Source organism: Aegilops tauschii, chromosome 1, assembly GCF_002575655.3.
Source record: "Aegilops tauschii subsp. strangulata cultivar AL8/78 chromosome 1, Aet v6.0, whole genome shotgun sequence".
In the NCBI taxonomy this organism is placed as follows: domain Eukaryota; kingdom Viridiplantae; phylum Streptophyta; class Magnoliopsida; order Poales; family Poaceae; genus Aegilops; species Aegilops tauschii.
This window is the reverse complement of record NC_053035.3, coordinates 436077271-436149359: the sequence shown is the minus strand read 5'-3', so window position 1 is coordinate 436149359 and position 72089 is coordinate 436077271.

Sequence of the window (72089 nt, the reverse complement as noted above, 5' to 3'; positions counted from 1 at the left end):
TATGCAAAGAGTCAAAGTTTTTCTCTCTATTCCTTTTTATTTTTCTCCTTTGGCAAGCATCATGTGGTGAGGAAAGATCTAGGCACATATGTCCAGTTGAATATGGGCAGCATGAGTTACTATTGTTGACATCACCCTTGAGGTGAATACGTTGGGAGGCAAAACAATAAGCCCCTATCTTTCTATGTGTCCGGTTGAAACGTTTTGCTCATGTGTATGCGGTGAGTGTTAGCAATCATAGAAGACTATATGATGGTTCAGTATGTGGAGCTCTTACTTAAACTCTGTTGAATAAGTTGAATTGCAATTGCTTGGTGACTAAGAACATAGGTTGTTGAGTTTCAAGAGAGTTCATTGTTTGAACCTTAACATGTGAATTGGTTGCCACTACAACATGAGAAATTTTATGAGAAAGAATTGCTGTTATGATGCTAGGAAGAGTGATTGAAATTATCATTGATCAAACTTATGCACTTTGCTAGCATTCACACTTCATAAATTATTTCTTTTATCATTTACCTACACGAGGACGAGCAGGAATTAAGCTTGGGGATGCTGATACGTCTCCAACGTATCTATAATTTATGAAGTATTCATGATATTATTTCATCATTCTTGGGTGTTTTACAATCATTTTATAGCAACTTTATATCATTTTTTAGGACTAACCTATTGACCCAGTGCCCAGTGCCAGTTGTTGTTTTTGCTTGTGTTTTACATCGCAGGAAATCAATATCAAACGGAGTCCAAATAACGCGAAACTTTTTGGAGATTTTTTTGGGCCAGAAGACTCCCGATGGGCCAAAACAGCACCTGGGGGGTGCCCCGAGGGGGGCACAACCCGCCAGGGTGCGCCAGACCCCCCTGGCACAGCCAGGTGGGTTGTGCCCACCTCGGTGGCCTCTGGCACCCCTTCTTTGCACTATAAATTCCCAAATATTCCAAAACCCATCGGGGTTACCCTAGATCAGAACTTCCGCCGCCGCAAGGTCTATGTATCCACGAAAACCAATCTAGACCCTGTTCCGGCACCCTGCTGGAGGGGAGAATCATCTCCGGTGGCCATCTTCATCATCCCGGCGGCCACCACGATGAGAGGGAGTAGTGCACCCTCGAGGTTGAGGGTTTGTACCAGTAGCTATGTGTTTAATCTCTCTCTCTCGTGATCTATATCATGGGCTTTGTTAATATAGTCAGATCATATGATGTTTCTACCCTCTATACTCTTGTTATGATGAATTGAATCTTTACCCTTCAAAGTTTTGTCTTGTCGGATTGAATATTCAAAGATGAGAACACATGATATATATCTTGCAATATGAATACTTGAGGTGACAATTGGGGTATCTTATTGATTCACTTGATATATGTTATGGCATTCAATTCGCGGATTCCCGCGGTGATATTGGGGTAATCTATGCATAGGGGTTGATGCACGTTTTTCTACGGTAGAAACTTTGGGGTCTCTTTGTAGTTCTTTGTGTGGATTGAGTATTATGAATATGAATTTGCTTTGGTGTTATCTTAGTACGAACTCTTGATTAGATCGAATGGAAAGAATAGCTTGCGTTATTCTAGTACGAACTCTAGGATAGATTGATCGGAAAGAATAGCTTTGAGGTGGCTTCGTACCCTACAAACAATTCCTATCTTTTGTTCTTCGCTAATAGGAACTCGGGAGTGATTCTTTGCTGCACTTTGAGGGATCATCATATGATCCAACTATGTTAGCACTGTTGGGAGATTGCACTAGCGAAAGTACGGACCCTAGGCCTCCTTTTGAAGCATTGCAATACCGTTTTTGTGGCCGTTTACTAGTTGCTACCTTGCTGTTTTTATTTATTCAGATTATAAAAATATATTTATACCATCAATATTACACTTTTATCACCATCTCTTCGTCGAACTAGTGCACCTATACAATTTGCCATTGTATTGGGTGTGTTGGGGACACAAGAGATTTCTTGTATTTTGTTGCAGGGTCGTTTGAGAGAGACCATCTTCATCCTACACCTCTCACGGATTGATAAACCTTAGGTCATCCACTTGAGGGAAAATTGCTACTATCCTACAAAACTCTACGCTTGGAGGCCCAACACGAGTCTAGAAGAATAAAGTTGCATAGTAGACATCATCGGCATGTTTAAAAACCCAACAGTTTCTATTGGTATGATTGGCAGGCTTATCGGGGGTGCCATGAATCTGGCAAGGCCGATCGAGTATTCTGTCCAAACTGGATGGACCATCTCTGTTTCCTTTGAACGGCTTCTTTCGTTGGCCGGGTTTAGGGACATTGAATCCGGCGTTGACCGCCGTATCTTCGGTACCGTCATTGTTGATTCGACGCTTGTGCTTGTTGCATCGTGGCTTGCCATTGCCGTCCCTGGCTTAGGAGGTGCCCGGGTCGCTGGTGCTATTGCTTCTACGGGCTAGCCAGTTGTCTTCTCCCGTGCAAAAGTGGGTCATGAGTGCGGTAAGGGATGCCATGGACTTCGGGTTTTCTTGGCCGAGGTGTCTGGCGAGCCATTCGTCATGGACGCTGTGTTTAAAGGCTGCGAGGGCTTCGGCGTCCGGACGGTCTACAATTTTGTTCTTTTTAATTAAGAACATGGTCCAGAGTTTCCGGGCTGACTCTCCGGGTTGCTAGACTATGTGGCTGAGGTCGTCGGCGTCTGGGGGCCGTACATAGGTACCTTGGAAGTTATCCCTCAAGGCATCTTCCAAATCTTCCCAACTGCCGATGGAGTTTTCTGGAAAGCTGTTTAGCCAGTTCCGTGCTGGTCCCTTAAGTTTTAGGGGGAGATATTTGATGGCATGTAGATCGTCGCCGCGAGCCATGTGAATGTGGAGAAGAAAATCTTCAATCCAGACTGCGGGATCCGTCGTACCATCGTATGATTCGATGTTCACGGGTTTAAACCCTTTTGGGAACTGGTGCTCCATTACCTCATCTGTGAAGCAGAGGGGGTGTCCAGCGCCTCTGTATCGGGCAACGTCTCGACACAGTTCGGATGAAGCCGATATGCAGTTTTCTGCCCGGGTGAGGTTGTGCTTGTCACGCGAGGCCTGATGGCTGTCTTCTCGTGCTGGGGCATGCCCCCTTGATCCGTAGATTGATCTGGTCTGACCGGCTCTATTGTCCAGGTCCTGTCATAGGTCGTAGGTGTATTCTGGAGCTGCTGTTTCTCTGCCTCTACGGCGAGGTGGTGCGGGCTGGTGTTCGGCTTGAGTTGCCGCTCTGTCCCGGCCACGTGGTGGTCGGTCCGGTCTGTCAACAGCATCACGCGTTGGCGGTATGGGCTCCAGGGCTTCGTCATCAAATTGTGGTAATAGCTTGTGCTTCGGGTAACTCTTAGTTGGGCATTCGAGGCCGTAATCCTCGCCTACCAGGACGTTAGTCCATCTGTCATTGAGTAAATCCTGATCAGCTTGAAGCTGCTGCTGCTTCTTTTTCAGGCTTCTTGCAGTGGCGATTTGCTGGCGCTTAAAGAACTCTTGTTCGAGGGGTTCTTCCAGCACGATGAAATCTTCGTCGCCGAGGCTCACATCCTCTTCGGATATCGGTAGGTAGTTACTGTCTTCCGAGCCCTCATTCCCGGTAGGGTCTTCGAGGTTAACTTGCCCATTTTCCCAATCATCCTGTTCGGATGTTGGTTTGACAGGGGCTTCAGGGTCTTTGGCATTCTCCAGAGTATTATTATCTCCGGTGCCGGTATTGTTGTCTTTGTCGCGACATGACTTTGAGCGGCGCCGCTGATATCGACGCTTCGGAGGTGCGTCCGCGGGCTTGTCCTCAACCGGATCCTTTTCACCGTCGCCGTCGTCCTCTTTGGGTGTGTCCACCATATATACATCATATGTGGAGGTGGCCGTCCAGCGTCCGGTGGACGGTGGGTTTTGGCCTTGCTCGTCTCTGGCATCGTCGTCCATATTGTCGATGTCTTCGGAGGCATAGTTGAGCATGTCGATTAAATCTTCAACAGTGGCTATGAAGTGGGTGGTGGGTGGGAAGTAAAATTCCCCGCTCTCAGCCCCTAGTCTGGGCTGGGCGCAATTCAGCGGCGATTCCTCTGTGATGGCGAGGGATCGCATTAAGTCCAAAGCCTCGTTTAAGAGCAAGGTTTGGACCGAGAAGCAAGAGTCCGCAGGGTTGACCAGGGTGAGAGCCCCCTGGCCACGCCTGCTCGACGCAGACCTCGGGAGTTCGGATTTAGTGTCCGAGGGAGAGTCCGGTAATTTAGCAGCGAGGGGAGCTCGGTTCGTCTTCGGGTTAGCCGATGACGCCGTCCCCTCCAAACCTCCGGTAGCAAGTTCCATAACTGCGGGGAGTCCGGCGGGCTCTAATCTCCCATCTTCGGATCTGGTGATCAGCCCTGGATCTGAAGCCAGAGCGGCGGTCGGGGCCGCGAACCCTTCGAAGATGAAGTCTCCTCGGATATCATCGACATAGTTTAAGTTCCCGAAACTGATCTGATGACCAGGGGCGTAGCTGTCGATCTGCTCAAGGTGGCCAATCAAGTTGGCGCGCAGTGCGAAGCCGCCGAATACAAAAATCTGTCCGGGGAGAAAGGTCTCCCTCATGGCAGCATTGTTGTGGATGATCGATGGAGCAATCCAACCTTCTATCGACGGCACAGAGGAATTCTCAGTGAAAGCACCAATGTCGGTGTCAAAACCGGCGGATCTTGGGTAGGGGTCCCGAACTGTGCGTCTGCGGATCGAGGGTAACAGGAGACAGGGACACGATGTTTTACCCAGGTTTGGGCCCTCTTAATGGAGGTAATACCCTACTTCCTGCTTGATTGACTTTGATGAATATAATGGTTACAAGAGCTGATCTACCTCGAGATCGTAATGGCTAAACCCTAGATGTCTAGCCTGTATGACTATGATCGCCTCTATGGACTAAACCCTCCGGTTTATATAGACATTGGACGGACCTAGGGTTGTACAGAGTCGGTTTATAGAGAAAGGAATCTTCATATCCGAACGCCAAGCTTGCCATCCACGCAAAGGAGAGTCCCATCTGGACACAGGGGAAAGCCCTCCATCTTGTATCTTCAGGGCCCATCAGTCCGGCCCATGTCACATTACCCGGACGCCCGGGGACCCCCTAATCCAGGACTCCCTCAAAGGCCAACGTAGTGGCTACCGCCACCAGTTGACCACGTTAAGCTCAATGTGGATGCGACAGTATCTAGAGATGGAACTTTTGGCGCAGTCAGTGCCATATGTCACAATGAGTCACGCATTTTTCAGGGGGTGTCCGTGGTGGTCATGAGGAGACTATGCGATCCCCAGGTCCTTAAGACTTTAGTAATCCGAGAAGCTTTGGCATTGGCGAAGATCTCTATGTTTCGAGAATTTTTGTTGCTTCAGATTGCAAGGTGGCGATGGATGCGACCAAGGAAGGAAGTGGTGCAAACTTTGGAACTATAGTACATGAAATAATAGCTAGGGCTACTACACTTTCTGCATTCCCTTTTAGCCGTAAATTTAGAATCTCGAATGTTGAGCCATGTTTGGTTAGGACAACCCGGTGATCTTATCTTCGTCCTTGTAAACATTGTGATGACGTAATAAAGTTTTATGGGATTTCTCAAAAAAACTGAGGGTTTCAGAGGCAGAATATAACTAGAAATTTTCTTGCGCCTCGCCGCTCACATTCATGGGACCTTTTTCTATTGGTGTTCATATTTTTTTAGGTGTTGTTGGTAACACGTGGAAGAGTGGAAGGTTAGCAGTGCAACAGACTCCTCCCTTTGGCAAGGCAGTGACACGAGAGCCCTCCCTCACACCCACATCAATAACAAAAATCAGCAGACCAACTCCACTTCCTTTCGCACACATTCCGACCATAGGGACAACTAACCACACCACCACCCACACCCATCGTACCAACACTAACAGGTGAAACGCAAAAAGCCACACACGCGCTACACATATCCATGAATGGGCCCAACGATCATATACAACCATCCCATCCAGTTTCGAGCTCAAAGCATTGCCACAATCTCAATGCACCACAAGGTTCCCTTTCTAGGGAGCTTAGTAGTTGTGGTGGTACGAGTTTTGAAACAAATTTTCAGAATCTCATACGCCAAGGGGAAGAAGGGTGAAGGAAGCCAGACCTCCAATTCACCATCCAAGCCCCCAAAACAATGCTACAATTGTGGTGATCTAGGTCATTTTTCATTGCAGATTCCCCAAACAAGAAGAAGGGCATGAGAGAGGGCAAGGACAAGGAGAAGAAGAAGTGCAAGAAGAAGCCCTTCTTCAACAATGGGAAACCATACAAGAAGAACAATGTCAGGACCCCGATCCTAAGCCACATCGATCTAGAATGTAACACATCATATCGCTTTGCGGCCTCATGCACCGTATTCCCACGGGTGCCACCTTACCTGGCCCGGGACCGTTTGCGCCTTTTGGCTCACGTATATGATAGTGTCGCTAGTATCCATATGAAAGAGAACCCGGGCCGACATGACTAGTCGTGAACCCAAAGTGGCGCTAACTTACGGGGACATGCATACATGAACCAGCATCGAACGTGTCGGTCATCAGCGTGTGAATCCGGGTTGTAGCAACTGGGCTAACAGGACTCCGGGAACCCGGGCTGTATCAGGCTAGCAGGACTCCAGAAGTCACCGCGTGACATTTCCCCGAAGGGACAGACACAGGAACGAAGTGGATCACATGCCGGCCAGTCTAAGTGTTCCGGAGCAGTAGTAACTGGGCTAACAGGACTCCGGTAAACCGGGCTATAGCAGACTACCATGGCTCAGTGGAAGCACTAGACTACATTTCTTCATAAGAGAGGCTACCAGGGATAGACAACTAGGTTGTCGGATCCCACACATACCAAGCATTTCAAATCATACACACATTATGCTCGATATGTGCAAATACAACAGGGCATCACAACAAAAGTCTACAACTCAAAGTATTTATTCATTAGGCTCCGAGGAGTCAAGTATTACAAACATCGATCTCATGACCCAACATACAGAGAATACAAGCAACAAGCGGAAGCATAAACATGTCTGAGTACAGACAACTACAAATGAAAAAGGCCGAGAAGCCTGACTATCTACAAGACCCTCCCAAGGGTACAAGATCATAGCTGAGGTAACAAGCTAAACGTCGAAATCCACGCGGAACTACTAGTGTGTAGCGACCCGACCCAAATGGATCAAGTCTCTGTGCTTAAGTGTCATCCCTGGATCGGTATGCTGACACACACAGTACTCGAGGATTTATAACAGAGGTAAATCACATGTATAAAGTAACGTAGATACTATTACCTCAATCCAAATAGCGGAAGTAACAAGGTTGTGGATTCCCATCAACACCTACGGCAAAGTTGAGTGTAGAAATCGTAACCCTAACGTATCACTTACTCGTCGTAAGATATCCTGCAACATGAAACGTTGCAGCCCGAAAACGGGTCAACACATGGAATATGCTGGCAAATTCACACCATAGAGAAATGAACAAAGGCTATCACTACATGCATATATGGCTGGTGGAAAAGCTCTATGGTTATATGTTTTTGCGAAAAGCCAATTTTTCCCTACTGCAAAGGAATAAATTTTATTTAACTATCATGGTGGTTGTGAAACATTGAGATGGTTGACAGCATCTCAATCCCAATTAAGTATCATCATTAACCCAACAAGATTAATTGAAGTAACATGATGAGATCAATATGAATATCCAAAGACCAGAGACTCAAAATTGTCCATAACCGGGGACACGGCTAATCATGATTAGTGTGTACACTCTGCAGAGGTTTGTGCACTTTTCCCCACAAGACTCGATCTCCTCCGTTGGATTTCTCGCACTACATGGTGTTTGAGAAACGGATGACCGAGACACAGTCTTTCAGAAGCGTTAGCACCTTACGATGGGTAGACCGTACCACCTACATCCCCTACATCTGCTAGTCTACCACTGTAAGAGTTCACACGACTTAATCAACTATGCTAGAGCCCATAATAGCTTGTGGCTGCACACGGAAGTTTCCAGCATGAATAATCTCATGATCCCTTTGAGCCTGGGTGGCGGTCCAAAGAAAAACAGGCAATCCTGGAATACCCAGGTACCTCAATCCACCCATATGTGTGTTTTAGTTGCCACCTTAAGTTTAACCATTAATTAACAATCTCACATCTGTCATGGTAACACTCAAACCCAATCCACGTCTACTAGCATAGCATAACGATATAAGCAAACGTAGAAGTAACTCCCAAGGGTTTGATAATAAACAGGGCAATAGGTACTACCTCATCTACTTCCCAATACCCACAATTTAATTAGATCCTAATCATGCAATATTTGAGGATTGGTCTAATGCAATAAAACTAGGTAGTAAAGAGGTATGATCAAAGTGTGAACTTGCCTGCAATGTTGAAGAAGATGATTCGCACTCAAAACTCCTGATATTTCTACTCGTCACACTCCGGTCAATCTATCGTAAGCAAGCAATGGTAACCACACATAAGTAATCACTCAAAAGATCAGAAAGAACGAAGAAGATACTTCGGAAAACACCAAAACCAGGCGAATAACTCTTGCAACATAAAACAATTTCTAACAGTACCAAAATTATGTGAATTTGGCCTTATCAGAAAGTTTAGGTCAAGAGCTTCGATTTGCAAAAAGAATCTACTAAATCGGAGTTATAAAACTCAAGTTGTGATCAAAAGAAGTTTGAATACAAATCTGTTTGAATTCAAATTTTAAAACTTTCAAAACATGTTCAAGTTGTTTTACTGGATAGAGGGGATCATAACGAAGAAGTGGGCGTTGGTTTCGTTGGATTTGGACAAACGAGCGAAAGTTGTGAACGTTTTAAGATTAAGGACTAATCTAAAAAAACAATCTACAACTATGTCCCTGGACACGTGTCAGAAAATGACAAGCTGGAAAACCGTTCGCTGCGGGGCTAATAGAGCGAACGTTCACTAACTAACACATACCGTTTCGAAATAAAAAAAACAAGATCGATCTAATCTGGGCCGTCGAATCTGGATCAAACGAACGAGGGGTAGAGGCGACGGTTACCGCGGCGTCGAGGTCGCCGGCGAGGTGGGACGGCGGCAATGGCGTCGGCTGCGAGCGGGGAGGCGGCTCCGGCGGACGGCTGCTTCGGGTCGAAGCATGGGGAGGCGCGGCGCGGCGAGGCGAAGGCGACGGCAGCATCGGCGTTGGGCGAGGAAGGCGGAACGGGGCACGGTGGCGGCGACAGATCTCGTCGGAGCTCGCAACTCCGGCGAGGTTTGCGCGGGCGGCGGCGGTGCGAGATGAGGGGGAGAGAGAGGGCCGGGGTCCTCGCCTTTTAAAGGCGGAGGGGGAGGCGGTGGCGTGGGGGAGGGGCAAGTCGAGGCGGCGGCGGAGTCCGGCCTCGTCTCGGCGGCGGCGGAGTCCGGCCTCGTCTCGGCGGCGCAGGATGCGTGCGGGAGCCGGACTCGGGGACGAACGGGCGAGCGGAGGGGCTGGCTGGGCCGCGGCCTGGCTGGAGCTGGGCCGGCCCAGTCGGTGGGGAAAGGTTTTTTTTAAAAGACATACAAAGAAAAAATAATATAAACTAAATAAAATAAAAACAAACTATAGGCATATAATATATCAAAATTTTCAGGAAAATATTTTCTACAAGTTGAACATTTTTCCAACATAAAAAAAATCCTCACAAATCCAAATAAATCAAAGAGTGCTACTGGTTCAATAAAACCTTATAAAAATCATTTTAAAAATACCAAAATGATTTCAAATTTATTTCTCTCCAATTTTCTATTGTAGGGAATCATGTTACCCTATTTTCCATATATTTTTATTTTGGAGAAAAATAATTTGAATAAAACCCAAATACTCCAAATTGAAAATAATTTCCAAAGGACTTTAAATTAGATCCTTTTAAACTTCCAACTCATATTTCATATGTTTTGAAGAAGTCATTTTATCTTCTCTCATGAAAATCATTGAGTTGCTTGAAGTTTCTGAATTGGAAATATTTTCAAATGATATTCAAATATTTTCAACACCCCCTTTTCATTTAAATAAATGGAAGAAGTCATGTCATCTTCTCTCTAGGGTTTTGTGGTGAAAAGAATTTGAATTTACGGAGATCATAAAAGCAAAAATGAAAGTTTGGGAAAGTCCTCTTATTCCCTCTCATTTAACTTTCAAAAGTTTCGAATTTCACTCAATTTCACTCAATCAATCAAACAATCAATCAAATCTATCTATTTATTATAACATTCCAAAATTTAGAATTTTGGGATGTTACATAGTGAGACTGAAATCTCTCTGCAAAAACATAAATTAAGCAAACGTGAGTACAAATGTACCCAGCAAGACTTACATCAGAACTAACTACATATGCATCAGTATCAACAAAGGGGTGGTGGAGTTTAACTGCAGCAAGCCATCTTTGACTCGGTGGCTATCCTGAACTATGACTGCTGGTAACTCTTTTGAGGTGGTGTACACGAGTCCACATATTCACCAATCAATACATCACTATGGATCCGCTCCCGTCTCCCCACGAGAAGGCCATCCATAGCACTCACGCTTATCTTGCGTATTTTAGAGTATCCACTTTCACTTGTCTATGAACTGTACAGGCAACCCAGAAATCCTTTACCGCGGACACGGCTATTCGAATAGATCAATTATAACCCTGCAGGGGTGTACTTCTTCACACACGCTCTCGCCACTTACCACCATGTACACGTCGTGTATCTCGGTAACCTTCAAGCGGAAGCCTGGCGAGGGAGTCGGCCACAACCTGACTAACCACACAAGTCTCTAGTCCAGGTTTATCGCCTATTCGGGTTCCATCCGCAAGGAGATCCGGCCGGGGTGTCGCTCACGACCCCAAACAATGTGTATAGGGTTCCAAGCCCACCAAACGGGCGGCGCTTGGTATACCCGGCCATGGTGCCTAGTCTATCCCAAGCCCACCCGTACCGGGTGCCACTTGGTAGACTACTACACTACCTACAAACACCAGAAACTAGTTGCAACTCCTTGACAGAGATCAGGTTGATTAATAAGTCGAGAGGGGCACTTAAGCATTCCAATGCGTGGTAGTAACTGTTCATGGATCACAAACACAGAACTCAGTTCTTGAGGACAGTTTCAATGAGACAACCCACCATGTACTCCTACATGGCCTCTCACCGCTACCTTTACCAAATCGTGTTCACACACTTAGCTCTCAACAGTAGGACATGTTCACCACATTCCAATTCATCCCCGATGAATCAGACCTGACTCAACTCTAGGCAATAGCAGGCATGACAAACAAGCATGAATGAGTAGGCACATCGGGGCTCAAACAACTCCTACTCATGCTAGTGAGTTTCATCTATTTACTGTGGCAATGACAGGTCATGCAGAGGAAAGACGTTCAGCTACCGTAGCATGTAACAGTTGAAAAGCTGTTGTCCTAATGCAGTAAAAGAGAGCAGGAGCGAGAGAGTGGGATTGTATCGGAATGAACAAGGGGGTTTTGCTTGCCTGGCACTCCTGAAGATGATATAGTTCTTCATCGGTGTCATCGAACTCAACATCGGAACACGTCTATCGAGAGGGAACAACCACCGGCAATAGAGAAAGAACACAATCAATGCAATGCACATCCAAATGAATGATATGTCATGTTAAGGTACTGAATTGACCTAGTGCAACAATTAGTCATATTCATTGAAGCGGAATTCAAACATATAGCAAACTCCAACTCCAAAACTAATTACCATTTATTCCATAACCATGAATTGTCCTATTCAGTGAGGTTAACTTGTTCAAACATGCATGAAAATGCCATATTCAGATTCTTTGGATTTTTCTGATAATTTTTCATATATGATTTATTTCATTTGGAGTTATAGATTATTTTCCATGATTTTTACAAGTTTTAAACATTTTCTGGAATTTCCTAAATAAATTTAAATCCAGAAAATGCTTTACTGCGTCAGCACGTCAAAGGCGCCATCCCAGGTCAAACCTAACGGCTGGGACCCATATGTCAGTGGCTGTGGCTAATCCTAATATAAATTAAACCTAACCTAGTTTAATTAGTCGGGTGGGGCCCGCATGTCAGTGAAACAGTGGCTTAACTAAAATTACTTATTTATTTAACCAAAAGTTAGCAGGGGCCGGGCCCACACCTCAGTGACCCACTGGGGTCAAACGGTGGTCAAACCCGGGTCAACTCGGTCAAAACTTGCCGGCGACTCGACGCCGGCGAGGCCAGACGCGGCGGAGAGCTGCGGGTTTGCGTCTCCGGCGACCAAACGGCTGGCGGAGGCATCTACGGGCCTTATGCGACGCGGCGAGGTCAGTGGACAGGACGGCTGGGCTGTTGCATGGCCGGAGCCACGTGGGCGGCGAGCTCAGGCGGCGGCGCGTGCGGGTGTGCTTGGCACGGCGTCTACGGGGAGTGGCAGAGAGAACGGAGAGGGAGAGGATGGTCAGTGGCTCACGGCGGATGCAGTGAAGCAGACGGCGGGCTTGGAGGAGGTCGGAGCTGAGCGAGGCGGCGAGGGGGATCTCCGGCGACGGCCGTCGGGGACGAGCTCGGTGAGGCCAGAGTAGCGCGCCAGGCGACGAGTGGCGGAGCGAGGAGGTCGAGGACGTTGAGGTGGAGCGCATGGACCAGTCGGGGAAGCAAGGGGGAGGCGGTGGACACGGCAGCAGCGAGCGGCGGTGACGGTGGCGCTCGGGCACGGGAGGGGGAGAGAACCAGAGGAGGGGAGAAGCACAGGAGAGAGGTCGAGGGGGTTCGGGCGTCTTCGTGGCGCTCACAGGCGCATCGGGGCAGCGGTGGGAAGCAGGAGGTGGCGCAGTGCGTGTGCGCGCACGGCGGCCACACGCCCTCGTCCTTCTGGCGCAAGGAGGAGGACGAGTGGCATGGCCAGATGGGCCGGCCTGCTGGGCCAGAACAGCTGGGCCGCCAGGTAAGTCGGGTGGGTTTTCTTCTTTCCTGTTTTTCTTTCTGTTTTCTATTTGTTTTGCTCTGTTTTGATTTAGTACTAATACTAAACCATTTTTGTTGCTTCTGTATATTATTGTATGGACTAGAGATATTACTCTAGAGCCCCACAATAATTTCCAAAATTATTGGACATGTATTTCTTTTATAACAGAAATAAAGCCAATTCAAATACATTATGATTTAATTCAAAATGCCCAAATTAATTACTCTTAATGCCCTAAAATATTGGTTTGGATTTTTACCTCTTGCCAATTTTTTCAGGGATTAAAGTGAACATTTCCTTGGGCTCATTTGAAGAAATTTTTAACTTGCTCATTTTTAAAAGATTTCTGAGGCTTTGGGAATTCCCTCAATTCAATTTCCTTGAAATTAAAATGATGCATGGATGCTTGATGCAACTAATTAGAAACATTATTCTAGGGCTGTGACAGACAATCAAGCTAAGACCTTTTGTTGGCCATGGATACACCCTCGACAAGTCCGATGATAAACAAGAAGATGAAGTAGTGGTTGCGGGCTTGCGATAATCTCTCCATCAAAGCCTGCCTCCTTCATCAAGTTCGACTACTCCGACCAAATCAAGAATATTCCTAGATGCCTTATGGCTATGCAGTCAAAGGTAAGATGATACAGGGTAAGCCGTTGAGTGGCCCAATCTTCACGAATTGGGGAAGGATTTGAGAAAGAACACGAGGGAAAAGGAGAGGAATTGCAAGGGAAACTAGCACAAATTGACACACAAATAGCAACACAAGATACACATGGATAGATATTTTATCTCAATCATCCACAAGAGAGAGATGGGTGAAAGATAGGGTTCTTCTCCTAGTCCTAAGATGAAGAGGGAGGAATCTTCCCCACAAGTGGAGGTCTTGATACTCCTCGAAATCTTCACCTCGCAAGGTGGTCTTGTTCTCCATGAGGAGCTATCTCGAATGGGGGAATCCCACTTAGGGAGGTATATGTCTCTAATACTTTGATATCCCTAGACTAGGAGGGGAAGGGTGAGGGAGTCCCAGATTAGGGGGTCCTCGGACAGCCGGACTATATCCCTTGGCCGGACTGTTGGACTATGAAGATACAAGATTGAAGACTTCGTCTCGTGTCCGTATGGGACTCTCCTTGGCGTGGAAGGCAAGCTTGGCAATACGGATCTGTAGATCTCCTCCCTTGTAACCGACCCTGTGTAACCCTAGCCCCCTCCGGTGTCTATATAAACCGGAGGGTTTAGTCCATAGGACAACAACAATCATAATCATAGGCTAGCTTCTAGGGTTTAGCCTCTACGATCTCGTGGTAGATCAACTCTTGTAATACTCATATCATCAAGATCAATCAAGCAGGAAGTAGGGTATTACCTGCATCGAGAGGGCCCGAACCTGGGTAAACATTGTGTCCACCGCCTCCTGTTACCATCCGCCTTAGACGCACAGTTCGGGACACCCTACCCGAGATCCGCCGGTTTTAACACCGACATTGGTGCTTTCATTGAGAGTTCCACTGTGCCGTCATCATAAGGCTTGATGGCTCGTCTCGTTGTCAAGGAGAACATCACCTTTGGGGGAGCCCTGGCTGTAGGCCAAACTCTCCGACTAGGCGGCTTCATTATGACCGCCCGTTCGGCCGCTGTGCCGACGATAACTTCTCGAGTCATCAAAAACAGCCTCCACGTCGGCTCAAGATTCGCCGAGCAAATGGATCCAATGGAGCTCTCCTCCTTGAACGAGCTCTTGGATCGCATCGCCGCTTTGGGAGTCGCTACGGACTATGATCAGATCGGGCTTAAACCCCAGGCCGACTGGAGGGGGGCTTGGCCGCCTTCGAGCGTCTCTCTGGCTGAAGGGGCCCGCCGCCCGCGGGCCGTACGGACAGCCTGCCGTGGGTGGCGTCATGGTCAACATGGCTACAGTGCCGCGCCGGACGGGGGATGGCCGACACATACGGCGCACTGTGGCCATGCGTGCTCTGGGATTCGGGGGTGGCAGACTTTACTATAGCCATGCCCCGTCTTGTCACCGTTATGTGGGTGCAGTCCTCGAGGGTGCAATCTTGGCCGCTTGCCGGGAGCCGGCCCTCTTGTGGCCGGCATCATTGAGTCGGTCTTCTTGTGGCTTTCTTCGTGAGGGTTTCAGGGTCGGGCCGCCTTCCAGTAGTTGGCCTGTGAGATAGCCGGCCAGGGGAAGGCGGCCCTGTGCTTTTGGGTGCTTGAAGGCTCGATCGGCCCGATAATTTTCAAAGAGCCAGGGGGAGTCGGTAAGGCTACCCGTGGTCATTTACTCTGACAGTAGTCCCTGAAGCTGGTTGGGCTTCGCGGTTGAAAGGAGGACGAGAAGCTTAATCAGCTTCCTATCTTGAGGAGCCAGCAGCTAGGAGCCGGCTTTGATCAAGTGCGCCATCTTAGTGAGGCTTCGAAATCTGAAGGCAGGAACCAGCTGGCGCACGCGCCTGGCTGCGGGCCGGCCGCTTGCCGCCCGCACACCATGTGGCGCCCTCCGGCTGGGAGAGCCTACCAGCCCACACGCATGATGGGACACTGCCGCAGGCTGGGGCCCGCCACTTCCACGCCTCGGCCTAGGTGTGGATCTCCTGTGGCCCAAAACGGGCCATTCGCCTTCCAACGGCAGTTTCCGCACGCCTGTTAGGGCGCAATAATTGCGGGATATGGGGGAGTGGGCGCAGTTAATCCCACGCCCCCCACGCCTCGCCTCCTCGGCTTCGCCGCACGAGGCTATAAATAGTGGGAGGAGGAGGAGCGGCAGACGCTCGCACGCTCGCCCTCGCTCTGCCATCTCCTTCTTCTTCTTCTTCTTCTTCTTCTTCTTCTTCTTCTTCTTCTTCTTCTATTCCATCACCGTAGCCCCTGGCTGCCGCGCCGTCAACCCCAGTCATCGCACTACCCCGCAGCTTCGCCGCTGCGGGGCCGTGCTTTCACCGTCGCCGCGCCTTTTTCATCGGCTTCTTGCCCTTATGTCGCGCGGCGGAGACTGGGACAGCTCCAACGTCCACGAGGACCACATCGACTTCCTCCGCAAGACGCGGTGGTTGCCCGGCAAGGAGCATGTGCGGGTCTGTCTTGCGCCGGAGCGGGAGATCTCGCCGGCGCCGGAGGAGGGCGAGCGGGTAATCTTCCGTTCGCACTGCCTGCGCGGCCTTGGCCTGCCTGCGAGCGGCTTCTTCCGCTCCTTCCTCGAGTTCTACCAGCTCCAGCCGCACCACCTCACTCCAAACATGGTGGTGCTGCTGTCCGCCTTCGTCACCTTGTGCGAGGGCTTCCTCGGCGTCCTTCCCACCCTCGAGCTCTGGGGGAATTCTTTCAGTCCAAGCCCTGTACCGCCATGAGGGGCGTGCCGGCTCAGAGCGGCGCCTTCATCGCTGTCGGGTGGTAGGTGCGACATATGCCAACGGGTGGCTTATCATTGTGGGAGCCAGTAAGACATCGCCGGTGCCTGGAAACGGGATAAGGCGAAGACATGCACGCCGGCGAATCTTACCCAGGTTCGGGGCACTCCGTGGACATAACACCCCTAGTCCTGCTCTGCGGGGTCTCCGCATGATCACTAGATCAACACAAGTAGCTACAAGTGCTCCTTGAGTTGTTTGGCTAGGGGAAGAAGAAGGGCAAGGCTAGCTCTCCTTTTCTCTCTATGTGGTGTGTAAAACCCTATCAGATCAACCCTTTGCATGGGTGTCCCGGGGGATTTATATAGGCCTACCCCCCAGGGGTACAATGGTAATCCGGCTGGGTGCGGGTCCCAGCCGTCAGTGTCTGTGCTCGCCGGCTTCTCCGCCGGCCATTGGGGCCCCCCGGCTGGTGGGTCCCGCCGGTTGCCGGCCTCTTGGCCGACAGGCCGGCCCCACCGCCAGGGGGCCTTGTCAGCGGCTGGTTACTGTTGCCTCGCCCCTGATGACGAGGGCTTTGTCGAGGTAAGCGTGGCTACAGTGCCGCCGCCTGGCAGGCTCTCACTGTAGCCTCACCTCATCTTGTCTCCTTAATGATGCACATGTTTCGAGGGAGGGAGGTAGCCGGCTATTGGGAGCCGGCTACGCCCCAGGCCGACAAGGGGAGGCCGGGCCGCCTTCGAGCGTCTCTCTGGCTGAAGGGGCCCGCCGCCCCCGGGCCGTACTGGCGCCTGTCGTGGGTGACGTCGCGGTCAACATGGCTACAGTGCCGCGCCGTACGGGGGATGGCTAACCCGTACGGCGCCCTGTGGCCGTGCATGTTCCAGGATTCGGGGTGGGTAGGCTGTACTGCGGCCACGCCCCGTCTTATCACCGTTATGTGGGTGCAGCCCTGGTGCGTGCAGTCTTGGCCGGCTTCTGAGAGTCGGCCTTCTTCATGGCCGCCTTCTGGGAGTCGCTCCTCTTGGGGCCAGCTTCCTGGAGTCGGCCATCTCGTAGCTTTCTTCGGGAAGGTTTTTGAGGCCGGGTCGCCTTCTGGTAGTCGGCCTTGGGGATAGCCGGCCAGAGGAAGGCGGCCCCGTGCTCTGGATGCGTGAAGGCTCGATTGGCCTGATAATTTTTCGAAGAGCCAGGGGGAGTCGGTTAGGCTACCCGTGGCCATTTACTCCGACAGTAGTCCCCGAAGCTGGTTGGGCTTCGAGGCTGAGATGAGGTCGAGAAGCTCGGTAAGCTTCTTATCTTGACAAGCCAGCAGCTGGGAGCCGACTTCGGTTGGGTGCACCGTCTTGGCGAAACTTCCGAAGTCTGAAGGCGAGTGTCGGTTGGTGCGCACGCCGGGTTGCGGGCCGGCCGCTCGTCGCCCGCGTACCACGTGGCACCCTCCGGCTGAAAAAAGCCTGCCAACCCACGCGCGCGACAGGAAGTCGCCGCAGGCCGGGGGCCCATCACTCCTACGACTAGGCCCAGGCGCGGATTCTCTGTGGCCAAAAGCAGGCCGCACGCCTTCCGGCGGCAGTTTCTGCACGTCGTTAGGGTGCAATAATCGCAGGACGTGGGGGAGTGGGCGCAGTTAATCCCACGTTCCCCCACGCCTCGCCTCCTCGGCTTCGCCGCACGAGGCTATAAGTAGGGGGAGGGGGAGCGGCAAACGCTCGCACGCTCATCCTCTCTCCACCATCCTCTTCCTCCTTCTTTCCATCATAGCAGCATCTTGCCGCCGCGCCGTCCCACCAATCTTCGCACCACCCCGCAGCTTCGCCGCCGCGGGGCCGTTTCTCCGCCGCCGCACCCTTTCTCACCAGCTTCTCGCCATCATGCAGTACGGTGGAGACTAGGACGGCTCCAACGTCCATACGGACCACATCGACTTCCTCCGCAAGACGCGGCGGTTGCCCGGCAAGGACCAGGTGCAGGTCCGTCTCGCGCCGGAGAAGGAGATCACGCCGGCGCCGGAGGAAGGTGAGCGGGTAATCTTTCGCTCGCACTTCTTGCGCGGCCTCGGTCTGCCCGCGAGCGCCTTCTTCCGCTCCTTCCTCGACTTTTATCAGCTCCAGCCGCACCACCTCACTCCAAACACGGTGGTCCTGCTGTCCGCCTTCGTCACTCTGTGCGAGGGCTTTCTTGGCGTTCTTCCCACCCTCGAGCTCTGGGGGGAATTCTTCCAATCCAAGTTCGGCACCCGCATGCAGGGCGTGCCGGCTCAGAGCGGCGCCTTCATCGCGATGCGGAGGCCGGCAGCCGACAACCCCTTCCTTGTCATCACGCTGATCCAGTCGGTGAAGCGCTGGCAGAAATCATACTTCTACGTGAAGAACGTCGCCCCGCAAGGCGACTACGTCAACTTGCCAGCTTACGTAGCCGGCCCGCCGGCTGGGAGGCGGCCCCAGTGGTCCTATCGGGCCAGGACGTTGTCGCCGGCTGGAGCCGCCGCCGTCGCCCGACTCCGGGTAATGATCCAGTCGGAGGGCCTGACTGGGTCCGACCTGCTGGCCGCCTTCGTCGTGCGCCGGGTACTCCCACTTCAAAGCCACCCTCATCTGATCAGTCAGATGAGCGGCCAACTCGATCCGAGTCGGATGTGCACCAAGGAGATGCCTCATGACGAGGTGGCTCATATGGTGAATTATCTCGCGAACTACAAGCTCTCTGCAGAGTGGCAGCTTGGCAAGGAGCCGTACTCCCGTGCTCATCCCCCGCCTATAGTATGCTTTCTTTATCTTTTCTTCTTTTAGTTTTGTCACCTAGTATTTCTTGGCCAACTCTAACCAGTCGGCACGTCTTGGCAGAGCCCTCTCCTTTGACCTGCGGCCGGGACAACGGGCGCGGATCGCCGATTTCTCCCCGACCGAGCGGAGCATGACTTGGAGGATCCCAACTTGGGGGCGGCCGCCATGGACGACAACACCGAGGCGGGAGGCGGCGAAGCAGGCGGCAAAGCAGGCGGCTCCGGGCTTGGAGCCAGCTTCGACGACTGGCCGGATGACGACGAGGCGGAAATTGTCCCACGCCGCCAGCCGGCGTCCGACCATGGCGCGGGTTCCTCCGCCGCGCCGCCTGCTCAGGGCGGCGCGCAGAAGCGCCGGGCCGCGTCGGGCTTGTTCCGCAGTCGGCCGAAGAAGCCCAAGGGCGCGGCGGCGGCGACCAGACGGGATGAGGCGGCCGCGAAGGCGGCCCGCTTCCGCAAGCTGGTGAAGCAGCCGCAAACGGTTTCGGCGTAAGTGTAGATTCTCTTGCATATTCCTTTTTCTTTTCTTGTCGATTTCTGAATCCTTGTCTTGTCTCAAAAACCAGGGCTCTGCTTTCTCTTGAGCGGGTTGCTGCCGCCTCCGTGGTTGGATCACCGGGAGCACCCGCCGTGTGGACCCCCGCGCCGAGCTTCAAGCGGGGACAGAGCGAAATGCGCGGGAGGCGGAAGAGCTGAGGGCGGCTGCCGCCAAGGCGGCGCAGGAGGAGGCGGAGGAGTCGGCGAAGGCACGAGGCGACGCGGCGGCCAAGGCCCAGGTGGAGGCTGCGGCCGCAACGACAGCGGAGGGGGCCTTGCTTGTCACCCCCCTGCGTGTCGCGGTGCCCGAGATCCCGGAGCCCCTGCCGGAGGAAGTCGGCGGCGACCTGCCGGGGTTGGAGAGGGAGGACGACGTCGTCGTCCAGGAGAGGGAGGCGGCACCGCCCTCGCCGACTGGGGCGGCCCAAGGCAGCCGGCCTAACGCGTCGCCTGCACAATCGGCTGGAGGCGAGCCGGCTATGAGGACGGACTTGGTGGTCTGGTCGCCATCACGCCAGCGCGCGGGGAAGGCAACTTCGGCTCCGGACACGTAGAAGGCCGCGGGCTCCAGCTCGTCGGCCCAGGACGTGGAGACGGCCAGCGCCAGCTCGGGGTGGACGCCGAGTGGTGGGACGGCCGTGGTGAATGTGGCGGCACAAGAAGTCTGGAACCGGCTTCAGTCCCAGGCCGCAGCGCTGAGGCAGTATAATGACGAGTTCCTCGCGACACGGGCGGCCATTCGGGCGAGTCTTCCCTTTTTTGCTTCTTGATCTTGGTTTCTTCCGTGGGGGCGCGTCAGCGCACCCACTGGGTGTAGTCCCCGAGTTCCGAGTCGGCAGCTGAGCAGGCGGCTTGGAACTTCTTGGTAGGCTTTGTTTGCTATCTTGTTCTCATTCGCTTCTCTGTCCGACTTGCAGGACTACCACAACCTCCGTGCGGCTGCCTTCAACTCCCAGGCTCAGGAGCTGACCCAGAAGACTGTTGATCTAACTGAGAGCCGGGGTAAGTGCTTCATCTTTTATCTCACGTGGGGGCGCGTCAACGCACCCACTGGGTATAGTCCCCGAGATTCGGGCCGACTGCTGAGCAGTCGGGTCGGATCTTTCTTGACGACTTCTTTCTTATTGCTCTTTTCTTCTCTGCCATATCTGCAGCGGCCAACGCCAAACTAAGGGAGCAGCTGGGTGGGACCCAGGCCGCCCTTCGCGCTAAGGAAGCCGAGTTCGACGCCTTGGCTCAGGAGCGTGACCGCCTGGTCAAGAAGCTGGCCGACCAGGAGGAGAGCCACAAGGCGGCCCTGAAGGCGGTGCAGGATAGCGAGGCCGCCCTCCAAGCCGAATATGAGACCGAGGCGGTGAGCTGGGCCGAGGCAAGGCAGTCGTTGATCAGCGGCTACGGCCAGATCGAAGACTTGGTTGACGGTAGGCCGCCCTCTTCTTCGTTCCTTGCTTGCCGCTTGCCGTTTGGCTCACTCTCTAACTTTGTATTTTTCTCTTCGTTCTCTTTCTTTCTTTCTTGTGCAGAGTACTTCCCTGGCTACTCTACTGCCGCCAACCAGGTCGTCGAGGCCCACCGCGAGGCGCAAAGGCAGGCTGGCGCTGAGATCGCGCCGAACGCTCGCCGGTCGCTTGAGGAACAGCTCCTGGCGATTCAAGCCCGCCTCCAGCTGGCTCACCGCATGCTCCACCGGCTTCAACGTGTTGGGGCGCAGGTGCTGGCCGCTCTCTGGCCCGGCGAGGTGATTCCCCGCACCCCCAGTCGGACTGCCGACTGGCTGGAGGTAGCGGCCGGCCGCTTCGAGGCCTGGAAGGCTTCTGCAGCTCGGTCAGGTGCCAGGCGGGCGTTGGAGTTCGTCAAAGCCTGGTATCCTGAGCTGAGCTTGGACCAGCTGGCCACCTGGCGGCAGGAGGCCGACACGGAGCTGGAGCCGGCGCGGCCGGCTATCATCCAGCGTGCCTCGGCGATCGCCGACTACACCGACACCGGCGCCTTTGCTCCTGAGGTGGATGATAACGGCGTTGCCCAGCCGGAGGAGTGGTTCGGGCTGAACCCAGCAGATGGCGAGGACTCGGCAGAGGAGATCGACTCCAGCGACGAGGGCGAGGAGGAGGAGGAGGAGGAGGAGGGTGAAGACGTTGTGCCAGATGGTGGAGCAGCCGGCCAGCCTCAGTTTGACCGTGCCTCCAGCAACAAGGCGCGTGCGGGCGCACCGCCTGCAGCCGGCGATGATCAAGCCGAGACTCGCCAGCCGGCCACTCCTCCAGCCGGCGCTGCCGTCTCCACCGACCAGCCCGGCACCCCTGTTGCGCCCTTAGCCTAATCTGCCGCCTTTACTTTCCTGTTTTATTACTCGTTGAACAATATTTTGTTAAGTTTGCGCAGTTCCACCCACTGGGGGTGTATTCAAACTATATTGACTGCCGGCCTGTTGAAGGCCTTATGTGTAAATATAATCATGCCTGTGTTTGGCTTTCCGTTGTTCTTGCTTTTCATCCTTTGGTTGTTTCCTTTACCGCCCTCCCTTGGTTGCCGCCTTCCCAGCCGGACAACTACTCTGCAGTTTGTGGCTGGAGAAGTGCTTGGCCGGTTGGGAGGGCAAGTACTCTAGATTTCTTGGATTGTAGCGAAGTGACTGGGAAGCCGGCCAGTCGGCTGTTCTGACAGCCGGTACACGTGGTGGGAGGCCGGCTTGTGTTATATAAGTTCGTTAGTCCTTAGCCGTTTTTCGTGTGGGCATCCTTTCCTGCCTTTGGCTCTTGCCAGTCGGACAGTCGGTTCTTCGAGCTGCGACTTACAACAAGAGGGGGCTCGGGTGCTGGCACACTACTTGTCTCACTTCAGGTAGAACTTTTAATATAACTCAAGGCGGCCAGTCCCCGGGCCGACTAGTCGAACCCGGTGCCAGGTAGAGAATCAAATTTAATAGTACATTCATGGGTATGACACTCGTCATTCATAGATAAAGGAGGGTAGTCCCCGAGAGCGCCTCGGGGGGCCCATTGTCTTGTACTTAATACAAAAGGTAGCGTGATACATACTGCTTTTAACTGTAAAATCTTCTCAGGAGATTGGCGTTCCATGGTCGTTCCGACTCCTTGCCGGAATCATCCCTCTTGCGTGCCCTCGGCTTCTGTGCGTCGATCAGGTAGTAGGAGTCGTTGCCTAGGGCCTTGCTGATGACGAAAGGGCCTTCCCAAGGGGCCGAGAGCTTGTGCTGGCCGGCTGTTCGCTGGATCAGCCGGAGCACAAGATCGCCTTCTTGGAAGGATCTTGGCTTGACCTTCCGGTTGTGGTAACGGCGCAAACCCTGCTGGTAGATGGCGGACCGGCTGAGTGCTAACAGCCGGCCTTCTTCCAGCAGGTCGACACCGTCTTCTCGCGCTTCCTTGGCCTCCGCCTCCGTGTACATGGTGACCCGAGGCGAGTCGAACTCAATGTCAGTTGGGATGATAGCCTCGGCACCGTATACCAGGAAGAAAGGAGTGAAGCCGGTTGAGTTGTTCGGGGTAGTATGCAGACTCCAGAGGACAGCCGGCAGCTCATCGAGCCAGCAGCCGGCCGAACGCTCCAGTGGTACGACTAGTCGGGGCTTGATGCCGGAGAGGATGAGGCCGTTTGCTCGCTCGACCTGGCCGTTTGCCTGTGGGTGGGCAACGGACGCTAAGTCTAGTCGGATGCCCTGTGTCGCGCAGGAACGTGCCAGTGCTCCCTTTGCAAAATTTGTGCCGTTGTCGGTGATGATGCTGTGTGGTATACCATACCGAGTGGTGATGTCTGCGATGAATGTCACGGCAGTCGGGCCGTTCAGCTTCTTGATTGGCTTTGCTTCAATCCACTTGGTGAATTTGTCCACGGCGACAAGCAGATGTGTCATGCCGCCGCAGGCTGTCTTGAATGGGCCCACCATGTCCAGCCCCCAAACGGCAAAGGGCCAGGTGAGGGGGATGGTCTTGAGTGTAGAAGCCGGCAGGTGTTGCTTGGAGCTGAAGACTTGGCATCCTTTGCAGCATTTGACTAATTCCTTGGCGTCTTCCAAAGCAGTCGGCCAGAAGAAACCATGGCGGAAAGCTTTGGCGACAAGTGATCTTGAGGCCGCGTGGTGGCCGCATTCGCCTTGGTGGATATCCTTGAGGATTGCTATGCCCTTCTCTGGCTCGACGCAGCGCTGGAAGACTCCAGTGACGCTACGCTTAACAAGTTCTTTGTTTATTATTGCGTATGCTCCGGCTCGGCATTGAACTAGTCTTCCCGAGATCTCATCAGTCGGCAGCTCTCTGTTTACTAGGAAGTTGAGGATGGGCTGGGCCCATGATGGAGCTGTGACTTCTTCTGTTGCCAGTACGGCTACTGTGACCCGGGTGGGTGGGTTGGGTGGTGAAGAGTTGGAGTCGGCCACCGCCTGTTGTGTCGTTGCAGTCCCCGGGCCGATTGCTGCAGTCCCCGGGCCGACTGCTGCAGTCCCCGGGCCGGGTTCTGAAGTCCCCGAGCCGGGTGCGACTACGGCAGTCCCCGGGCCGCTTGTCGAAGTCCCGAGCCGCCTGCTGGGTTCCCCCAGTCGGATCCGACTGCATCAGGGGCAGGCGGTACGAAGATGGAGTCTAATTCTGGAGATGGCTTGACAGACGGTTTGAGGAGGCGCTGGAGAGAGACGCCGGTTGGTATAGCTTGTCGGGTGGAGCCAATCCGTGCCAGGGCATCTGCTTGCTCGTTGTCGGCCCGTGGCACGTGGAGGAACTCGCACCCTTCAATGCATCCGCTGATTTGCTGGACAAGGAATCGCTAGCTCGCCATGTTTGCGTCCTTGGCGTCCCAGTCGCCAGATGCTGCTCGACCACCAAATCCGAGTCGCCATAACACAGGATCCAGCGTATGCCGAGTTCTTTGGCTAGCCGAAGCCCGTGTATGAGCGCCTCGTACTCAGCCACATTGTTGGAGGCGGCAAAATGGATTTGCAATGTGTATCTGAGCTTGTCGCCCTTGGGAGAGGTGAGGACGATGCCGGGTCCCAAGACGGTGCGCATCTTGGATCCGTCGAAGTGCATCCGCCAATGAGTGGAGTCGGGAGCCGGCGGTAGGAACTGGGTCTCGGCCTAATCGACATGGAAGTCGGCCAATGCTTGGGACTTGATGGCGGTGCGGGGCTGGTAGAAGATCGTGTAAGGAGCCAGCGCAATGGCCCACTTAGCCACCCGGCCGGATGCATCCCGGCTGCCTATGATGTCGGCAAGTGGGGCAGTGCATACGACTGTGATGGGATGCTCTTGAAAGTAGGGCTTCAGCTACTTGGCGGCGAAGTACACTCCATAGCACATCTTCTGGCAATGCGGGTAGTTTTGCTTCGAGGTGGACAGTACTTCGCTTAAATAATATACCGGCCTCTGGACTAACTGATCTCGGCCTTCTTCTGGGCGCTGGACCACGATGACTGTACTGACCACTCGGCTAGTCGCAACAATGTAAAGGAGGATGGGCTCTTTCTCAGTCGGCGCTGCCAGGACAGGTGGAGTGGTCAGCATCTTCTTCAACTCGTGGAAAGCTTGGTCTGCTTGGTCGTTCCACTCGAAGTGGGTGGACTTCTTCATGAGTCGGTACAGGGGAAGAGCCTTCTCCCCTAGCCGGCTGATAAAGCGGTTTAGGGAGGCCAGGCACCCGGTAAACTTCTGAACGTCTCGCAACTTGGTAGGAATCTTCATTCTCTCTATGGCCTTGATCTTCACTGGGTTGCACTCAATGCCGTGTTCGGAGACCAAAAAGCCTAGAAGCAGGCCGGCTGGTACTCCGAACACGCATTTCTCAGGGTTGAGCTTGATCTGGAATCGGCACAAGTTGGCAAATGTTTCTCTGAGGTCTTCCAGCAGGGTGCCACGCTTCTCCGTCTTCACCACGATATCGTCTACATAGACGTGGGCATTTCTGCCGAGTTGCTTGAGGAGGCCGTTCTGCATGCAACGCTGAAAAGTGGCACCGGCATTCCTCAAGCCGAATGTCATAGTCAGGTAGCAGAAAGCTCCGAATGGTGTGATGAAGGCGTTCTTCAGGCGGTCGGCTGGGTCCAACTTGATCTGGTGGTATCCTAAGTAAGCATCCAAGAAACTCAACAGCTCGCATCCGGCTGTGAAGTCTATCACTTGATCGATCCGTGGTAGGGCAAACGGATCTTTGGGGCAGGCTTTGTTGAGGCTGGTGTAATCTATACACATACACCATTTATTGTTCTTCTTCAACACCAAGACCGGGTTGGCAAGCCACTCTAGAAAAAACACCTCCATAATGAAGCCGGCGGCCAGGAGCCGGGCTATCTCTTCTCCTACGATCCTTCTCTTCTCCTCCGACAGTCGGCAGAGAGGCTGCTTGACTGGTTTCGCGTCCGCTCGGACGTGTAGCTTGTGCTCGGCGAAATCCTTCGGAACACCCGGCATGTCCTTTGGGGACCATGCAAAGATGTCCCGATTCTCACGGAGGAAGTCGACGAGATCGCCTTCCTATTTACTGTCCAGGTTTGCACCAATGACAGCAAACCTCTCCGGGTTCTCCGGGTCCAGAGGTATCTTCTTTGTCTCCTTGGCCGGCTGGAAGGAGCCCTGAGCATCATATTCCTTGGGGCTGGGGGACAGGGCCGGCTGCTTGCCGGCCATGGCCACGACTCGGTCCAGCATCTTCTTCTCTTCAGTAATCACGAGGGACTCGGCCAGTCGGCTGCTGGCCGCAGCGCACTCGATGGACTTCTTGTAGTCTCCGGCTATGGTGATGATCCCCTTTGAACTCGGCATCTTCATCTTGAGGTAGGCGTAGTGGGGCACAGCCATGAAATTGGCCAGGGCAGGTTGGCCAAGCAACGCGTGGTAAGGGCTTTCTAGATCCACTACTTCAAACCAGAGATCGCTTCTCGGCGAAAGTGATCCTTGTCTCCGAAGAGAACATCCATCTTGATCTTGCCGATTGGGGAATAGGATAGGCCGGCTATGATGCCATGGAACACCGTCCGGCTTGGCATGAGCTGCTTCGCCTTGAGGTTCAACTTCTCCATGGTGTCTCGGTACAGTATGTTGATGCTGCTTCCACCATCAATCAGCACGCAGGAGAAACGGGCAGCTCACCTTTCTGTCACGAGGGTGGCGTCCAACACCAATGCGTAGGAGCCGGGAGACGGCATCACCTCTGGGTGATCGGCCCGGCTCTAGCTGATAGGCCTTTCAGACCAATGCATGAACTCGGGGTTGCTGGAGGCGACCGCGTTGACTTCTTGGTGCTGTCGGCGCCGACTGCGCTTGTCTTGAATCTGGCTCGTGAAGACGACGTAAGCGGCGTGCTCATCTGGGAACTCATCCTGAATGGCTCCGACTGCTGGTCGAACAGCCGACTGCTGACGGGCTGGAGGCGGCGGGCCAGGAGGCGGAGGCGGCACCAGCCCCTCGCCCTTGGAGATCCGCGTGAGCCAATGGCACTTCCGGGCGTGTGGTTGGACGGCTTCGCGCCGCTGTGGAACTTGCAGGGGGCATCGAGAGTTTGCTCATAGGAGAAGGCCGGCTGCCAAGCCGGCCTGCCGCCCTTCTTCTTGGGAGCGGGCCGCTCTTCGGGTTGTTCGTCTTCGACGATGGCTACTTGCCGACTGGTGGAAGGCGGCATAGGTGCCTTGCGCTTGTGGTCGTTCTGGTAGGGGCGTCGGTTGGAGTCACCAGCCGGCGTCTTGGGAGCCGGAGCGAGCACCTTTCTAGAGGCGTCCACTCGGAGCTCGGTCTTCATCGAGGAGTCGGCCGTGGCGTACTTGTCTGCTATGATTAGCAGCTCGTCGAGGGTGGTCGACTCGTCGTAGAGGAGTCGGTGGTTGAGGAGGGTGCCCTCTCAGCACCCGGCGGTGAAGTACTCTATGGCTTGAACCTCGTGCACCCCCTCGCAGGAGTTGCGGAGCTCGGTCCAACGTGTGAGGTAGTCGTGAATCGATTCGCTGGGCCCTTGGATGCATAAGGAGAGCTGGCGGGGCTTGGGACGCCGCTTGTATGTGCTGGTGAAGTTGCGGACGAAGACTTCCGTGAATCTACCTAGCTGTTGACGCTGTAGGGCTTGAGGCTGTTCAGCCAGGTGCGTGCCATGCCTTGAAGCATGAGAGGTACGTACTTCACGGGAACGCGCCTGTTCCCGTTTGCTATGCTGACTGCGGTAAAGTAGTCGATCAACCAATCTTCCGACTTCATGGAGCCGTTGTATTTTGGCGTGTCTCTTGGGAGTGAGAACCCTTTGGGGAAGGGCTCGTCGCGGATGCGGGGGCCAAAGCAAGGCGGGCCGACATCGTCATCTTCTTCTAGCGCCAGGGATCGCGCTAGGCAGTCGATCCGGTGGCGGGCATCATTCTCGCCAACTCCTTCGCGGTGGCCTAGTCGGCCACCAAGAGTCGGATGCGTGATAGGCGGCGGGGTGGGATGTCTCTCCCCACGAGGCAGGGGGGGAGGCGGATTGCCTTGTCGTTCCACCGCTCGGGGGCGGCCTTCTGCGTCGCGCTCAATGGTGACCCGAGTCCGGCTGCGGCTAGCAGCCGGCTCCTTGTCTTTCCTTGCACGGGCGCCGCTTGTAGTCGGCGTCCGGGATGTCGCGGCATGTTCTCGGCGTGGGGGAGGACACTCAACGCGGGCGCCGGCTTCATGCCGTTCTGCGGCCGCGTCGATCAGCTGCTGGATGCGTCTAGTCAAGTAGCGGAGCTCATCAGCCCCCAGCCCGTTCAGCTCGTCTACGGCCGCCTGAGCGGCACGTAGGTTCTCGAGTGGCGTGGCGTAGACTGGGTGGTCTGCTCCCAGCATGCTGGCGATGGCCGCGCCACGCTTCTTGACGAGGCCGGCTCGGCTCGGCAAGCCAGGAGGCGGCGTACCAAAGGCGGCGCGGTCGACTTCGCGCTGGTGAGCCTCAGTGAGGCGTCTCGTGGATGCTATCTTCTGGCCCTCCGCGATGAGGGCGAGGCGGCGTGCCTCTGGAGTCTCGGCGTTGGCGTCGGCCGGGATGGAGACGGACAAGTCGTGCAGCGCCGCTTGTAGGGCGTCGTGGGCGTTCTCGCCCAAGACGGCGCCGTGGTTGATGACCAGCACCTCAGTGACAGCGCTGCTGCCACTGTCGGCTCGAGGGAGAGGGTCGTCGATGATCACCACGTCGGTGGGGAAGGCGTCAAGCGATGTCGTGTCGGAGTCGACAAGCATCGGGTCGGTGGAGCTGACCGACTCCAAGTCCACAGCAAGCTCGCTGGAGATGCGAAGCTGGTCGAGGAGGCTGACGAGGCGGCTCTCGGGGTAGTCCGTGCCCGCGTCGGACGCGGGCTCGTCAGAGATGCGAGTCTCGCCAAGAAGGTCGGCGAGGCAGCTTGCCGTGCAGGCGTTGTTGACGCCTTGCAGCGCGTCAGGGCAAGCGCCATCGGGCGTAGCAGGCTGGCTACGCTCACGGGGGAGGAAAAGGGTTCCCGTCCAGAACAGGTCCCTGGACGACGGTGCACCTGGCCCCACGGTGGGCGCCAAATGTCGGGTGGTAGGTGCGACATATGCCAATGGGTGGCTTATCATTGTGGGAGCCAGTAAGACATCGCCGGTGCCTGGAAACGGGATAAGGCAAAGACATGCACGCCGGCGAATCTTACCCAGGTTCGGGGCTCACCATGGAGATAACACCCCTAGTCCTGCTCTGCGGGGTCTCCGCATGATCACTAGATCAACACAAGTAGCTATAAGTGCTCCTTGAGCTGTTTGGCTAGGGGAAGAAGAAGGGCAAGGCTAGCTCTCCTTTTCTCTCTATGTGGTGTGTAAAACTCTATCAGACCAACCCTTTGCATGGGTGTCCCGGGGGATTTATATAGGCCTACCCCCCAGGGGTACAATGGTAATCCGGCTGGGTGCGGGTCCCAGCCGTCAGTGTCTGTGCTCGTTGGCTTCTCTGCCGGCCGTTGGGGCCCGACGACTAGTGGGTCCTGCCGGCTGCCAGCCTCTTGGCCAACAGGCCGGCCCCACCGCCTGGGGGCCTTGTCGGCGGCTGGTTACTGTTGCCTCGCCCCTGATGACGAGGGCTTTGTCGAGGTAAGCGTGGCTACAGTGCCGCCGCCTGGCGGGCTCCCACTGTAGCCTCACCTCGTCTTGTCTCCTTAATGATGCGCATGTTTCGAGGGAGGGAGGTAGCCGGCTATTGGGAGCCGGCTACGCCCCAGGCCGACTAGGGGAGGCCGGGCCGCCTTCGAGCGTCTCTCTGGCTGAAGGGGCCCGTCGCCCGTGGGCCGTACTGGCGCCTGTCGTGGGTGACGTCGCGGTCAACATGGCTACAGCGCCGCGCCGGACGGGGGATGGCTAACCCGTACGGCACCCTGTGGCCGTGCATGTTCCGGGATTCGGGGGTGGTAGGCTGTACTGCGGCCACACCCCGTCTTATCACCGTTATGTGGGTGCAGCCCTGGTGGGTGCAGTCTTGGCCGGTTTCTGAGAGTCGGCCTTCTTCATGGCCACCTTCTGGGAGTTGGTCCTCTTGGGGCCGGCTTCCTGGAGTCGGCCATCTCGTAGCATTCTTCGGGAAGGTTTTTGAGGCCGGGTCGCCTTCTGGTAGTCGGCCTTGGGGATAGCCGGCCAGAGGAAGGCGGCCCCGTGCTCTGGATGCTAGAAGGCTAGATTGGCCTGATAATTTTTCGAAGAGCCACGGGGAGTCGGTTAGGCTACCCGTGGCCATTTACTCCAACAATCACGCTGATTCAGTCGGTGAAGCTCTGGCAGAAATCCTACTTCTATGTGAAGAACGTCGCTCCGCAAGGCGACTTCGTCAACTTGCCGGCTTATGCAGCCGGCCCGCCGGCTGGGAGGCGGCCCCAATGGTCCTATCGGGCCAGAACACCGTCGCCTGCTGGAGCCGCCGCCGTCGCGCGACTCCGGGTAATGATCCAGTCGGAGGGCCTGACCGGGCCCGACCTGCTGGCCGCCTTCGTGGCGCGCCGGGTGCTCCCGCTCCAAGGCCGTCCTCATATGATTTGTCAAATGAGCGGCCAACTCGATCCGAGTCGGCTGTGTACCAAGGAAGCCTCATGCGGAGGTAGCTCACATGGTGAACTACCTTGTGAACTGCAAGCTCGCCGACGAGTGGCGATTTGGCAAGGAGCCGTACTCCCGTGCCAATCCGCCGCCTATGGTAAACTTTCTTTTTCTTCTCTTCTTTACTTTTGTCACCAAGTTTCTCTTGGCCGACTCCGACCAGTCGGCTTGTCTTGACAAAGCCCCCTCCTTCGACCGGCAGCGGGGGTGGAGCGCCAATATCTCCCCGACCGGACGACGCACGACTCGGACGACCCCGACATGGGGGCGGCCGCTCTGGACGACGACATCGTGGGGGGAGGCGGCGAGGCAGGCGGCTCCGGGCTTGGAGCCATCTTCGACGACTGGCCGGATGATGACGAGGCGGAGGTCGTCCCACGCCGCCAGCGGCGTCCGATCAGCATGGCTCGGGTTCATCTGCCGCGCCGGCTGTCCGAGGCGGCGCGCAGAAGCACCGGGCCGCGCCGAGCCTATTCGACATTCGGCCGAAGAAGCCCAAGAGCGCGGCGGCGGCGACCAGGCAGGACGAGGCGGCCGCGAAGGCTGCCCGCTTCTGCAAGGTGGTGAAGCAGCCACAAATGGTTTCGGCGTAAGTGTCAATTCTCTCACGTATTCCTTCTTCTTTTTTGTTGATATTTTTCTGAGTCCTTGTCTTGAATTAAAAAATACAGGGCTCCGCTTTCTCTTGAGCGGACCGCTGCCGCCTCCGTGGTTGGAGCGGCAGGAGGATCTGGAAGCGCCCGCCGCGTGGACCCCCGTGCCGAGCTTCAAGCGGCAACGGAGCGGAATGCGCGGGAGGAGCGGGAGGCGGAGGAGCGGGAGGCGGAGGAGCTGAGGGCGGCCGCTGCCACGGCGGCGCAGGAGACGACAGAGAGGTCGGCGGAGGCACAAGCCGAAGCAGCGGCCAAGGCTCAGGCGGAGGGCGCAGCCGCAGAGAGGGCGGCGGAGACCCTGCGTAACCGGCCTCCGCTGCTTGTCGTCCCCCTTCGCCCTGTGGCGCCCGAGATCCCGGTGCCCCCGCTGAAGGAAGCCGGTGGCGACCAACTGGCGGTGGAGAGGGAGGAGGGCGACGTCGTGATCCCGGAGAGGGAGGCGGCACCGCCATCGCCGACTGGGGCGGACCAAGGTAGCCGGTCTAGCGCGTCGCCCGTGCAACTGGCTGGAGGCGAGCCGGCTGCGAGGGCAGACCTTGTGGTTCGGTCGCCATCGCGCCAGCGCAGGGAAGGCGACTTCGGTGCCAGGCCCGCAGAAGGCCGCGAGCTTTAGCTCGTTGGCCCAGGATCTGGAGACGGCCAGCGCCAGCTCGCCGGGATGGACGTCGGGTGGTGGGACGGCCGTGTTGAACGTGGCGGCGCAAGAAGTCCGGAACCGGCTTCAATCCCAAGCCACCGTGCTGAAACAGTATACTCAAGAGTTCCTCGCGACGCAGACGGCCATTCGGGTGAGTCTTCCCGCTTTTTTGCTTCTTGTTCTTGATTTCTGCCGTGGGGGCGCGTCAGCGCACCCACTGGGTGTAGTCCCCGGGTTCCGAGTCGGCTGCTGAGCAGGCGGCTTGGAACTTCTTAGTAGACTTTGATTGCTATCTTGCTCTTATTCGCTCCTCTGTCCTATTTGCAGGACTATCACAACCTCCGCGCGGCTACCTTCAACTCCCAGGTCCGGGAGCTGAACCAGAAGACCATTGATCTGACCGAGAGCTGGAGTAAGTGCTTCGTCTTTTATCTCACGTGGGGGCGCGTTAGCGCACCCACTGGGTGTAGTCCCCGAGATTCGGGCCGACTGCTGAGCAGTCAGGTCGGATCTTCCCTGGCGACTTCTTTCTTATTGCCTTTTTTTCTTTCTTTACCATATCTGCAGAGGCCAATGCCGACCTGAGGGAGCAGTTGGGTGGGGCCCAGACCGCCCTTCGTGCCAAGGAAGCCGAGTGTAACGCCTTGGCTCAGGAGCATGACCGCTTGGTCAAGAAGCTGGCCGACCAGGAGGAGAGCCATAAGGCGGCCCTGAAGGTGGCACAGGACAGCGAGGCTGCCCTTCAAGCCGAATACGAGACCGAGGCGGCGAGCTGGGCTGAGGCAAGGCAAGCGCTGAGCGACGGCTACGGCCGGATCGAAGATTTGGTTGACGGTAGGCCTTCTTCTTCTTCGTCCCTTTGCTTGCCGCCTGCCATTTGGTCCATTTTCTGACCTTGTGTTTTCTTCCTTTCTTCTCTTGTGCAGAGTACTTCCCTGGTTACTCCATTGCCACCAACCAAGTCATCGAGGCCCGCTGCGACGCGCAAAGGCAGGCTGGAGCTAAGATTGCGCCGGAGGCTCGCCGGTCGCTTGAGGAGCAGCTTCTGGCGATCCAAGCCCGCCTCCAGCCGGCTCACCGCATGCTCCGCCGTCTTCAGCGCTTTGGGGCGCAAGTGCTGGCTGCCCTGTAGCCCGGCGAGGTGGTTCCCCGTACCCCCAGTTGGACTGCCGACTGGCTGGAGGTAGCGGTTGGCCGCTTCGAGGCCTGAAAGGCTTCTGCAGCTCGGTCAGGCTCCAGGCAGGCGCTGGAGTTCGTCCAAGCTTGGTATCCTGGGTTGGATTTGGCCCAGCTGACCACCTGGCGGCAGGAGGCCAACGAAGAGCTGGAGGCGGTGCGGCCGGCTATCATCCAGCGTGCTTCGGCAATCGCCGACTACACCGACACTAGTGCCTTTGCCCCTGAGGTGAATGATGACGGTGTTGCTCAGCCGGAGGAGTGGTTTGGGCTGAACCCAGCAAATGGTGAAGACTTGGCGGAGGAGATCGACTCCAGTGACGAGGGCGAAGAGGAGGAGGGAGAGGATGGTGAAGACGCCGTGCCAGACGATGGAGCGACCGGCCAGCCTCAGCTTGATTGTGCCTCCAGCAACGAGTCGCGTGCGAGCGCGCCGCCTGTAGCCGGTGATGATCAAGCCGAGACTCGCCAGCCGGCCACTCCTCCAGCCAGCACTGCCGTCTCCACTGACCTGCCCGGCTCGCCTGTTGCACCTTTGGCCTGATCCACTGTCTTTGCTTTCCTGTTTATTACTGTTTGAACAATATTTGTGAAGTTTGCGCAGTTCCACCCACTGGGGGTGTATTCAAACTATGTTGAACGCCGGCCTTTCGAAGGCCTTTTGTGTAAACATAATCATGCATGTGCTTGGCTTCCGATTGTATTTGCTTTTCATCCTTTTGGCTGTTTCCTTTGCCGCCCTCCCTTGGTCGCCGCCTTCCCAGCCGGATAGCTGCTCTGCAGTCTGTGGCTGGGGAAGGGCTTGGCCGTTTGGGAGGGCAAGTACTCTAGCTTTTTTTTTAGATTGTAGCAACGTGAATCAGAAGCGGGCCAGCCGGCTGTTCTGACAGCCGGTTGGCGGGGCGGGAGGCCGGCTTGTGTTATATAAGTTCGTTAGTCCTTAGCCGTTTTTCGTGTGGGCATCCGTTCCTGCCTTTGACTCTTGCCAGTCGGACAGTCGATTCTTCGAGCTGCGACTTTCAACAAGAGAGAGCTTGGGTGCCGGCACACTACTTATCTTACTGCAGGTAGAACTTTAATATAACTCAAGGCGGCAAGTCCCCGGGCCGACTGATCGAACCCGGTGCCGGACAGGAAAACAAATGTAGTAATACATTCATAGGTATGGCACTCATCATAGATAAAAGAGGGTAGTCCCCGAGTGCTCCTCGGGGGGTCCGTTGTCTTGTACTTAATACAAAAGGTAGCGTGGTACATACTGCATTTAGCTGTAAAATCTTCGGAGGAGATTGGCGTTCCATGGTCATTCCAACTCCTTGCCGGAATCATCTCTCTTGCGTGCCTTCGGCTTCTGTGCGTCGATCAGGTAGTAGGAGTCGTTGCCTAGGGCCTTGCTGATGACGAAGGGGCCTTCCCAAGGGGCCGAGAGCTTGTGTTGGCCGGCTGTTCGCTGGATCAGCCGGAGCACAAGATCGCCTTCTTAGAAGGATCTTGGCTTGACCTTCCGGTTGTGGTAACGGCGCAAACCCTGCTGGTAGATGGCGCACTGGTTGAGTGCTAACAGCCGGCCCTCTTCCAGCAGGTCAACGCCGTCTTCTCGCGCTTCCTTGGCCTCCGCCTCCGTGTACATGGTGACCCGAGGTAAGTCGAACTCAATGTCAGTTGGGATGACAGCCTCGGCACCATATACAAGGAAGAAAGGGGTGAAGCCGGTTGACTTGTTCGGGGTAGTACGCAGACTCTAGAGGACGGCGGGCAGCTCGTCGAGCCAGCAGCCGGCCGAACGCTCCAGTGGTACGACCAGTCGGGGCTTGATGTTGGAGAGGATGAGGCCGTTTGCTCGCTCGAGTTGGCCGTTTGACTGTGGGTGGGCTACGGACGCTAAGTCCAGTCGGATGCTCTGTGTCGCACAGAAACGTGCCAGTGCTCCCTTGGCAAAATTCGTGCTATTGTCGGTGATGATGTTGTGTGGTACGCCATACCGGGTGGTGATATCTACGATGAATGTCACGGCAGTCGGCCCGTTCAGCTTCTTGATTGGCTTCGCTTCAATCCACTTGGTGAATTTGTCCACGGCGACAAGCAAATGTGTCATGCCGCCGCGCGCCGTCTTGAATGGGCCCACCATGTCCAGTCCCCAGACGGCAAAGGGCCAGGTGAGGGGGATGGTCTTGAGTGTAGAAGCCGGCAGGTGTTGCTTGGAGTTGAAGACTTGGCACCCTTTGCAGTATTTGACTAATTCCTTGGCGTCTTCCAAAGCAGTCGTCCAGAAGAACCCATGGCGGAAAGCTTTGGCAACAAGTGATCTTGAGGCCGCGTGGTGGCCGCATTCGCCTTGGTGGATGTCCTTGAGGATTGCTATACCCTTCTCTGGCTCGACGCAGCACTGGAAGACTCCACTGACGTGGCGCCTAACGAGTTCTCTGTTTACTATTGTGTATGCTCCGGCTCGGCGTTGAACTTGTCTTGCCGAGATCTCGTCAGTCGGCAGCTCTCTGTTTACCAGGAAGTTGAGGATGGGTTGGGCCCATGATGGAGCTGTGACTTCTTCTATTGCCAATACGGCTACTGCGACCAGGGTGGGTGGGTTGGGTGGTGAAGAGTTGGAGTCGGCCACTGCCTGTTGAGTCGTTGCAGTCCCCGGGCCGACTGATGCAGTCCCCGGGCCGGGTTATGAAGTCCCCGAGCCGGGTGCGACTACGACAGTCCCCGGGCCGCCTGTCGAAGTCCCCGAGCCACCTGCTGGGTTCCCCAAGTTGGATCCGACTGCATCAGGGTCAGGCGGTACAAAGATGGAGTTTGATTCTGGAGACGGCTTGACAGACGGCTTGAGGAGGCGTTGAGAGAGACGCCGGTTGGGATAGCTTGTCGGGTGGAACCGATTCGTGCCAGGGCATCTGCTTGCTCGTTGTCGGCCCGTGGCATGTGAAGGAACTCGCATCCTTCAAAGTATCTGCTGATTTGCTGAACGAGGAATCGGTAGCTCGCCATGTTTGCGTCCTTGGCGTCCCAGTCGCTAGATGATTGTTGGACTACCAAATCTGAGTCGCCATAGCACAGGATCCGGCGGATGCCGAGCTCTTTGGCTAGCCGGAGCCCATGTATGAGCGCCTCGTACTCAGCCACGTTGTTGGAGGCGGCAAAATGAATTTGCAATGTGTATCTGAGTTTGTCGCCCTTGGGAGAGGTGAGGACGATGCCGGCTCCCAAGCCGGTGCGCATCTTGGATCCATCGAAGTGCATCCGCCAATGAGTGGAGTTGGGAGCCGGCGGTAGGTACTGGGTCTTGGCCCAGTCGACAAGGAAGTTGGCCAATGCTTGGGACATGATGGCGGCGCGAGGCTGGTAGAAGATCGTGTAAGGAGTCAGCGCAATGGCCCACTTGGCCACCCGGCCGGACGCATCCCGGTTGCCTATGATCTCGGCAAGGGGGGCAGTACATACGACTGTGATGGGGTCCTCTTGAAAGTAGGGCTTCGGCTGCTTGGCGGCGAAGTATACTCCATAGCACATCTTCTGGTAGTGCGGGTAGTTTTGCTTCGAGGTGGACAGTACTTCGCTCAAATAATACACCGGCCTCTGGACTAACTGAGCTCGGCCTTCTTCTGGGCGTTGGACCACAATAACTGTGCTGACCACTCGGCTAGTCGCGGCCATGTAAAGGAGCATGGGCTCTTTCTCAGTCGGCGCCGCCAAGACAGGTGGCGTGGTCAGCATCTTCTTCAACTCGTGAAAAGCTTGGTCCGCTTGGTCGTTCCACTCGAAGTGGGTGGACTTCTGCGTCGCGCTCGATGGTGAGCCGAGTCCGACTGCGGCTAGCAGCCAGCTCCTTGTCTTTTCTCGCGCGGGCGCCGCTTGCAGTCGGCGTCCGGGATGTCGCGTCGTGCTCTCGGCATGGGGGAGGACTTTCAGCGCGGGCGCCGGCCTCATGCCGTTCTGCGGCCGCGTCGATCAGTTGCTGGATGTGTCTACTCATGTAGGGGAGCTCTTCGGTCCCCAGCCCGTTCAACTCGTCTACAGCCACCTGAGCGGCACGCAGGTTCTCGAGTGGCGTGGCGTAGACTGGGCGGTCTGCTCACAGCATGCTGGCGACGGCCGCGCCGCGCTTCTTGACGATGCCTGCTCGGCTCGGCCCGCCAGGAGGCGGCGTACCAAAGGCGGCGCGGTCGACTTCGCTCTGGTGAGCCTCAGTGAGGCGTCTCATGGATGCTATCTTCTGGCCCTCCGCGATGAGGGCGAGGCGGCGTGCCTCCAGTGTCTCGGCGTCGGCGTCGGCCGGGATGGGGGCGGACAGGTTGTGTAGCGCCGCTTGTAGGGCGTCGTGAGCGTTCTCGCCTGAGGCGGCGCCATGGCTGATGACCAGCACCCCAGTGACAGTGCTGCCGCCACTGTCGGCTCGAGGAAGAGGGTCGTCTATGTTCACCACGTTGGTGGGGAAGGCGTCAAGCGATGCCGTGTCGGAGTCGACAAGCATCGGGTCGGTGGAGCCGACCGACTCCAAATCCACAGCAGGCTCGCTCGGGACGTGAAGCTGGTCGAGGAGGCTGACGAGGCGGCTCTTGGGGCAATCTGTGCCTGCGTCGGACGCTGGCTCGTCGGAGATGCGAGCCTCGCCAAGAATATCGATGAGGCAGCTCACCGCGCAGGCGTCGTCGACGCCTTGCAGCGCGTCGGGGCAAGCGCCATCGGGACTGCCGGGCTGGCTACGCTCGCTGGGAAGGAAATGGGTTCCCGTCCAGAACAGGTCTTCGGACGACGGTGCACCTGGCCCCACGGTGGGCGCCAAATTTTGGGTGGTAGGTGCGACATATGCCAACGGGTGGCTTATCATTGTGGGAGCTAGTAAGACATCGCCGGTGCCTGGAAACGGGATAAGGCGAAGACATGCACGCCGGCGAATCTTACCCAGGTTCTGGGCTCTCCGTGGAGATAACACCCCTAGTCCTGCTCTGCGGGGTCTCCGCATGATCACTAGATCAACACAAGTGGCTACAAGTGGCCCCTTGAGCTGTTCGGCTAGAGGAGGAAGAAGGGCAAGGCTAGCTCTCCTCTTCTCTCTATGTGGTGTCTAAAACTCTAAGAGATCAACCCTTTGCATGGGTGCCCTGGAGGGTTTATATAGGCCTGCCCCCCAGGGGTACAACGGTAACTCAGCTGGATGCAGGTCCAGGGCGTCAGTGTCTGTACCCGCCGGCTTCTCCGCCGGCCGCTGGCACTACCAAAAAAATACACTTCTGTGATGATACGTGTTTGTCACAGTAGGTCCCGTTTTTTGTCATGCATGTACATCCATGACAAATTTATGACAGAATCAAGATAGTCATACCTGTGCTGTCGTAGAAGTGTTCCATGACATTACCAAAATTATCATCACGGAAGTGTCCACTTCCATGACGATAAATCGCGCGTCACAGAAGTGCTTTCGTCAAGGGTGACCGACACGTGGCATCCACCGTAACGGAACGCCGTTAAGCTATCGGGTCGGGTTTTGGATCCGATAACCCGTTAACAGCCCCGACCAATGGGGATTTTCCACGTGTAAAATCATCATTGGCTGGAGGAAACACGTGTCGGCTCATCGGTGGGACAGATGTCATCCACTCATTGGACAGAAGGCGCCTATGATACGTTGACACGTGGCACGGCCCAACAGTGGCCCATTCCTGTGAAAAGGCCGGCCCGTTTGACTTGGTCAAAAGCTGGCGGGCTAGCCCATGGAAAGCCTGTTAACGGTCTGTTCGCATATAGCCCATTTACAGCCCGCTAACCCAAGGCCCGTTACGCCCTATTCGAATTAGGCCCAGTAGCGTCATCTGGGCCATCCAATATGATTCCAGCCCGTTTTCACTTTTGGCCCATGTATGGCCCGTGATGTCTTTTGGCCCATATGAGGCCCTATGTAACTCTTGGCCTATTAACGGCCCGTGCTGAAACTGGCCCGTAATGAACAGTGTATTATTTTACACCCATTAACGGCCCGTGGTGAAACTGGCCCGTAATGAACAGTGTATCACTTTATACCCATTAACGGCCCGTTATTCTGTTGGGCCGTTTCCAGCCCATGTTATCTTTCGGCCTTCTCAGAGCCCATTTATTCTTGGGCTATTTTCCAGCATTCGTTTACTTACGGCCCGTTACTGTCATTTTCTGCTTGTGGGCCAAATTCAGCCCGTCGTTACAGTCGGCCCGTTTGTGGTTCATTAATACGTTGGGTCATTTCATAGCGTCATCAAATACGGCCTATTAACGATGGCTCGTTATGGTCGGCCCATGAACGGACGATTCCAACTCTAGCCCGTTTACAGCCAGAATGCGGTCTGTTTGGCCCATGTTTGGCCAATCGATCATACGACCCGTATAAGGCCCATTGATGATACGGCCCATAGAAGGCCCATTGTTTCTACGGCCCGTAGAAGGCCCATTGTTTCTACGGCCCGTAGAAGGCCCACTGTTTCTACGGCCCGTAGAAGGCCCACTGTTTCTACGGCCCGTAGAAGGCCCACTGTTTCTACGGCCCGTAGGAGGCCCAGTGTCACTACAGTAAATATTAGCCCATGGTTATTGTGGCCTAGTTTTAAAAATTAGGATATTGCAGCCACTAGCAAACCGCGGAAAAAGAACTGCAATGACTACAAGCAAACAAATAAACAAGACAACAAGGAAATAAATAAGCAAGCAACTTACGCTAGGCTATCACGGCTATCACACATATTACATCCACTGGGCATCAAAGTTCGCCACCAGTGCAAATAAACGCGTCGACAAAAGAATATACAAAACTGAGAGCACTTCAGAAGGCACTAGGCCTGGCCACGTCGGGCCCCCCAAACAGCTGAAGAAGCTGAGTAGACCTCAGTTGTGTCAACGATAGATGCATCAACACTAGATTTAAGGCATGATGGTGCGCACGGCAGTCCTGTGACATCTTCATTGCATCTTTGACTTCAAGTCGGAGCTGAGCTGAAGCAAGCCTTTCCGCTTTAAGTTGAGACTGAAGAAGTCGAACTAATTGAGGCAGCGACTGCACAGAGGTTGTCTCACACCTGCTGGTGAGTAGCTTCAACTCACTGTCTTCATCAAGACAGGACCTTGGGGTCATCTCGCTGTCCTCAAGATGGTTTGGCTCACTATCTTCCCTAAAGTTCTGCCTGGCGTAAGAGATACGAGTCTGAAAGAGAAACAAGGAGACACGTAACAGGTTTCACAATTATATAAGCAAATAAATGGATCTGTTCTGCATAAGGAACATGTTTTTACAACTACAATTTGAAACTGGTAGTTGTTGCAAACATCCAATCAGATGTAAACAGCAAAGCAAACAGCAGTGGAGGAAATGATGCCTATCCAAATCTATACTAGAACAAAGTTTGAAGGCTTGAGAAGGATGAACTTACATTACATGTTAACACGGGCTGGACAAAGCCCTTCTCCATGTTGATGGAAGGATAATTCAATAAATTCCCCAAAGAAATTTCTTTATAAGCATTGCCATTATTCTACATTTTGAAAGAGTAAATATAGATCAAATAATATTGGAAGAAACAGAGGATAATGAAGCTCAGGTGCAGACTGATGATACATAATCAAATAGCAATTAATTAAGTACAGCGTTACAAGGCAAAAGGGAGAGAGGTACTGAAAAGAGCAATGCAGAGCCCATTATTGTTTTGAGATCGTATGATCCTTTGAGCAAGGAGATTCATCTGAAATTAGTTTTCATACAAGAGAGAAGGTAAGGCACAAGCAGGAATTTAGGAGTTCAAATTTTTAATTGATATCATAGACAGTACCTGACGCTGGGCTCCCAGCAGTTCTAATAGGGTTTTGGCCACTGGAGTAGGGGTAAAGTGTGGTACAGTTGAGCCTGTGTTTTCTGTGGCTGCTGATCTATCTGATTTAATAGGTATCACTACCTTTTCCAAATACCTAGTTTGTACTCCTTGAGGATCTGCACTCACCCTCTTCCTTTTGGACATCTATTACGAAAGAACAACATTTGACTGGAAAAACATAGTGTGACGACACATGGAATAGGTACAGAAAATGGATAGGTATGGCATATACTTATATATGATGCTTAAACTAAGCAGATGGTGTAACAAAGTAGAAGTAATGCAAGAGGTCACATGAAAAATATGTGCGACCAATACAACTTTGCAAAGTTAGAGCAAGCACCTTGATGGGTGAATAAGATAGGCCATCCTCCACCATGCCAAGTTTGTTAGCCAGTGGATCGTTCCGCAATATTCCTCTCGTGCACCCATTCTCATATTCATTTTGATAATGTTCAATATCTGACATGCATGAAAACATAAAAACAAGTGAGATTTTCTTTGTAATGCAGAAGTGATTCTAATCCAATACTGCCTCCCTGTAAACCCCTTTGTGCTATCTCTGCAATTCTTTTAAAAGATGCCATGCATGCTATAATTTGTTGTGTGCATTAATATAATGTGGCCTACTACTCAAAATATGAGAGCTCCAGAAGTGATGACACTTCGCAGATGATAGCTTCAACATATAGTAAAGAAGAACAAGTCAACCTGACCTGACAGATTCAAAATATACTAAGGGAGAACAACTCGACCTGACCAGTCGACCGCAAGAGAAGAGTATCATCTTAAAGAAGAGCAGAAGAGCAAGCACATTGCAGATATTACAAGTCTTTCAATACAATGTCGGTTAGCCACCCATGATGAACCAGAGCGCACAGAGAAATACTATTCTTTCCGGTCTCTCCATATGTGGCTCACATGCATTTCAAAACTAAAGTAGGAACATTTAGCTAACCAATTAAACATCTCTCAGTTTTACTAATATCAGCAATAATATCAGATATGAATTTGTACAACTAAGCTTGTTTTGCTCGATGGGTGGAGCAGTGCTATTACGACACGAACCACGTAGGCTGACTGTGGTCATCATAAAATGGGAAAAACATAAGCATGATGAGTACAGTGTTGACCGTGGCAGTGGGATGGCAGATCTGAAGCTGCAAACCGCGCAAAGGGTAGTTAGCAACCGATGTTTGCTTTGAAATAACAACTAAGATTTGGTATGGACAAGAAAGTACGGTCAACAAGTGACAAAGAAATGCAATTATGCTGCCTCTCTATATGTCGCGACATGCATTTGGAAACTCAAGTGGGACCTTTAGCTAACCAATTAAATGTGTCGGTTAACTAATATCAGTATCATATCACAATCATATTTGAACAACTAAGCTTTCGAATTCTGAGTGTTGTGTTGTTTAGCTTGAAGGGTGGAGTAATGCTAGTACGACAGAAAGCACCTACGCAGATCATAGTAGAGTAGATAAAAGGGGAAAACCCTAAGCATCAAGAGAAAAAACAGGAAAGTGGAACTAGCTGGACCAGTGGGTGGCGCAGATGCTTTTCGAAACGAATATAGGAACATTAGGTGACCAATTAAAACTTCTCTGTTTTAGTGATATGAGCATCATATCAGATTCGTATTTCAACACGCAAGCTTTGGGTTCAGGTCTTGAGGAGCAGTGCTAGCACGACACGAAGCACCTACGATGAAGGTAGTGAATATAAAGGGGGGAAACCATAAGCTTTATGAGTATAGTGCCCGTGCCATGGCGGATCTGAAGGTGCAAACCGGACAAAGCTACTTCGCAACCAATGTTTGCTTTCAACTAGCCACTACGATTTGGTACGGACAAGAAAAGTACAGTAAACAAATTACGATCTATTTTCCGGGTGAGATCAATAACTTAAGCACATATGGAAGAGTACCACGTCTCTTGCGACGCCGTGTAGGCCTATGCTGATACGTTGAGGGTGCCGCGGGTGCGATCGCTGTCGGCGGCGGGGAAGAAGACTTTAGACGGCAGACGGCCGGGTCGGGGATATATCATGTTGCCATGGACGAGGCGGTCGTAGGAGCGGCAACGGAAAGGTGGACGACGGCGCCGATGAAGCGAGAGGAGGCGATGAAAGGATCCTGGTCCAGCGCCGTGGATGAGAGACGTCCATCTCTTGAAGTGGACGACGGGGTAGGGGTAGCGGCTCCGGCAAGGTGGAGGATGGGGTGGCGGACGGAGGAGGCTGGCCGCAGTGCTGAGGTTGTCGTGCCGCCGACGGTGTATGAATGGGTTAATGGAGGGGAGGGGGGATCTCAAACTTTGGGACACGCTTCTCTGAAATGGGGGAAAGTTACGAACTTATCCCCCGTTTAAAATTTCGGACATCGCGTCGGTTGGGGATAGGACGGTAATCTCGCATCTTTCAAATATTTGCCGGTAACTATTTCGGGCGAGGAGAGGGTGTTTTGCCGCCCACGGTTGGCGCCCACGGTGTATGAACGGGGCTGACAGGTAGGGCGGTTGTGTCACGTCTGATGGAAGTTACACATCTGCCCCTATTTAAAATATTAGCCTACATCGATTTCGTACAGGAGAGTTTGTTTTGCCGCCCACCGTGTATGAACGGGGAAATGGAGGAAGAGAGACATGTCTTTCGGACGAGCTTGAATCAAATGTGTTTTGCCGCCCATGTTTGGCGCCCACCGTGTCTGAATGGGCTCAGAGGCCGTCGTGTCACGTCTGATTGAAGTTACTAGTCTACCCCTATCGATAGCAGTGTAAATCCGGTCGATAAGGATGTCAAGTGTCAGGGGTAGACAGTAATTTCCACCTCGCAAACACTTGCTTCGGGCAGCCCACAAATTATAGTGGGTGTTTAGCCGCTTCGTTCAAAACTTGGGAGAATTAGCATTCACGTTTGCCCTGGGACCTGGCAAACTAAATTCAAATCCAATTTGTATTCGGTTACGAATATCCACAGATAATTATACATTTTGTTATTTATTTCTTCAAAACCACAATAAAGATTTATTCCACCTTTATATATGATTATGATTTAGAAATGTCGTGATCTTCGAATTCAGTAGGTTGGATACACTCTGAGTCAAACAGTTATTTCATCCAATACAATATGCTCACACAAAAAACAGTTCACCTTATGTCAATCATACAAGTACTGAGGATTACCTCGCCTAAAAAATTCAGATCATTACAACACATGGACAACATAGGGGGTCTTGCAACATAATCCATTCAGAGACATGACACAACATGCAAGTACAATAATCTAATGACAATTTCAACTGGTATGTAAAGAAGAACCGGGATTACCTTGGGCTTCAGATAGCAGAAACAGCAGGGCCTCCTCCGTCTTCAAATGCAACATTCTTACTTCCTCCAATTCTTGGGTTGCTTGCATAATGCGTGCCGCTAATTCCGTAATTTCCAGCCTCAAGACAAAGATTACCTCATTCATGGCAGCCACACCATCTCTTTCTGCCTCTAGTAGAGCCTCAAGCACTATAATATCTGTGCTCAGACTGCTCTCCGGCGGTGTTGCCTCTGAACTGCTACCATCTGGTAACATGGATGGCGCACTGCTTCCACAAATAGATTCTGGGGTTGTACATTGTGTCCTAGTGTGAACGGCATCCTGAAAGGTTTCCGCTGGACATCAGTAAGAGATAGTTATCGTATGATCCAGGCAGTAAGCTTACATGGTAAACGACGGATGAATTATTGCCGAGCATGGCAAACTATATTTAAATGGTTCGAAGCAGCATCAGCCGAAAAGAAATTAAAATGGTAAGATGAAAATAGGGATGTAAGTGGCAAATAAACCACATCCGCCAGTCCCATCTAGTTAGTTTTTGCTACCTCCCTAGTTCATTTTCCTCAAAAAACAAAAACTCTTTTGAACTATCATACCACTAGTGGACTTTAATCGGGATTAAACGGGACCCAGTTGACATCCCTAGTTGAAAGGGAGTGTACAACCGCTATATTTAAGTTGCCAAGGCATCTAAGCAGTTGAAATAATCTGAGAAAGCACTTACCAGTGTGGCCTCATATAAACTACGAAGACAGTCTTGTGATGAAGTTGAGAGGAAAAGTTAAGGACTCAAATGAAGTAGGCATGCATTTCTTTACGATAGTATAGCAGACACTGCTGACATATTGGCCAACTCAGGTATAGCGTAACAACAAATAAGCATTCGAATCAAGCAATACAGCAAAGCAGACAATTGAACTATTTGTAATTCGGTAGGATTACACGTTGAGGGCACAAGCCAAGAAAGCAGCCCACTCGCATTACATTTCACATGTACTAAAACACACTGGTTTACCATATGTTGCTGTAAAGCCTAGCTGCTGTTGCAATGTTCTTTGAAGATATCGTCAACATCCCGTGGTTGCAAATCTAGTTGTTGTAGTTTATTCTGCACCATCTATTTAGGTAAAATTAATTTTAATCGCATGCACTGGTCAGAATTGATCATCAATGGTTCATCTAAACTAATGAAAGAAGGGTGTGTGCATACACGACAATATATCTGCTTCCCTCTATTTTTATGCTTGTTCGAGGTGCCAGCCCCAAAAGAACAAATATTTTGCTTGATGGGGTTGGCAGCTCCATAATTAATAGAAGCATCAAATTAGTCATGCAACTTGGGAAGATCAAGAACACACAAACAAGTAATGAACAGAGGCTCGGGGCAGTGATGTAATAGCTAGCATCAGAAAATGTAGGGTAAAACGAACAAAAAGCAGCGGAACCACATGCTAGTTTGCTGATGTGTAATTAAGCATAGAGAACATGAAGCAGTCTGATGGAACCAACAGGTGGCATTAGAACAAAACTAAAGCATATTAACTATATGTGCACTGGTATGTAATTTAGCACATGTAACATGTTCACTGCCAGAAGTATGGCCCTACAGGTGCAAGCAGAATAACGCGTCTCATGAAAAACTGAATGATGCCCTGAAGAAATTCAAAGGTGCGGTGCTTATGCTAGGAAAGTGAACGTAGGCGCCGGCCGTTGGATAATAGTACCTGATTCTCGGCAGCGTATGGGTATCGTTGTCATACTTGATAGCTAAGGATCGTCGATGGTGCTCGTGTTGCGGTTGAGTTTGGGCCGGCTGTCGCCGTCGCTGAAGCGGCTCCGGTGCTACGGTTGCGGCGCCTGTCGACATACAAGAAAGCTCATCTGTGGTAAGTGAACAGTTGCACGATAAAGAGAAAAACCAAAGGAGTACAAATCAAAATAACTTGATGAGGCTGCGGCGTCGGTAAAGCAGGGCCGGTGGAGTTGAATATGGCGTCCGTGGAGCGGGTCCGGTGCAGTGGACGAAGGCTTCGGCGGGCGCATTGTACAGTGCTTTCGGTGAGGCGGATCTGTTGCGGCGGACGAGGGCTTGTATGAAGGGCCAGCGAAGGGGTGGACGAGGGAGTCAGTGAAGGGCCTACGCTATGGTGGACGAGGGCGCCGGTTAAGCAGATCCGGTGCGGTGGACCATGATGGCGGTCAAGGAGATCTGGAGCGGTGGACAAGCCAGTCGCTGAAGCGGCTCCGGTGAAGTGGACGAAGGCTTCGGCGGGCGCATTGTACAGTGCTTTCGGTGAGGCGGATCTGTTGCGACGGGCGAGGGCTTGTATGAAGGGCCAGCGAAGGGGCGGACGAGGGAGTCAGTGAAGGGCCTACGCTATGGTGGACGAGGGCGCCGGTTAAGCAGATCCGGTGCGGTGGACCATGATGGCGGTCAAGGAGATCTGGAGCGGTGGACAAGCCAGTCGCTGAGGCGGCTCCGGTGTAGTGGTGAGTTGGCAGTTGGGGGTTCCAAGGTGCGGAAGGTAGATCCGGCGGGGTGTGAGGTCCACCGCTGCGGCGGAGGACTAGATTCGGCGGCTTGCCGTGGTTGGGGGGTCGGGGAGGGGAAGGGGAGGGGCTCTGGGGAAGAATGTTGGGGGCAAAGAGGGGAAAACAATGGAGTTACCAAAGTAGCCCTTTTCCGTTCATGTGGCAGGGGTAAAACAGCAATATCGCAGGGCTAAACTTTCGGGCGCGTGATATTTCGATGTGAGCGGGAAGTTTGAAAGCTTTTGGCGCCTAAAATTATAAGTATTCTGCTCTCGTACGGCCGACTATGATATCATGGCCGACAATTTGTTTGTTTTGCATGCAAAAAAAATTTGCAATTTTTGAAAATCAATGTCTCCAACTCGAAACTTAGATTGTCCATTCAATTCAAATATGGATCATTGAGCTACTACAAGCAAATACCATCATATGGTCCAATTCAAATGAAATTCCAAATGTGTTTATCCTAAATATGATGACAAAAGCAAAAATGTGTATGTGTATGAATAAAGTGGATGATTATAAAGTTTGAACATGCCCGTATGTGTATATCTCTAGGTTTGATATATGAATTTGAAATCACGAAATCCCAGCTTAAAAGATGTACCTCCATTTAAATGAATTACAAAAGCTAATGATGGAGTCGAATTCCAAATTCCAATCTTAGGTTTGTAATTCTGGTACATCAAGGCATATCACGCATGTTCAAAAGTATCGTTATCTCATAGTACAAACTGTGAAACAAATTGATCAACCATGAGTGCACAATATCTCAATTATGCTAAAGTCCCTCAAATATAGACACCTCACTCTTTATCTGAAGTCAACCCCCCCACCACCACACACACACACACACACATAGAGAAGTCGTTCTCTCCCCCAAACACCAACACACAAGCACAGTAACACCCCTCTCTCTTGTAAAGTCCGGACCCCAACATAGGTCTCTATCACTTTTCTCTCGGAGTCTCGGGCATGCACACATCTCTTCCCTCACTCTCTAGGTCTCCCGCTATCTCTCTTACCCAAGCACACGCACTATGTACAGTGTATATTTCCCATACACACAAAACGTCGCCCCCAAACTTCTATCTCCCTAGTTATGTGGTTCTCGCGCACTCACCTCACACACCACCCCCACTGCAAACAAGCACACTTTGTCTCCTTGTGCACCACTCTCCTCTTTCCATCTCTCCCACATGCGGACCCGCCCCAGCTCCTTCCCTGTATACATATATGTCGTGACTCTTTGCATAGCTCCCTAATGTATAATCGTTCACGATTTCGCACATTGTTCTCTACACCATCTATTCTAGATCTCTCATGAAGTCCCTATCACACACACGATGACTCGCTTCCCTTGCATCTCCGTTCATAGGCCAATTTCGGACAACATCAACATTGTCTCCCTATCTATACGCCATTTATGGACATAAACGACCCCTCTCGCCCCCTCTCTTCCTCTCTCTCTCTCTCTCTCTGTCGCTAGCTCTCTCTTTCTCTCGCTCTCACACCCCTCTCCCACACACACACTCGATGTCTCTTCCAAATAGTCTGCTCCCCCCGCCCGCACCCGTGCTATCTCGCTACTACACATGTCACACCATTCCCCCTTCCCTGATACTAGGTTTACATCATCAGTGGTCTCTCTACTCCACATACACTCTCTCCCTCTCACACACAAACGCATGCACAAACACACACAGACACGCACAAACACCCATTTATCTGGATCCTCATCTCTCCTCATGTCCGCATGTGTATCTCACACACTCACTCTCTAATTATGTATATGTGTCTCCACGTTACACAACACAAAGCCCCATGTACATGTCTCTCTCTATCCTCCACACACATAGACACAAAGAATCTGTGATCATTGCCTCAGTCTCTAACATATCACACACGCACACTGTCTCTCTCTCTCTCGCAAACACACTCAACAAGGGTTTCCCCGTGAATGACTTACCGTCTATTCATCAACAGTCGTGGCAGTACGGCGAACACGAGACGTGAAAAAGAATAAATCTACACGTGCTTAGACCACCTAGTATGACTACTAGGACTAGAGCAAGCCAAAAAGCGCGCCGCCGTCACCCCCTCCTTGTTGGCGACGGGAAAATCTTTGTTTTACACAGTCGAGAAGTCATTGTGCTAAGGCCCCACATGCCGAGGCGTTGAATAGAATGTAGATGCTAGTTTATGGAAGCAAGTATCGATAATACGTTTGTATCTCCATACTTATATTTCTTCTCTTATAAAAAACCGAGTTGGTGATGCTGGTACGTGTGCCATCTTGCAATATAGACCGTCCGATCTATATCTGACGGATGGAAATTAAACTAAAAGATACCCGCACCCCTCTCCATATTTGCAGACAAGGCCTTCCCTCGTTCATCCTTATCTCCAACAAACCTCATTGTTGAGCAATTAAGAAAGGAGGCCTCTGGAACAAACTGGCCTGGTGGCCGCTGCCGGCGTCGTCAATCCCCATGCCTTCGCTCAGTCCGACCACCAACCACCACCACACCCCACTCCTCTTCACCTTATCTCATATTTCTCGAGATATCATTAGTTTTTACACATGGGATTACTCCCGCAAGGGTCAATCACAACAAGTGTTTTATAAAAAAATGCATCTTGATGTTCCGTGCAATGCACGGATCTTGCTAGTACTCCTACACAAGACTAAGTTGGTGATGCTGGTGTGTCTGCCATCCGTCGTTTCTGACCATTAGATCTACATCTAAAGATTGTGAGTAAGTTGTTGCCTTTTCTCACCAACATCCCACTTGTCTACCAATTTGCAGAAAAACCCATAATTAGTATCTTAAAACCAACCACATCCCTCCCTGACCTCACCAAAACAGCCCAAGGAATATATTCTAATTGAAACATAATATATCTCTAGTGACATATGTATATCAAAATTAGAGTGTTTTGTACCAAGTTTGTGAATAAGTATTATTCTAATTATGATTCGTTGCAATGGACATGAACATTGCTAGTATTTCCAACCATGCATTTTTTCCTAGTATTCCATAGTTTCGAGTTTTCCATCAAGATATTAGTCACTCATGGTTGATATTTACTTTCAATCATGTACACATATGCACTATGTAACTAGCCTTGCTTATTGGCTTCCAAAGCTTAACTTTCACTCCTACTTACAATATGTAGAGTATTTAACAAAAAACTACCACTTTCAACCAGCCCTAGGAAGAATTTATTGTACAAAAAATAGCAAAAACATACCCAAAATTTCTTAATCCACGCCAAAAACTACCTAGTACTCCTACCGATTAGGTTCGTTTAAACCCATTTATGACAGGGTTGGCCCACACGTCCGTGCTGACGAGGCAGCTTAAACCAACACATTTTGTTTGACCGTTGACACGAGGGACCCACATCTGACCTTCTATCCTGTTATTCCCCCTCAAATCATTATTTTTCCTGAACATTACTTCAGACAGTACTGATGCGTGTTCGTCGGTGGCGCTGGTGATGAGCGAGTTGGCCGCCACTCCGCCGGACGGGCCGGACGCCGCGCTGGCCTCCGCACGAGTTGGCAGGCTGGCCCGAGCGTGACTCACGAGCGAGCAAGCCGCCGCGCTGGCCTTCGCTCAAGCCAGATGGCTGGCCTTAGCGCGGCGCGCGCGAGCAAGCCGCCGCGCTGCCGTGCCAATCTAGCTAGCAAACCTTGCAGACAAGCAGCTGGACGGAGCTATCTTGGCTAGCTAGCGGCCGCGAGCGCCGGACGGAGCTGGCATCCGGGCTGCCGCAACATGGGCTCAGCACCGCCGGCGGTTTTGACCTCGCCTTCTACCGGCGGCGGTAGCTGCGTCCCATGGCCGAGGATGACTAGGTGGACGGGCCAGAGGTAGGAGGTCACTCGAGGATTTTTGTTGGTAAGAGCATGTACAATGGTTGATAAGGTAGTCTTATCTTAAGTCTGCCATGTATGCAAGTGGTAGTAGTTTCTTGGCATTTTAGTGGTGTCTTGCATTATTAGAGCAAGTACAATAGAGCTGAGTTAGCGGGCTATAAGAAATAAACTAGTATATTTCTGCTTAGTTGGAGGAAAGAGAAGAGGAGAGAGAAGGTAAGCGGGCTCTTCATGAAGAGCCAGCTCTAGCACGTGCTCCTAGGCACTTTGTGAGAATGAGAAGTGGGCCACATAATAAAAAAGTAGTACACTCTTTTGATCTATTATTGTACATGTTGGCTATAAGATGGGTTGTAGATGACATGGCACTGGCTTATAGCCAGCAGCTGGCTATACTATTAACCATGCTCTTAGGGGTTTCTTGTAAGGAACAATGTACGTATGACTAGCGACAAAAGGCGATTCTAGGTTGCGTTGTACTCCAACAAGTACTACTAGTGGTCGCGGGAGTGTATACCTCGTTTTGTGGGTTCGATCCCGGCCGAACGCACGGCGGCCTGTTTTTTTAAAAATAGTACTACTACACTTCGCTGCGAGCCAATATTTTACACGGGTAGTTTGAGTTTTGAAGTCAAACGGACGTGCGGCCCCACAATCTGGGTGCACTGGACAGCCTAGCCACGTGAACGGGTTTTCCTTCCCAGCATCCCGTGGCTCGCCTGCTCGCCCTAGCCGCACCTCGCTTGCAGCTTCCAGCTAGTAGCATATTTAAACTAGCGCCTCCCAATTAAGCCCGAGGAGCCGGAAAAGCCTGGCGGGGCATTGGGAACTGTGCAATATGGCTCTGTACGTAAAGTGCTCTACTACTACTCTGTAGCTTGTGGCGTTGCACGCATGGACTTCACTGCATTATCGGCTCTACTATAAAAGAAATTCCTCTTGACGTGTTTTTTTTGAAACGGAGGCAAAAGCTTTGCTTCATCTCATTCATAAAGAAGGAACTACTAACAAAGTTTGACGAGATCCATTACACCTCCACAAATGGAAGCGAAAAGCCTAGTCTCGCTGTATCAAATAACTCAAATGTTCTGCCCCCGCAGTAACCGTCGCTGATAAACAGGCTGCTAGTGTGTGCATGAGAGGAGCGGCTGAGTAGGCCAGCTATGTGAGAGGAGCGGCTGAATAGAGCACCGAGAGTACCCACTAGGCCACTACGCAGGTGTACTTCCCCTGCATTGATAGTACAGCGATGGTTCTAGAGAACAGTAGAACCCTCCACTTCCAACTGTAGCTCCTTGGCCCTGAGATTCAAGAGTTCAAAACTGGTGCACTATACTAGACTGGACTAGAAGTACAGTACATCGCACTACTAGTTGAGAAAAGTAGTAGTAGTAGTACTGCTACAGTACGAGTACGTACTCCTCCGTCACATAATGTAAGAAATTTTTTGACACTAGTTGGCGTGTACAAAAAATGGCAAAAACATACCCAAAATTTCTTAATCCACGCCAAAAACTACTACCTAGTGCCAAAAATTTCTTACTAGTGCTATTATTTACAGTATAATGCAATCCCATAACGTTCCATAATGCTAGTACTAGTAGTAAATAATAGCCTCACCCCTTCGCTGAGGAACGATCTACAGTTGGAAGGGACGAGGCCCTGCGGTTACTACGCTCTTATCTCCTCCTCGCCAGTTCCCCTCCCCCCGAAGAGAAGGCAATTCGTCGCTGCTCCCATGGATTCGCCAGGCGGTTCTCCTCCTCGTCGGGGCTGGGAGACCTTGGACGACGATCCTCTGGGAGAAATCGCACGCCGCTCCGACGTCCTCACCGCCACAAGACTCGGTGCTTCCTGCACCAACTTTTTCAAGATGGTGCTTAAACAGGCTTGGGAAAAGGCCATGCTTGTTGGTCTTCCATGCGTCCTCGAGGAGAAGGTTCTTCTATGGGACAATCCTTCGAACAGTCCACCGCTCCCTGGCCATGGTTGCACGTTGACTCCGCTAGAGTTGCCGACGTTGAGAGGTAGTCGGATTTTGTCCGATGAGCAGGTCAGTAATGGAGTTTGATCATGTAGTACTTAGTTATTCCATTTCCATCCCGTAATTTCTCCGCTGCCCACCTTCTTATATATAGGTCTGGGTCAGTGCCAATGAAGATTGGCTTGCATACCTCTGGCCGGATACCACCATCGTTTTGCACAACATCCACAACAGTGCGGCCGTTCCGGTAGACCCCTTCTCCACCATTGGGATCGGCCTTCCGGACTGGCTGGGCTTGAATACGTATGATGATGCCTACATGAGATTGAAGAAGATAGCAATTGCAGACCCGCCGACAAAGCGACGCGGCTACGACGATTACTATCTCATCGCAGTGTTCGACATAAGGATTGCCATCGATGCAAGAGGCAGTAACGGCAGAGGCTGGCGCATGTTGGCGGCGGCAGATTTGTACCCCTACACGTTCGAAGACGTCGTGCGCCATCTAGGCCGCATCTTCGCGGTGACAAGCCAGGGGACTTGTTTCATCTGGTTGCCATCCTACGTTACGGGAGATTACAAACGGAATGCACAAACCATCATTTGCATCCCTAATGGTACTTCATTATTTTGCAGGGACCAGTCATCCCCCGATCAAAATAAGATCGCCGATCCTGGATGTGCATTTGCATCCGCGATTCGATCTAACCTGGAACCTTGTAGCTGACTTTGGCATATTGGGATCAACTATCTTAGCAGTCGTCACCCATGGTACCACTGATGTGCAACATGGTCACACAATCTACCACGATCGGACCGTCACCATCTACCCAGGTATTCCATTTTTTAACCCTCTCGCCTTCTCTTTCATTGTTGTACTAGTAGTATACTTTGTAGTACTAGTAGGAGTACTTTTTACCTTGGAGGACGCGTATAGCTAGCTAGGCCCTTGAAGACTTGAACCCACTAGCTGCCACCATTTTTGTTTTTCCATGTCTTACTATCTCATCCATGTAGCCAAGAGTGGCTATATATAATAAGCCGGTTATTTTACTTCCTCTATACCGGAGTAGTACTATTTGCTGCACAGTATTAATGACCGCCATATTTGAGCACAACATTATTATGCATGGACCTTGACTATGTACGTCACCATGTGTCCAGATTTGGGATGCCACGTGTACCAGATGAACAGCGCCGAGTTCGACCCCCGTGATGCTACGTGGGTGCCGAGGAACACTCTTGGAGAGTACTCGCTTTTCATCGGGGACAGCTACCCCATTGTGAAGCGGATGCCACCTTCTGTGCACGACATGGAAGGCCTGCCGTTCATGAAGCATGGTTGTGTCTTCAGTGCGCACCGCCGGATGAACGACATGCTGGGACACGCTATCCCTGATTTATGCCGCTTCAGCTTGGATGAGTCTCCATCGTGTGGAACCGGACTAGAAAGCTGCGACAATGATTCCCGTTGCCCACCGCAATGGATCATGCCATCCATGAAGAACACCTGGGACTGGAACCTGGAGGAGGACATGTAGCCCATCTATAACCTGTAAGTGGAGTACGGTAATTGTGAACGGTAGCGCTGTGAATATATGTAGACTAGTCGTGCACAAATTTATCACATGAATTGGAGATGAACTTGTGTGGCATACTGGCATTTGTCCTTTAGAATTTATTACTAGTAAATGTGTTATGTGTACGTGCAACTTGTGTGGTTGTTGCATGGGCTCCAACACGCTCTTTGAGAAAAAAAGGTGGCACAACTTTGGATATACGTGACGTGGCGGCATCATACAGTAGCATCGTTCGCTATAATTGTAGTACACTCCTACTAGGACGACAACTCCTATAAAACCTTGCGCTTGGCTCTTTGCCTCTTCGGGAGGTTCAACAGTTCGTACTCGTGTGAACCTTGCACTTGGCTCTTCGCCTCTTCGGAAGGTCCAACAATGATGATACTACAGTACAATATGCTTCTGGCAATCTAACACTGATTGAACTGCTGCACGTCCACCGCGAGGGCGAGGGCGAGGGCGAGGGAGAGCGAGGGAGAGGGAGAGGGAGAGGGCGTTGTAGTCAAAACCCTCTCCTCGTCCTGTGAACCACCGCGCGTGTGGGCGAGGGAGAGGTGTAGTAAGCAAGCTTCTCCTCGTTCGGCGAGTTGACGGGACACATCAAAGCAATACTAGTACTAGTAGTAGTAGTCCATACTGCGTCCTTTCCGATTAATATGGCTTAATTTGAAACAAGAAAATACACTGGCGATCAACGTATGTAACAATACGCTCTTTACGGTCACTATATATAGTTTTGCGGCGATTATACGATCACTAGCTCATCGTAGAGCACTGTATTGCACCCTATTGACCGGCCACATAGTCGACGTGGCACTTTGTTGACTGGTTAAATTGTCACCTGATTTCTGGGTCCCACCTGTCAGTTGGCAGAGCAAAGAAATCAGTTAAACAAAACTTTATGCAGGCGCGACACGAGACCAACCCTTGCGTGCGAACCGCCATGTCTGTGTATGTGAGTGCATGCACGTGTCCTCCCTCGGTCTTCCAACAAAGAGTGTACATCGGCTATAAAACAAAGAGTGTAGTACATGATGTACATCTACACTTCCAATGCATTAGACTTTAATCTTAATCGATATTGATTGACTAATGCACCAACTTGTGCTGTAGGTATAGGCTACATGTCTATCCTTAATTACAGCATGCAACGGCCTTCATTTAATCTTTGTATCTCAATGGTCGCATGCACACATAAGTCTGCTACTTTTGGGCGTTAATTATGCCCTGGTCAATGTGTAAATCTCTAAATGTACAGTCTTTCACGGACGTAGGGAGTAGGTTGAGCACTTGAGCGTGAGCGTGTGTGTTGCGTCGTGTGCTGTGTGCCGCATGGGTGCGTGAGTGTTGCGTGCGTCCATGTGTACGTGTGAGTGTTGCATGTTGCATGCATGCATGCATGGGGCTTACTCCCTCCCATTGACATGTTCATATTTCAAGCTTCCTCTGTTCCCTCCATATGGTGATACTCCCTCTGTTCCCAAATAGTATGGAGTAAAAGCCTCCCTCTGTTCCCAAATACGGAGTATTTGTCTTTCTACAGATTTCAACAAGTGACTAGGTATAGAGAAAAATGAGTGAAGTGAGCATAGAGGCATAGGGATACTGTAGAAAGGAAGTCCTCGCGATCCATTATTCCCCATCTCAGCCAGAGAGAACTATTCAACTAGTCTTCACAGTGAAGTGACAATACACGCTACAGCAGATGGGACACATAATTAATAAGCTGAACCAGCATGTTGGTGTTACTAAATCAGCCTTACCCAGTACTTCCATCATGTTTGCCAGTAGAGCACGCTTCCGCAAATAAGCCTACGCACCTCTGTCCTCCATTAAGTGACATATGGGCCCTGTTGTGGTAGACCCACATGTCATTGGTGTAACTATTTACACTCCGAAGGACGGTATATCCTGGTAGTAGTACTAGTAGAATTGAGATTGAATGCACTTTCTTCCCCGTCTTCCACTCTTCTTCCTCCTCTCTTCTTCCTCCTCCTCTCTTCCCCATCATCGGCCGCACACCATTTACCCCCGCTCACTGCTCGCCCGCCCGCGCCATCTTCCTTGGTAGCTCGCGCGTACCATATCCCCCCGCTCACTGCTCGGCCACACGAGGAGAAGGTTCTTCGCTCGCCCGCCCGAATCCACTTCCCCGCTGGCTCGCAGGCACCGAAAACCCCAATGGCAGAACCGACTGACACGTAGAGCCGCGATTGGAATTCCCTCCCTGATGTTCTCTTGGAGCAGATCTGTAGTCGTATGGACCTACTCAGCACCATCCGTCTGGCCGCATGCTCGGTGTCTTTGTACCGTCTACTCGTCTGCAACCGTCCGGCTCTTTTCAAGACACCCTGCTTGCTGATGCCCGATCCTCGCAGGTGGCCCAGACACCGACTTGACGATCCTACGGAGGTTGCCATGGTGCCCCTCGACATGCTACCACTACCCGTCCACCTGTCCTTCATGCGCGGCCACTACTGGGCGGGCATGAAGGCCAACTGGATCGTCCTCATCCACCACACCGGTAGTCCGTGGCGTCTCATGGATATCTACACCCAGTGAGAGATCACCCTTCCATCGTTGAATACCGCCACCATCGAGCCTCGCGGTCCGCCGGACACTCCTGCCTACTACGCACGAGACGCGTCAAGCTTTTGGCTCAACCTCTGTTTGCAGAAAGTTGTAATCTGCGAAGTGCCCACACCATCAGAAGACTACATGGATTACAAGCTCATTGCCTTGTTCAACATGGGATTAGTCTATCTGGAATCCGGTCGCCATACATGGTTATGGCTCATCATCAATCCTGTTGAGGCAACATTTCTGTCTGATGCTATAGTGCACGATGGCATCGTTTACGCGGTCGACGCACAGATTGGCTGCCTATACTGGTGGAATCTATCGTCGTGTAATTGTTCTATCTCATCTCATCTTTACCTTATGAATACGACTGCCTGTTCATTTGTTACAAACTTAGAATGCATAGCATGTCTATAACCACATCATTGCTATATGTTCCTCTCATTTCCTAGATTTTTATGACCACACATGTTATTGTTAGAGTTGATATGAGAACAATTGGCATCTAATGATTGTTAGAATACATATTATGAGCATAACATCTTGATTGCTATATGTTACTCTTGTTTACAAGATTTTTATAACAACACATGTTATTGCTTAGAGTTGATATGAGAACAGTAGTAGTAAGTGCTATGGTAGAATATGAGTAGGCGCTGTCATAGCTGTTTTCCTCTCATTGTTACATGATGTTTGAACCATGACATATTGCTAGAATATGAAAGCCATTGGCTTATTTTTTTTAACTTGGGGTATGATTATGACCACGGCATTGCAATTCTCTGTCTATGATATGTGTCACTGTTATAATAATCTTAATTCCACACATACTCTGAACATGATTGTTTATTTTTGTCCTTTTGGTCTCCAATTTGAATTGTTGCAGCAGACGCAAATGCGCTGGCCTTCATGATTCCAGGACCTGGAATCATACCAGCCAATGGGTGGTGGTTTATCGCTCGTTCAGCTGACGGCGGTCATTTGATGCTCATTCGCACGTACCAAATTGACCAAACCATTACATCAAACCACATGCAGTACAATGCATGGGGCGTTCGTGACATTGATGGCTATGGCTGCTTCGTGTTCGAGAAAGATCCCAGCTCCGTTGGGCCAGGAGTATTCAACTGGAGGCGGGTTTACAGCCTCGGCAACCACTCCTTGTTCCTGGGGCTCAATTATCCGATCATCCAACCAATCATCGATCATATCACCGGCGATGATTACTGTGCTATGCAACTTCCATTCGTGAGGGGGGGTTGTGTTTACACATCATACCATGGGTTTCATGAATCACCATATCCAGAGATTCGTCGACACAGCTTGTTGCCAGATAATCTTCAGTGTGTGAAAGGCATCAAGCTTCCATGCGATGGATGGCTTTTGCAAACCCGACATGCGGCGATGTGGTTCATGCCAACAGCAAATATGCACAACTTGATTCGTGCTGATATCTAGACTGAGCCATGTATTCTGCTGCTGTAGCACGACCCTCTTTTGTTGGATATTATGTACTGTTGTTAGTTTGAAGCACTCCTCTGGTTTGAAGGATAGATACCTTCCTGGTATCAAGTGCATCCTAACTCACCTGCGTAGGATGTACTGATAATGATGATGGAGATACTCTGTAGAAGTCATATATATATATATATCAGTTAGGCTTCAAGTGCGTACTTGTTAGTTAAACCTATGTATAAATTGTGACACTAAATACGACTAGTAAGTGGTACAGTAGCAGTACTAGTATACGTCGGTCAAATTATTCATCATGTCCACACATTGAATTGACGTGACAACACGCTGCGCATGAGGTGAGACAAGAATCCCAGCGGCGTGTTCGGGTATTCTGGACTTCAGATTTGGAGTACCACTTATCTGTCGAAATCTTTCATCATTCACTTAAAACAGTTGATTGATCATACATTGAGTACCATATAACTGGAATTATCGATGCAAGTCCAAGATGAATTGGCCGGTGCTGCCGGCTGGCGTCAAGTTCGATCCCACGGATCAGGAGCTGATCGAGCACCTTGAGGCCAAAGTGAGTGCTGACAGCGCGAGATTTCAGTCTCTCATCGATTTGTTCATACCAACCATCGACAGCGAGCACGGCATATGCAACACCCAACCTGAGAAATTTCCAGGTAAGACACCGATCGACCGTCTACTTGCACAAACATATTCCTTTGTTTATATCTCTATTTTTATTTTTAGATGCAGACCTGGTGAAGCAATTACAATTTGACAGTTAATAAAAAGTGAAACAAGTGACTGCAACATGCCAAAGATGTTATGAAAATGCCAACTAGGTACACTAAAACATGTATTCCACAATACTGCAGGTATCACACTGAGTGGCCTAAGGAAGCATTTCTTCCAGCGCAATTCCAGGGCGTTCAAAAGGGGCACGTGGACGCGTCGCAAGATACAGTCGGAGTGTGGCATGCACGCGATGTGGCATAAGACCGGCAATACCTTGCCGGTGATGGTCAACGGCCGGCAGACGAGCATCAAAAAAAGTTCTGGTGCTGCACACCAACAAGAACTTCGACCAGCAGAGGACCAACTGGGTGATGCACCAGTACCACCTCGGGGACCTGGAGCAAGAGAAGGAGCGGGAGCTGGTCCTCTGCAAGATTTTCTACCAGACGAACACTAGGGCCAGGAGTAAAAAGATTATAAGTTAGTTTGGTATTGGTAGTTGTACTACCTTGTCGTCCGCAAGTTGGTATTGTTGTTAACGATCTTTTGGTATGAACTTGCACTTGCTTCCAACCATCATGCCAAGGGTCGACGTGGATATAAAGCTGAATCATTTGTTTCGAAACGAATTTTCAAGCACCTGATTTTTATTTGATGGGTAGCATAAGCACCCGCCATTCGAATTCCCAGTTCTCCAATTTTTTCGAAACAAGTGCATGCACTTATTATCACGATAAAAAAATATCCGTGCTGCATCCCAGTTATCAGTCTGTACTTGCAGAATTCTCTCGTTTATTGAGCACGTATATTTTTTTTCAGGTCGAGCAAGTTTCAACTGGGTTGTAGACTGCCCAAGGTTGGTTTTGTTTTTGACAGGCCCAGCCCATGACGACAATGGGGCACAAAGATCCAGCAGGTATCTACTGGCCTCTGGCCCACCAGCGTTAGTTATATTTTGTCTTACAACATCCGCGGGCAGTTTTTTTACTGAATCAAACACACAGCCCAGTTCTATTTTCCTCTTGAAACGCATGTCCTACATCCGTTTTCTAATCTCTACCTATAGTTTTACTAGTTCATATACACGTATCATTATATTGAAAACACATAAATTCCCTTTTCATATTTACACCCTTATTTTTGTTGTTTTTTCCCACCCAGCGCTGATTTTTTTTACCACTCGTTTTCCCTTAAACCAATTCAATTGTCCCACGTCTTATTTGCTTACAAAAACAAAACGATTTTTTGGCAAATCAATAAGTTCTTAAAAAATGTTTATCATTTCGGGATTACAACAGTTCGGACTCCACCGAAATATGCAAAATAAGGTTGAACTTTTTGACCGTGGTCCTGGGCAGAAAATGGCTGTAATAAATTACTTAAGAATTAGCAAATGGGCTGCAAATTATCAAAAATAGAAAATGGGCTTTATGTTGTCTGCCACAGATTTGGAGGCTGACTTGTGGGCCTACTAAGTTCATGCGTACACAAGATTTCTCAAAAAAGAAACTTAGTCAACAATCGACTCTACCAGCGTCAGACCGTTAGATGTCAATCTAACGGCAATCGTGCTTCTTCAGTCTCTGATCTTCCTGCCCCAGCCGCCCAAACCAGCGCCGTCGGAACCGCCTGCTCCCGCCTCCCGTGGCCGGCAGTGCTGCCGGGCAGGCCTCACGGCCCCATCATACTCGCATCCCTGGCCTGTCTATCCCTCTACTCACCCGCACCTCCTGTTATTTTCCGGCGACGGCAGCCGAACCAGTCAACCCTCGTACTCTCCACTGCGTGGGCAGCCACTGCCGTGTCTTCCCTGGCTCCGTGTCATTCCCTTCGTAGGCCTCGCCGTCGTCCACCGCCCTGGTGCTCTCGGCGCGGCGTGGTCAACGGTGTCCATCCAACGGCCGTAGTGCTTATTCAACCTCTGGTCTTCTTGCCCCAGCCGCCCAAAGCAGCGCCGGTCGTGCCGCATGCTCCTGCCTCCCGTGGCCGGCTATGATGCCGCGGATGAACCAGTAAACCCTCGTATAGTCGTACTCCCCTCCACGTGGGAAACAACTGCCGAGTCTTCCCTGCCTCCGTATCGTTCCCTTCCTAGGCCTCGCCGTCGTGCACCGCCCTGGTGCTCTCGGCGCGGCCTGGTCAACGTGGTCAACGACCGACATGCATCTGAAGTGGACTGTACGTGGAGAGGCCGACAGCTGGGTCCACGGCCGCACGCAAGGAAATGCCTCCTTATTACGCGCAAAATAATGATTCCTCCACCTGACATCAGGGACCCACCGAAAGGGCCTCTGTATTTCGCGAAAAAAACATTACCGCTGCTGACAGCTCGGACCCACCAGCTATATCTTCGCACGCAAGGAAGTGCCTCCTTATTACGCACAAAAAAATGAATACTCCCCCTGTTAGCTGGGACCCAGTATAGTGGCAGGCTGACTTGTGGGCCTACTAAGTTGACGGGGATGGAGGGCTTTGTCAACTTAGTCAATATGCACGATTCTAGCTCTAGTGACCGTACGATGTCCATCCAATGACCGTAGTGCTTCTTCAAGCTCTGGTCTTCTTGCTCCAGCCGCCCAAACCAGCGCCGGTCATGCCTCGTGCTCCTGCCTCCCGTGGCCGGCTGCGATGCGGCGGAGGCCTCACCGCCCCCTACTACTCCCACCGCTGGCCAGGCCATCCCTCTACTCACCCACACCCCCTGTTATTCTGCGGCGACGGCAGCCTCACACCGCAGCGAACCAGTGAACCCTCGTACTCCTCTACGCGTGGGCATCCGCTGCCGCGTCTTCCCCGGCTCTGCGTCGTCCCCTTCCTAGGCCTCGCCGTCGTCCACCGCCCTGGTGCTCTCGGCGTGGCGTGGTCAACGTGGTCAAGGATCGGCTTCCATCGGACGTGGACTGTACGTGGAGAGGCTGACAGCTGGGTCCACGGCCGCAGCAAGGAAGTGCCTCCTTATTACATGCAAAATAATTATTCCTCCACCTGACAGCGGGGACCCACCGTACGGGCCACCGTATTTCGTGAAAAAAAGTTTCCCCCCTGACTGCTGGGACCCACCAGCTACACCTTCGCACGCAAGGAAGTGCGTTCGGGCAAAGAAAAACAAAACGATTCGCCCCCCTGACTACTGGGACCCACCAGCTACATCTTCGCACGCAAGGAAGTGCCTGACAGTCGGGACCCACCTGGTCGAAGCGTACGTAGCGTTGTCATTCTGGTCGCGAACGTGTACGTACATATATACTGGTGGATGTAGAGGCGCTCACGTGTCGTAGTAGAGGCGCGTACGTGTCGTAGTAGAGGCGCGCACGTAGCATGTACACGTACGTACAGCGGCCAGGGTGCAAGAAAGAAAATGCGGCCACGTATGTGTACATACGGGCGGCGTCTCGAACGCCTACTCACGCATACTACGGCCAGGGCTCGTGTACATGGCTGGGTCGGAACAGAGAAACAGCGTCGTCGTCGTGTTCATGGGGAGGCAACGGAATGCGTCGTGTTCATGGGGAGGCAACGGAATGCGTCGTGTTCATCGAGAGGCAACGGAACGCGCGGGAGCCAACCGGCTGGGTCAGAACGAAATGCGTGGTCATGTTCATCGGGAGGGCTTGGACGGAACAGGCGATGGAAACGAGGCCTGGCGTACCGCAGAACGGAGGAAACGGACCTCCTACGGTCGAAACGGGGGTCCTATTGATCGGGAGGGGTGTGGCGTACCGCAAAACGGAGGAAACAGACCTCCTACGGTCAAAACGGGGGTCCTGTTGATCGGGAGGGGTGTGGCGTACCGCAAAACGGAGGAAACGGACCTCCTACGGTCGAAACGGGGGTCCTGTTGATCGGGAGGGGAGTGGCGTACCACAAAACGGACGAAACGGACCTCCTACGGTCGAAACGGGGGTCCTGTTCATCGGGAGGGGTGTGGCGTACCGCAAAACGGACGAAACAGACCTCCTATGGTCGAAACGGGGGTCCTGTTCATCGGGAGGGGTGTGGCGTACCGCAAAACGGGACTCCACGGGATACTGTTCATCTCCACCGTCGACCTCCTCCAGCCTCCACGGGCTCCTGTTCATCCAGCCTCCACCGTGCGCTACTCCACCGGCTACTGTTCAACCACCCCTCCACCGTGTACTGTTCATCCAGCCCTCCACACCACGGGGTCCTGTTCAACCACCCCTCCACGGGCACCCCTCCACCGTCTACTGTTCATCCAGCCCTCCACACCACGGGGTCCTGTTCATCCAGAGGCAACGCCACCGCTCACTGTTCATCCAACCCCCCCCCCCCCGCAACGCTCACTGTTCATCCAATCGATCGGCTTCAGTTAGCAGCAGTAGCGAAGGAATCGCTCGATCGGGTTCAGTTAACAGCCATCGATCGATCGCTCGGGTTCAGTAACGCGTAGCCTGCAGTGCAATCGCTCGGGTTCAGTTAGAGCCCAATGCCTCGCTTGGGTTCAGTTAGAGCCAACGCCTCGCACACACGCGCGTACGTGTACGAGAGAAACGCGCATCGCTCGGCCCAGTGTCATGCAGCTGCGTCTCCGGCCCGCCCAGGACGAAAAGCCCATTTTCTGTCATGATTTTTTGTCATAGAAGTAGGAGCCCACCACATCTATGATGATACCGGGTTTTGTCACAATTATCATGATAGAAGTGTCATATGTATGACAGAAAAAAATTCGTTCGGCCCAAAATGTCACGGATGTGTCTTTTTTTGTATTGTGGGGCCCACCGAGTGGTGGGTACCGCTGGCTGCTGGTTACTGTAGCCTCGCCCCTGATGACGAGGGCTTTGCCGAGGTATGCATGGCTACAGTGCCGCCGTTCGGCGGACTCTCACTGTAGCCTTACCTCGTCTTGTCTCCTTAATGATGCACATACTTCGAGGGAGTGAGGTAGCCGACTATTGGGAGCCGGCTACACCCCAGGCCGACTGGAGGGGGGCTTGGCCGCCTTCGAGCGTCTCTCTGGCTGAAGGGGCCCACCGCCCGCGGGCCGTACTGAAAGCCTGTCGTGGGTGGCGTCATGGTCAACATGGCTACCGTGCCACACCGGTTGGGGGATGGCCAACCCGTACGGCGCACTGTGGCCATGCGTGCTCCGGGATTCGGGGGTGGCAGACTTTACTGTAGCCACGCCCCGTCTTGTCACCGTTATGTGTGTGCAGTCCTTGAGGGTGCAATCTTGGCCGCTTGCCGGGAGCCGGCACTCTTGTGGCCGGCATCGTGGAGTCGGTCTTCTTGTGGCTTTCTTCGTGAGGGTTTCAGGGTCGGGCCGCCTTCCAGTAGTCGTCCTGTGAGATAGCCGGCCAGGGGAAGGCGGCCCTGTGCTTTTGGGTGCTTGAAGGCTCGATCAGCCCGATAATTTTCAAAGAGCCAGGGGGAGTCGGTTAGGCTACCCGTGGTCATTTACTCCGACAACTAATATATATAATTATCAAATTTTCTTACCCGTATATCCTTTACATACTGGTCCGTGGCTTTGGCAAGACCATTTTGAGCAGCTCGGATGTACGCGTCTCCTGAGTTGAAGGCATCGAACGCCTCTTGGGAGAAACAAGCGTCGTGGAGTACGGCCCGACGACGCCTGTGATTCATGGCACTCTCCAACTTCGGAATTCGTAGCGGATAGCCTATCCGCATCCTCTGTAGGGGGAACACCGGTGTTGGCCCATGTTAGCGTCTGCCTATAAGTCCAGCTCTGGAGCCCGGCTGGTGGAGGCGTGGCCGGCAACCTCTCCGAATATAGTCCGACGAGCGTTTTTCCTGCTAGGAAACATGGACGTTATTATATTTTAAAAGACGACAACCACGGAGCGGGGTTCTTCTTCATACCTCTGCGACGGCGTCTCAGTCCTGACCGCCTTCCTTTTAAGCCTACCCGGCTTAGGTGCCCCTTGTTGGTGAGTCACTGTGGGTTCGGCATGGCGTCCCGAGGGCCTTCCCTGTAAGACACCATATGTGTGCGGTAGGTGAAGTGCAGAAAAAGGGATCCTTCTCGGAAGTTGGGACTCCGGTTTTACTTACATGCGATGCAGGGAGTAGTCCAGGATAATCGGCTATGATGGCCACCATGGCACCGTTGCAACTTAATTGATAGAATGTCATGTCAATAAGCTCCACAAATGTGTCCGGATCTTCTTCGAGTCCGGGGTCGAGGGCCCGGTCAGGGTCCTCCGGTTGTGGAGGCGGGCTGTTGACCTCCCTCACAGCTTTTCGCAGTTCCTGCTATAAAATGGCAAGGTAAATACTTATGACGAAGAATGCGGGAAGGTTTGGAGTAAAAAGTAGCAGCTCACCCAGCTTGGGGGGTTGTACATGGAGAATCCATCCCGTGGCTTAATGCGGATGAACTCCTCTTCCTCTCCTTTGTACAAATCGGACAGTATTTTCGCTAGAGCAGCGACAGAGTCCGGTCCCTTACGACCGCAGCGGGTAGCATCGTCTTCTCCATTGAAGTGCCACATGGGTTGTCCCCGATATTGAAGTGGCTGCACCCCCCCCCCCCCCCGCATTATACATATTGACATAACCTCGATTATTGTCAATCCTGATTTGGCCAGCATTTGTATCCGGCCCATCAGGTACAGGACCTCCCTGTTATCTTCCTATTGGGGGCTCGGAGGGCGCCAGCTGCGGCATTTCTTCAAAGGGGCGTTATCAAACTCAGGAAGGCCCCTCCGAATAAGGTCTGGAAGGGGGACGTCCTCCATATAAAACCACTCCGAAGGCCAGTCTTCGGATGTCTTCTTCGGAGTACCGGACTGATATCCGGTCCCGGCAATGCGCCATATTTCGGCTCCGCCTACTTGATAAATTGACCCCTCCTGTGTACGGGGTACGAGGCAGAATAGCCTCTTCCATAGCTCGAAATGAGCCTCGCAGCCCAAAAATAGCTCGCAAAGGGCGACGTAGCCAGCGATGTGTAATATGGAGGCGGGAGTGAAATTATGCAGCTGGAGGCCATAGAACTCCAGGAGCCCGCGGAGGAACGGATGGATTGAAAATCCAAGCCCCCTTAATAAGTAAGGGACGAGGCATACCCGCTCCCCCATGGATGGGTTGGGAAAGCTCTCTGCTTGCTCCCCGCCATTGTAGGTGGCGAGTCCGGCTCAAACGGGGACCATACATGGTGGAGGGAGAAATCCCTCGGTCTGTAACTCTACTAATTGGCTGTGAGGGACGGAACACTTCTCCCAATTGCCTGGCTTAGGGCTATGGGAGCGAGAGGAGGAGCTGCGATGGCCGGCCATGATGGGATGGACTTTTCCGGGCATGCTCTGATGGATACTCGCTGTGGGAGGACGGTGTGATCTAGATCTGAGGATCCCCGTCTCTTTGAATAGATGATTTACTGGCATGGTTAGGGTGGCAAATGTAAAAATGCCCCGACTTCTCGCATTCGCTCGACACGTGGAGGATAGCCATTATTAGGTGCAGAAGCCGAGGAGTGCAACATTCATGGGAAGCCGGACACTACTTAACAGGTACTCGGAAGTTGGAGAAGAACCCGCCTTGCAATGTCGAAGACAATCTGCGCGCCGGACTCATCGTCATTGAAGCCTGGTTCAGGGGCTACTGAGGGAGTCCCGGATTAGGGGGTCCTCGGATAGCCGGACTATATCCCTTGGCCGGACTGTTGGACTGTGAAGATACAAGATTGAAGACTTCGTCTCGTGTCCGGATGGGACTCTCCTTGGCATGGAAGGCAAGCTTAGCAATACGGATCTGTAGATCTCCTCCCTTGTAACCGACCCTATGTAACCCTAGCCCCCTCCGGTGTCTATATAAACCTGAGGGTTTAGTCCGTAGGACAACAACAATCATAATCATAGGCTAGCTTCTAGGGTTTAGCCTCTACGATCTCGTGGTAGATCAACTCTTTTAATACTCATATCATCAAGATCAATCAAGCAGGAAGTAGGGTATTACCTCCATCGAGAGGGCCCGAACCTGGGTAAACATTGTGTCCCCCGCCTCCTGTTACCATCCGCCTTAGACGCACAGTTCGGGACCCCCTACCCGAGATCCGCCGGTTTTGACACCGACAAAGGCGTATATATATAAGTCCACTCACAAAGGGGTAAATAAGGGAAGGGAGAGATACCTGGGTCAGTGGCCCAAAAGCTGCACGCGGGCACTACCCCGGTTATACGGGGTTGTTTGGTTCGGTGTTGTTGGAATAGTCTGAGGCGCATAGTCAATAATCCGAGGATGAAGCAATCTCATGAGGCACGCCACCAAGATTTGTTAACGAGGTTCACCGATATGGCTACATCATGGCGCCTGACAATGAGCACTCCTCCCCATGACACCATCACGATAACTCACACCGGCCACCAGGGTGCTGGCACATGCCACCGCCTCCCCCTGCGTGCATGTGCCATTATGTTGGCATAGATACATCGTGTGTCTATCCCACATCATATAAAAGGCCTAGGATACAGGAGTCCTACTAGTACACTACTCCATACCATGTCTATGATACGTATCCAACGTATCTATAATTTATGAAGTATTCATGCCATGTTTACAACAATTCTATATGGTTTTGATATGATTTGAATGGAACTAAGCCGGACTGACGTTGTTTTCAGCAGAACTACCGTGATGTTGTTTTTTGTACAGAAATAAAAGTTCTCCAAATGCAATGAAACTTTTTAAAGATTTTTCCGAACAAAAAGGCATTAGAAGCTTCGTGGGAGGACCAGAAGGTGAAGGAGGTGGCCACTACCCATCAGGGTGTGCCCAGGGCCTTGGTCCTGCGCTGGTGCCTAGTGGGCCCACCTTAGCCCATCTTAGCGAGAGACCGACGTCAAAAAATCCTATAAATAGAGAAACCACCAGAAATAACCCTAGAACTTTGAATCCGCCGCCGCACGCCTCTGTACCTTTGAAATACCATCTGGAGCCCTGTTCTGGCACTCCGTCGGAGGGGTAAATCATCACCGGAGGCCATCTTCATCATTTCGGCGGCCACCATGATGAGGAGGGAGTAGTTCCCCCTCGAGGCTAAGGGTATGTACAAGTAGCTATGTGTTTGATCTCTCTCTCTCTCTCTCTCTCTCTCTCTCTCTCTCTCTCTCGTGTTCTTGATTTGGCATGATCTTGATGTACCGTGAGCTTTGTTAATATAGTTGGATCATATGGTGTTTTCCCTTCTCTATCTTGTTGTGATGAATTGAGTTTTTACCTTTGAGGTTTCACTATTATCTGATCGAATAGTTGTTCAATTTGAGAACACTTGATGTATGTCTTGCATATGAATACCCGTGGTGACAATGGGGTATTATATTGACTCACTTGATGTATGTTTTGGCACTCAACTCGCGGATTCCCGGGTTACATTGGGTAATCTATACATAGGGGTTGATGCACATTTTCGTCCTACTTTCTCCGGTAGAAATCTTGGGGCACTCTTTGAAGTTCTTTGTGTTGTATTGAATAATATGAATCTGAAGTTGTTTGATGCATATCGGATAATCAACTCACGGATACTTGTGGTTACATTGGAGTATCTAGGTGACATTAGAGTTGGTTGGTGTATATCATATGGTGTTATTTTAGTACGAACTCTAGGGATGTTTGTGATACTTATAGAAATGGCTCATAGATTGATCGAAAAAGATAACTTTGAGGTTGTTTCATACCCTACAAACAATTTCATCTTATGTTCTCCGCTACATAAGAACTTTGGAGTGACTCTTTGTCACACGTTGAGGGATTGTTATATGATTCAATTATGTTCGCATTGTTGAGAGATTGCACTAGATAAGTATGAACCCTAGGCCTTGTTTTCAAGCATTGCAATACCATTTGTGCTCCATTTTATCACTTGCTACCTTGCTGTTTTTTTATTTTCGGATTACAAAAACCAATATCTACTATCCATACTGCACTTGTATCACCATCTCTTCGCCGAACTAGTGCACCTATACAATTTGCCATTGTATTGGGTGTGTTGGGGCACAAGAGATTTCTTGTATTTGGTTGAAGGGTTGTTTGAGAGAGACCATCTTCATCCTACACCTCCCACGGATTGATAAACCTTAGGTCATCCACTCGAGGGAAAATCGTTGTTGTCCTATGATGATGTTTGCTAGGACTAGGTCGGTATTTCCCCCAAGAGAAGAGGATGATGTAGCACAGCAATGGTAGGTATTTCCCTCAGTAATGAAACCAAGGTATCGAACCAGTAGGAGAACCAAGCAACAAAATGTAAACAGACCCTGCACACAAATAACAGCCACTCGCAACCCAACGTGTTAAAGGGGTTGTCAATCCCTTTCGGGTAACGGCGCCAGAAATGGCTAGTTGACGGGAGAGAATTGTAATAGATTGAAATAATAGATCGCAAATAAAATAAAGTGCAGCAAGGTATTTTTGTATTTTTTTGGTTTAATAGATCTGAATAAAAACGCAAAGGAAAAGTAGATCGCAACGCAAATATATGAGGAAGAAGACCCGGGGGGCGTAGGTTTCACTAGTGGCTTCTCTCGAGAAAAATAGCAAACGGTGGGTAAACAAATTACTGTTGGGTAATTGATAGAACTTCAAATAATCATGACGATACCCAGGCAATGATCATTACATAGGCATCACGTCCAAGATTAGTAGACCGACTCCTGCCTGCATCTACTACTATTACTCCACACATCGACCGCTATCCAGCATGCATCTAGTGTATTAAGTTATGGAAAAATGGTAATGCAATAAGAATGATGACATGATGTAGACAAGATCCATCTATCTATTGCGGTGGATATTAGATCTCATCTTTTTATCCTTAGTAGCGACGATACATACGTGTCGGTTCCCCTTCTATCACTGGGATCAAGCACCGTAAGATCGACCCCATTACCGGGCACCTCTTCCCATTGCAAGATAAATAGATCAAGTTGGCCAAATAAAACCCAAATATCGGAGAAGAAATACGAGGCTATAAGAGATCATGCATATAAGAGATCAAAGAAACTCAAATAACTTTCACGGATATAAAAAGATGTAACTGATCATAAACTCAAAGTTCATCAGATCCCAACAAACGCACCGCAAAAAGGTTACATCATCTCGATCTCCAAGAGACCATTGTATTGAGAATTCAGCGAGACAGAGAAAGACATCTAGCTACTAACTACGGACCCAAAGGTCTACAAAGAACTACTCACGCATCATCGGAGAGGCACCAATGGAAGTGGTGAACCCCTCCGTGATGGTGTCTAGATTGGATCTGGTGATTTTGGACTCTGCGGCGGCTGGATGAGTATTTGCTTCTAGGGTTTCTGGATTTTTGGGGTATTAATAGAGCAAAGCGGCGGTCCGGTGGGTGCCCGAGGTGGGCACAACCCACCAGGGCGCGCTTGTGAAGGAAATATGCCCTAGAGGCAATAACAATGTTATTATTTATTTCCTTATTTCATGATAAATGTTTATTATTCATGCTAGAATTGTATTAACCGGAAACATAATACATGTGTGAATACATAGGCAAACAAAGTGTCACTAGTATGCCTCTACTTGACTAGCTCGTTGATCAAAGATGGTTATGTTTCCTAACCATAGACATGAGTTGTCATTTGATAAACGGGATCACATCATTAGAGAATGATGTGATTGACTTGACCCATTCCGTTAGCTTAGCACTTGATCGTTTAGTATGTTGCTATTGCTTTCTTCATGACTTATACATGTTCCTATGACTATGAGATTATGCAACTCCCGAATACCGGAGGAACACTTTATGTGCTACCAAACGTCACAACGTAACTGGGTGATTATAAAGGTGCTCTACATGTGTATCCGAAGGTACTTGTTGAGTTGGCATAGCTCGAGATTAGGATTTGTCACTCCGATTGTCGGAGAGGTATCTCTGGGCCCTCTCGGTAATGCACATCATTATAAGCCTTGCAAGCATTGTAACTAATGAGTTAGTTGCGGGATGATGTATTACGGAACGAGTAAAGAGACTTGCCGGTAACGAGATTGAACTAGGTATTGAGATACCGACGATCGAATCTCGGGCAAGTAACATACCGATGACAAAGGGAACAATGTATGTTGTTATGCGGTTTGACCGATAAAGATCTTCGTAGATATGTGGGAGCCAATATGAGCATCCAGGTTCCGCTATTAGTTATTGACCGGAGACGTGTCTCGGTCATGTCTACATAGTGCGTAGGGTCCGCACGCTTAAAGTTCGGTGACAATCGGTATTATGAGTTTTTGTGTTTTGATGTACGGAACGTAGTTCGGAGTCCCGGATATGATCACGGACATGACTAGGAGTCACAAAATGGTCGAGATGTAAAGATCGATATATTGGACGACTATATTCGGACACCGGAAGTGTTTCAGGGGGTTTCGGACATATACCGGAGTACCGGGGGGTTACCGGAACCCCCCCCCCCCCCCGGGGAGTTTATTGGGCCTATTGGGCCCTAGTGGGAGAAGAGGAGGGGCGGCAGGGAAGCCGCGCGCCCCCTCCCCCTCTAGTCTGAATTGGACAAGGAGGGGGGCGCCCCCCCTTTCCTTCTCTTCCTCTCTCCCTTCCCTCTCCTCTCCTACTCCTACATGGAAGGGGGGAGTCCTACTCCCGGTGGGAGTAGGAATCCTCATGGGGGGCGCCATAGGGGGCCGGCCCCTCCCCCTCCTCCACTCCTTTATATACGGGGAGGGAGGCACCCCTTGGAGACACAACAATTGATCATTGATCTTTTAGCCGTGTGCGGTGCCCCCCTCCACCATAATCCACCTCGGTAATATCGTAGCGGTGCTTAGGCGAAGCCCTGCGTCGGTAGTATCATCATCACCGTCATCACGCCGTCGTGCTGACGGGACTCTCCCTCGAAGCCCTGCTGGATCGGAGTTCGTGGGACGTCATCGAGCTGAACGTGTGCTAAACTCGGAGGTGCCGTGCGTTCGGTACTTGGATCGGTCGGATCGTGAAGACATACGACTACATCAACCGCGTTGTTCTAACGCTTCCGAT